This window comes from Portunus trituberculatus, chromosome 46, assembly GCF_017591435.1.
Source record: "Portunus trituberculatus isolate SZX2019 chromosome 46, ASM1759143v1, whole genome shotgun sequence".
NCBI lineage: Eukaryota > Metazoa > Arthropoda > Malacostraca > Decapoda > Portunidae > Portunus > Portunus trituberculatus.
The window spans coordinates 33046269-33117008 of NC_059300.1; the positions used below are offsets into that span (position 1 = coordinate 33046269).

Sequence of the window (70740 nt, forward strand, 5' to 3'; positions counted from 1 at the left end):
AAGGCAGAGAGCATCCCAGGACTCACCTTCCCTCTGAAGCTGTGATGTACAAGGCAGAGTCATCCATGCTTCCCTTGGACTCCTGTGAGGATGCTGTCTCCAGGGAACTGGGCAGCATATCACAGAACGATACATCTTTAGTCAGGTCCTTGCTGTGAGACTTGCTCCCTTCACCAGCAGCCTTGGAGAGATCTTTGGTCTGCACCTCAGCCAGCTTCTCTCCCTTCACCCTGATGGAGGACAGCTGCACAGCCTCCTTATTGATGGTGGCCTTCCCTGCTGCTACCTTGATCAGGGAGACAGTGGAGCGGCTGCGTTTCAGCCTGGGGACCTTCTTGGCGTCTCCTCCCTTCTTGCTGTCAATCAGCTTCTTCTCAATGGCCTGGTGTGAGGGAGGCACGTGAGCATGGCAAGACAAGGTAATGAGTAGTAAGCAAGGTAAAAAGTATTTGTTCTCTATGGTTCAGGATGAAATGGGGTCAAGTTACATTTGTCTCTGACTTTTGGCTAACTCTTGGATCTTAAAGGGAACTAGCAATCCCTTTTCTTTAACTTTTTTTTTAACTCTTGGCCATAAAAAAAAAAGTAAACAATAAAAGGGCTATGTGATGGAATAAAAGGACTACCAATCAGAGAAGTTGGGTGAAGACTTGCATGTGGGCAGACTGGTTCAGGGTCAAATGCACCAACATAAAGTGGTTTGGAAACACAAACAGCAGAACGTGAGGCAACTGACTGTGTGTCAAAACATTAATCCAGTGACTGCAGATGACCTCTAGATGGTAGTTAATCATGGTGAGTGTGTGTGTGTGTGTGTGTGTGTGTGTGTGTGTGTGTGTGTGTGTGTGTGTGTGTGTGTGTGTGTGTGTGTGTGTGTGTGTGTGTGTGTGTGTGTGTGTGTGTGTGTGTGTGTGTGTGTGTGTGTGTGTGTGTGTGTGTCATGCAAGGGAAAGGTTTTTATACATCCTTAATTCTTGATTATTTTTAAATATCATTCTCATACTAGTAAATAATAACAATTATAATTATAATAATAATTATAATAATAATAATAATAATAATAATAATAATAATAAAAGATTTTATTATTACTTATCAGTATGGCAAACAAGTAGTACTCAAGATTTTGCTAAAAGCCTAAGATAATAGAAAAGACCTACCCTTGGCTTAATTAATTGTTCTTAATTACGGTAAAGCAGGCACACACACACACACACACACACACACACAGAGAGAGAGAGAGAGAGAGAGAGAGAGAGAGAGAGAGAGAGAGAGAGAGAGAGAGAGAGAGAGAGAGAGAGAGAGAGAGAGAGAGAGAGAGAGAGAGATTAGCCAAATTTGTATAACTTAAATCAACTGTGATACAAATTACACACACACACACAGTCGCCCATCAACGCACCACCACCCAGTCCTTACATTGGTGATCTCGCCCAGTGCAGACCTCTTCTTGGGAGCCTTGGTGCCCTCGGGGACGCCCTCAGCCTTCCTCTTGAGAGTGAGCACCTTGGCCTTGTCCACAGCCATGCTGGGGCCATGGGCGCGGCCCGGCAGGGGAGGGCGCGTCAAGTTTTCGTTCTGGGGTCGTGCGGTCAGTCCGCGCGTGGCTGGCCGGGTGTTCATGCTGAAGTGTGCTGCAGAGGAAATAACACTGAATTATGGAAACAGCCTTGGCCAGAAAATAAAGATAAATAAAGGTAAAGACTTTTAATTCCTTCAGTAGTGGGACGTATTTTTAAAGTGAATTTTGGGTATAACTGGACGATTTGATTTACATTAGGAGAGAGAGAGAGAGAGAGAGAGAGAGAGAGAGAGAGAGAGAGAGAATCAGTAATGGCCAGTCTTCACTATTTTAATCCTCACACAAGTTTTTGGAGCTGTATACAATCATCAAATAGTAAGCAGAATGAATATGAAAACGTCATGGTACTGAAGGGGTTAAGGTGGAGGTTTCAAGACTTGGACTGGCAAACTCTCGGACCTGCTATGCAAGGGAACTGACAACTAAGTGTCTTTTTTTCGTTTTATCTTGCTCTTGGCCAGTTTTTCCCCTCTTCATTGAAAAATACTGTACAGGAGATAACATTAGGTAGATGATTATAGCTTAGAAGATAAAAAGATGTCACATAAAGGAGGAGGGCGTCGCATCACCACCAGAAGCAGAGGTGACAGCGTGTGCAACTGTGTATTCTGACACCCTTTGCTCTCTCACCATCACTGCTTTCCTAAGACTCCAGTTAAAGATACTCGTGTTTTAACAGTACTTTTAGGGTTCCCCTGAAAGACTGGCAAGACTTCTAGTTTATTAAAAGGAGAAACTGTCTTGAAACGCGGCCAGTTGTCTCTGTGGCCTTGGAAAATTGTCGTAGTGAGAAGGAATATGTTTCTGAATACGGAAGTGTATGAAGGAAATGAAACCAAGAATATGAGTCTATCCGATAAAAAAAAAAAATTAATAAATAAATAAATAAACAAATAAATAAAATAAACTGATTCTAGGTACAGAGTGAAATTTTCATTAAAAAAGGAGGCAAGGAAAATAGTAAAGTGTGACCGAACAGTACAAATAATCTAATAAAAGGAAAAATAACTATGATTACCTATATGACTGCTTGAAAAAAGTGAAAACGATATTACAAAACCTGATGGAGAAATAAAGATATAATTGAATTTTAATATATTACTGCTTGCACGGTATAAAAAACTAATGATAAAAAAAACAAATAAAAAAAAGCATGGTTATGGCGCTGCAAGAAGGTTAATGGCGCCCGGTGAGGTATTTGCATCGAAGAACGCTACCATCACTATGTTCCCTCTGCCACTGATCGACCAACTCCATAGATTCATAGAACCACTGACTGATTAAGCCGCCCAAACCCACACCACAAAATAGATCATGTAACATACTTTCACATTACTACATTTTATTTTCCCTCGACTAATTCATTCACGAAGAAGAAATAAATAAAATAATATGAACAGTTGCAGGCCGCGTAAACTAACCCGCGCACAACACACACACACACAAACTTCAAAAAGGAAGGTATAATGACTGAGCACATAATTATTATTATACCTACTACTACTACTACTACCACCACCAAGGATCAATGAAATATTATTTATAACTATTAATTTAGTCTAGACTACACAGACCGCTTGGGTTACCTGTACAGTTTTCATATGGAAACGAGCAGAGGTGATTCAAATTAACAGCTTAAACACCCTTATGATCCCTATTTCCCATTATCCTGCTTTTCAATCTTCCCTTAGTACTTATCTAATTAATAGTATTATAGGCCAATATTCTGAAACACTTCCGCGCCTCACAGCACTTTCACTATTTTTCAAGGGGCTCTAGTTGAAGTGACACGGGTTTTTAAGGATGTTTCTGTAATTCTAGTGACAAGTTAATAAGTTTTCTGCATTATCAACAGGAAGAAATATTCTTTATAACTCGGCTAATCGTCTCTGTAGTCTTTGAAAATGGTTGCGGTGAGAGAGGGAAGCTTCTTTACTCTAATTCAGAATCTAAGTAGCAATTGGTGGAATCCTCGCCTCAGCCTCATTACCTAATAACGCCAACAGGCGAATCATTATGATCTCAGGAATGGCTAGAAAACATTACAGAAATGCTATATCAATTCTGAGTAAGCCAGATGAATAAGCTAGCTAATGATAGTAATAAGGCAGCTAGTAATGCAGTCTACCCTGCAATAATGGCAGTAATTTTTTAAATACGTTTTTTCATACTTCTATACGTAAACTGAAACTCCGTGCTTGTGTTAGTATTTCCAACTTCCTATGACTTCATTCATTCAAGGATGTGGTTTCAAAGACATTTGTCCCTGTCCTTCTTGGCCGGTCCTACATGAAAGTAATGATAATAATAATAATAATTTCTACTCCCCGGCTCCAAGAGAGTAACTCTTATCGTGTATTGACAGTTGCATAAGACTCCAATGATAATATTAATGATAACTACGATCTGACTTGTAATGAGAAATCTGCACATTAACTCCAATTATAACGACAGTCTGCCTGGCAATATTCAAATAGCAATACGTACTAAGTTGTAATTAAATCATTCATCTTTGCAACATCCGTTAAAATTCGCACCAACATGTGATTTAGTCAATGATATAAAAATACATACAAATTCACTCGAAATTTTAAATCACTCCAGGGTAAATATTCTTGATATAACGATCTGCCGCTTACACACACTACTCCCTCAATTATCTCCCTCCCCCCCTCACACATATATACACACATGGATATTTCAAACGAGCCGGTAATAAATCATGACGGCAAAACAGCGGCTAGCGTAGACAGGTTACAGTTAGACGATCGTTATAGGCAAGGCAAGTCCCGCTGGGGAGGCCCTTTAAAAATACCACGCAAACAAATATAGCCAATGCATGCAAACCTCCGTAAGAAAATGAATATCAGACAGTTGCCATTCTTTCCTATAAACCACGTGGTAATAATAATAATAATAAGAGATTGCCCGCATGAAGTAAAATAGATAATTATTACACCCCCACCGTCATTTCCGACGTGGAGCCAAATTAAAATGTCTGTGGATATAAACACTAATCCTCCTTTTCTACCTATAAATGGGTATTTTTTTATCATTTCCTACACGGGGGTTAAGGAAGAGAGCCAACCTTTCACCCCCTTTGCTACACAGACACACGAATGAAAGGAGGAATAGGGGAGGAGAAAAAATATTAAATACCACTACCACCACCACCACGAAGCTCCTCCATGTCAACAGTCAGGCTGGGTTTACACTACTACCGTCTTTTCACAGCCATTCGTCGCCTCTACAGTCAGTTTGTTACCCCAGCACTGTCTGACGTACCTTATTGAGTGTTCAAGGCGTCGTCAAGGTGAAGTAGTGAGTGTCCTTCCCAGTAAATTTAATGTAAAATGAAGGAAGGTGAGGTGACTGACGCTTCAAATCCAGCCCCGCCAGGCTACTCTGTGCTCATTGGCTGGCCGCGCTGTGCCTCCGCCAATCATCGCGCCCATCACATCCCGCCACTTTCATATTTGTATACATCCATAATTTTCTATCTATATTAGTTCTTTTAGATGTGATGGATTATATTAATAATTTAAAATTTACGTATATACATATTCTTCTTTTATTTTCTTTTTTTTTTGGGGGCATCATTTAACGCCACTTGTTTTTTTTTTTTTTATACATCCATAGTTTTCTATCTATATTCGTTCTTTTAAATGTAATGGATTATATTAATAAGTCTAAATTTATGTGTATACTTATTTTCCTTTTCTTATCCTAGTGCATCACTTCCCGCCACTTTCATAATTGTATGCATCCATAATTTCTTATCTATATTCGTTCTTTTAAATGCGATGGATTATATCAATAAGTCTAAATTTACTTGTATACATATTTTCCTTTACTTATGTTATTCAAACTATGGAGCGGGAGGTTCGCCTTTCGCCTTCACACAGCCACGAACATATTTTGTTATCACTTTTGATCTATATGCATGCTTAGTTGGCGCTTTATCTTCGGTATGCTAGGTGATGTTTATGTTTTATAAATTCAGCTATAAGACATCTGTCATATGTGGAAAGTTATACCTATTTGTGCAGTACAGGGTGAAAAGGACAATTACAGAATACAACGAGACCTGGACAGGCTGATAGCATGGGCAGACAGGTGGCAGATGGAGTTTGCCAGCCGAAAAGTGTCAGGTTATGCATTTAGGTAAAGACAACACAAACTTTAACTATGAGATGGAGGGATGTTGGCTAGAGGCAGTAGAGGTAGGAAAGGATTTAGGAGTAGTGATAGACATTTACTATGAAATTTTCAAAGCAATGTTTAGAAGCAAGAAATAGGGCAAATAGGATCCTGGGTTTTATAAATAGAAATGTTAGTTATAAAAGTAAGGAAGTGGTGCGTAGCTTATATAATTCCTATGTTAGGCCCCATTTAGAGTATTGCATACAGGCCTGGTCACCCCACTATAGGCAGGATATCAACATGTTAGAAGCAGTTCAGAGAAGAGCAACTAGGATGATACCAGCATTAAAGCGCCTGGAGTATAGAGATAGATTAAAGGAATTAAACATGTTTTCATTTGAGAGGAGATGTATAAGAGGGATATGATAGAGTTATTTAAAATGTTCTCAGATACAAACTACATAGATGTGAGATCTTTCTTTACCTTAGAGGAGGGAAATAGGACTAGAAATCATGGCAGGAAGATTAGAAAGCAAGGCTGCAGGTTAGATATAAGAAAATATTTCTTTAGTCATAGAGTGGTAGACTTCTGGAATGCATTGCCAGAGACGGTTGTAAATAGCACTAGTTTGACAATGTTTAAAAACAGATTAGATAAGCACTTAAATTTATTAGATTTATAATTATGTATAGCACTGCATGATAGTTTTTATAAGAAATTTACTATAGTTAAACAAGACATGATCCCCATGTATGGGGACCACAAATTGTAGAGGATTTCGCTGCAGGACTTACCCCTGTTAATGGGCCAAATATTTAGAATTAGTATATAATGTATTGTGTACTTGTAAGTGTATCTTTAAGTACTGATGACGAGGTCGCTGTGCGACAGATACAGGATAACCTAGATGGGCCCTGGTGGCCCTTTGTTATCCTATTATTTATGTTATGTTATGTTATGTTATATGAAAGGACGATCACGGCAGAGAGAGAGAGATATTCCTGTCTCCATAAACGGGCACACAACATATTGATTAATCCTTACTGACACGCAGAATCAAGAACAGCGAACTTTGTGCACTCATTCTATAATTTTTGGTCTAGAGAGACTACCTAAATAATCACAGAGGTGAGCACGGACTCACGGAGCCTGCCAGCCGATAATCCACCACACAAAACTTTCAAGTGCAAGTCAAACTTATTATTGACTTCACCAAGGACAAAAGGACAAATATGGATGTTGTTAATATTTAACAGTATGAAATGCTTGCGTTTATTGTTATTCGTGATGAACCACATTTATAATAAAAAATAGTAAATAGCATTCCATCTCCATCATATATATTTTTCTCTCTTTTCTTTCTTCCATAAGAGGCAATGCCTTAGGTAGGGGAAGTAAATAACAGAAGAAAAGACCTGCCGAGGTGCCAGAAAGGCTATAAAGGATCATTCAAAATTGAAGGGCTATAAGTGTCCTGAAACCCATTTTTGATAGAGTTTAAGTCATAGGAAGGAGGGAACACAAGCAGGCAAGAAGTTCTAGTTTATCAGAAAGTGACTGAGAATCCTGGATAGTTAACTCATTCTCATTGTACTAACTTTTAACCCCATATACTATTATTTCCTCACACAGTACTCACGGTGCATAGTATATTCTTGAGTGACCCATAATTAAAGACCTTGTTCAGCCCATATCTTGTTTTACTTATTCTAAACTTCACCTCTGCAACTGTTCCTCTACCCACTCCAATTGGTCTCTCAAAATACCTAAATTAGATAATTGTTCTATCCTTTCTGCAGCAATCTCAGGCTGTTTCTTCTCCTCAGCACATCATAAAACATACCTTGCTTAACTCTAAATACATTATTTTCAGTCATAATCTTCTAATCCTGTTATATCATGCTTTTTAATTTCCCTGATCATGTAAATTATTTGATAAACACAAAACTTATACCAATCTCAATTCAGATCCTTCTCATGACTGTACTATCTTGTACCAGTGAACCACCAATGGTACATAATATATTTTTCTCAACGGATTTGAAGCTATCCACAAAAGTCATCCTCACCACTACCACCACCATCATCAATACTCTTCACCCTTCCTACAACCTCTCCCATGAGGCAGAGTGGGCTTGATTTAGGGTTAATCTCATCAGCAATAAGAACACCATTACCAATGCTGTAACTGCCAATATATTCCAACCTGAGACACTCACAATATACTTTTAGGTCATAAGTGTAGAGTTCAGCACATCACATATGGTTTCAATCAAAGTGAAATGTATACAACAGCTTACCTCTAGATGCACAGTATCCTTAAGGAATACTTAAAGTGTACAGAATAAAATGTTTCATATTTACATTATTACATTTATTTCAACTTCACTTTCCTTCCACTTATACAAACTGCCTATTGACCTAGAATTACATAAATAAAAAAAAGACTTGTAGGACATATGAAGCAATGGCCCCTCAAAGATAGAGACCCTCAGGGGTTCCCTCCTTCTTTCTGTACAATACATTCTCTTTCGATTTCTTGAAGTCCTCACTGGTGACCTTCATCCTCCGCTCCCTGAGTGCCATCAGCCCGGCCTCAGTGCAAATAGCCTGGAACACAACCAAACATGCACATTACACATTACAGCACATGTACACACATCAACATTTATATTGCCTTACTTACATAATACCTACATACTACTGTTCCTATATCTATACTAACCAAGCAATACTTAACTTTAACAATAAGTTTCAACAACAACATTTGAAGTTTTCATTTCATATTTGTGTATAGAAGAGTTGTCCTATGCATTTGTGGAATTAGTGTCATGTTGCAGGACATTAGCACTTAGTACCTATGAATTTATAGCCTGTTTGATTTTCAGTGCAAGGCAAGGATACAGGATGTGAAATTAATATATTGAAGTGTGTAAGAAAGATGAGAAGCAAGATTTCAGTCATATGAAAAGAAATGGAGAGGTGCATCTTGCAAGAGAAGACATGGAAATGGAAGTAAGAGGGATGCATGGAAAAGAAAGGATCTGGTGGAAGGACTACAAACAAGGACATGATGGACCAAGAATTAGATGAAAGTGATTTCAAAACAGAAACATCTGGAAAAGACTCATTACTAACAGCAACCCTAAACACAGATCAAGCTGGGAAGAAAATGCACAATTCCAGTTAGTTTACAGCCATTCCTTGTATATATACAGTAAAAGTCCTTAAATCCAGAACCTTATAATCCGAAAATTCTTATAATCCGGAAAATTTGAAAGGCTGAGTTAAATATGTAAAAAGTAAGAAATAATAGTAATAAATATATAATAATAATAGCCAAAACCGAACATATCATCACCGACATTGAGTTTAACACAAACTCGTAAGAGAATAATAATTGGAGGTATTATAAGTGGTGTTTTATGTTTCTGTAGGTGATGTGCGTGCGTGTGTGTGTGTTGCGGAGTCCTGTTATCTGCGTGGGTGGTCCAGCTGGTGTATGCCCGACGCCGGTGACGTGACTGGCTGGCGTATGATGTTGGAGGCCTTTCTTTCTTTTGGTTTCCCTTTATCAGACATCAGTAAATGTTTTATGTTATGAAATGTGTTTTGTATTATACTTAAAATTATTTTATAAAGTGTGACATAAGTATTGTGGACTGTATACATATTATGTGGGGTACAGTACAGTACAATCACTCAAACTTCTCAGTATATGTGGATGGTGGAATAGCCTACGTAAAATAGTGAAATCACCTACACAAATACAAATTGACAAGTAGGAAAAGAGCAATCATCACATATGGGCCGCCATAATGGCTGGAAAGGCCCATGATACTCCCCCATAGCCTGGCAAATCTTCAAGAAAAAAAAAAAAGCCTACGTAAATCTTGTGTGGTGTGGTGAGGAAGTACACAGTGGACTGGTGGTAGTAGCAATCCCTGTAAGATGTTATGACAGTACTACAAAGAGATATAGCAAGTTGTGGTTAGTTTAGTGGGGTTTACATAGTACCCTCAAGATTTTAACCTTACTTTCAGCCTTACTATCTAACAATCCGGAAAATCCTAGAATCCGGAATGCCTGAACCCCCATGACTTCTGGATTTCAGGATTTTTACTGTATATAGAAAAAATGTATCAAACAATCTACTGAAAAAATAAAAGAAAAAAGAAAAGGGAGTGAACACTACCTTTCATCACCTCCTCTATTATCTGAATTTGTGGTTGGCAGCAAACTGAAGCTGTGGCTAGCGAGGGAAGACTGTATTGTTAAAAGAGAGAATGCTACAAGACGTGACCAAAAATGAAATGTCAGCACACACAGCGCACCTTAATGTCAGCACCGGAGAGGTCATCCTTGGCCATGATGAGCTCATCCAGGTTGACATCGTCGGACAGGGTCATCCTGGAGGTGTGGATTTGGAAGATGCGACGCTTGGTCTTCTCGTCGGGCAGAGGGAACTCAATCTTCCGGTCAATTCTGCCTGGTCGGATGAGTGCCGGGTCAAGAGTTTCGATCCTGTTAGTGGCCATGATGACCTGACCAAGACAAAGAGTAAGATCAGGGGTAGAATAAAAGGATCAGGGAGAAGAACATAGTTCTAACAAATAAATAGAATGAGGGGGTGCTGCCACAATATTCTCTGTACATCACAACATAATGTGGCAAAACAAAGACTATTCCCTGTATTGTCTTTCTAATAGTGTGGTACATTGCTTCCATTACCTCACATAAATAGACAGACCTATACACCACAGGAAAACCACACCTTGTCTCACTTTGAGAATAAATATACATGTAAGGTGATTCTCAGCCTCCTCACTCTGTCTCCTTTAGTTGCCTTCCACAGTGTGCCAGGAACAGTAGTAGTAGGTTATTCTTCCCACAAGGTCATCAAATGTATAACCAACCAGGCTGTTTGCACATTGACATGGCCCATGCATGAATGATGAAAATATAGACATAATACATCCATAAAAATCACACAGTATTTTGTCAAAGAAGATCTAAAGAGGCCCAGGCTCAAGCCAGGGTCTGCTGGTTATTCTTTGTTGCTCTACCACCGGGCAAATAGCTGAGTCAAGTCTGAAACAGCTGATTTCCAATGGATCAACACACACACACACACACACACACACACTGCAATCACCACATGCAAGGAGAAAGAAAAGCACCAAGATTAAATGTAATAGAAAATCTAACATGCATATAATGGAAGGGAATGAAAAAAAAAAAAAAAAAAAAAAAAAAAAGAAATAACAAATAAATTAAGTAAGTAATAGAAAATAAGTTAAATAAATTAAGTAAGTAATAGAAAATAAGTTAACAAAAACAAGGTAAAGGGAAGAGACAAATGATCATTCAACTAAAGTACCAATGAAATAAAGAGACAAAAAACTGAGAGAGAAAGAGAAACACGAATCACCACCACCACCACCAGCAGTGAAGCCTGACCTTGACATCCCCCCTGGAGTCAAAGCCGTCCAGCTGGTTGAGGAGCTCCAACATGGTGCGCTGGATTTCCCGCTCACCGCCCGAGTTGGAGTCATAACGTTTGGTGCCGATGGCATCGATCTCGTCAATGAACACAATGCTTGGTGCGTGTTCCTCAGCCACACGGAACAGTTCCCTCACCAGCTTGGGCCCGTCACCCTGAAGGGACATAACAAAGGTGGTGTGGAGAACAATACTAGGCTTCATAATCAGGTTAGCACAAAAGGCAATGACAGAAATAAATTTTGAGAAGATATCACTAACTCTTGACTCACTAGATACCATAATACATATTTATCAGAAAAGTTGGCTTCCTGCATTAGAATAAGGAATAAGGTAGGTGCAGTTGATAGCATTGAGAAAGTCTTCCCTTCCCTTACCAGGTATTTCTGTATGAGCTCTGAGCCGACCACCCTGAGGAAGGTGGCACTGGTCTGGTTAGCCACAGCCTTGGCCAGCAGGGTCTTGCCGGTGCCGGGCTGGCCATACAGGATGACACCCTTTGGAGGCTTGATGCCCATCTCCTCATAGTACTCAGGATGGGTCAGGGGAAGCTCCACCGACTCCTTGATCTCCTGAATCTGGGTGTCCAAACCTGATAGAAGAGAGAGAGAGGAAGAGGAGACATAAGATAGTGTGGGTTGATGAGGCAGGAATGAATGACAGGCAGTGGATGAGTGAGCAAGATGTGTGCTAATGTTAGTGAGATGAATGGAGAAGAAATCAGAATACTCATATGAAATCATGAGTCATTGAATGTTACAAGGAAGGAAGGAAGGAAGGAAGGACAGACTGACTGACTGACTGACTTGGTTCCCTCCAAAAAAGTTAAAATATAAAAAGAAATGTTCAACAATTTAGTTTGTACGGAGTTTAGGTAGTGATATTAAAAGCAGGTCTTTTTGCAAACAAGTGAAACAAAGTGAAATGAATAAAGGTCCAACACACCACAAAGCACAACACTGCTGCACTGTCCTCACCTCCAATGTCAGCATAGGTCTCCTGCGGCGCCTTCTCCAGCTTCATCACCGTCACCATGGGGTCTGTGTCGTCACTCAGCACACCCACCACTGCATGGACCTGCACACACACACACACACATATCAGTGATTAAATTTATACATTCCTTCTGCATGCTGTGCGCACATGCGTATACAGACACAGACACAGACACACAGACACACAGAGACACACACACACACACACACCAATCATTAAACTGATACGTTCCTTCTGCATGCTGTGCGCACGCATGCACACACACACACACACACACACACACACATGGGGTGCACACTAAATTGTGCACACATTTTTCATGAGCGCTGACAACCACGTACAGATCCATTTACATTTTCTTTTCTGTCTAATATATACAACAAATAAATAGATTTTTGTTTGCTTTGTTTGAGTGAATGTTTGTGCATGTACCTGTATGTCAGTATGAAAGTAGAAACACACACACACACACACACACACACACACACACACACACACACACACACAACTTATACACATGCTTTGTTTTATGTACCCATCTGTTAATTTTCTTGTACATATTTTCATATGATTGAGTGTATATACATATGGTGTCTTAATTAGTGTATAAAAATATTAGTTAAGCTTTCTTCCTTGGTGGTAGTACATTGTATACATGCTAATCTTCCAGTGCAATAGATTTAAAACTGACAAATTAGGTCGTACAGTCAACTCTCAATGAATGTGAGTATTACGTTCCTGGAGACGTCGTGTTATTGAAAATTGCGTTATTCAAACATGACTTTCCCAAAGAGAACAATGGTAATAAGGGCAGTTATGCTCTTGGCCACTGGGAAAGTCTACTTTGGGAAGTTTGTTACTCAAGTCTAAAAAAATTATCAATACATCACTAAGTCATGGAAACAATAAAACCACACGTCATTTTACCTTCAAGTACATTACATTTATACGTCACTAACACAACAAAGACACATCCTCACATTCACATCTTTCTTGTCCGGGAAATCATAAAGATTATCAATTCAACATGATTTGTCATATTATTTTACATGCCAGGAATACTATCCTTTATTCATACATTTATCATTAATGCATTTAACAAAATAAACCATGAGTATTTGGTGGTGGTTGGTAGCAGTGTTTGTTTACCTTCACCTCAACTGACTGAACCACACAGTCCTGTCCTGACCTGACCTGACCTGACCTGACCTGACCAGACCATGTTGCCTCACCACTTCACCAAAGCCAACATGGAAAATTTTACGAAGCGAACCAGTCCTATTACTGCTGCAGAGCATTACTATTAACAGACTTGAGGAGCCAGGAAAAATTACTTGTACATAAAACCACAGACGGCTGCATTGCCACCTCCTTCAACTGTGCAGGCTATGGGAAGAGGACAGTCCACCAGCTATCTACATAAATGGGTACAGGGATTTCTCAATTTCTCTGAGGGATACGTTCATGAAGGGATTGTGTAATGTGAAAATCTCAAAGTGAACATGATTACTGTACTAAAGTGTAAACTGGTTCTACCAAAACCATTTCCCCATTGATGCACTATCCAAACTCTGTGCTGTGGCAAGGACTGACAGTGATAGCTGCCAGTCAACCTGAGTGTTTGGTGTGGGGTAATGTTTAGGGATGACGTCATCGAGTCAAGTTAACCCAGGTGAAATTGAATAAATTGTGTTACTCAATTGTATCTCCTTAAATATCAAGTTGCACTAAATCAAAATCACATTATTCAAACTCACACCAATCGAGAGTTGACTATATTATTTAGAATAGTATTTTCTGCTCTCCCTGCATGCAATTTTTCATTAAAACCGGCTTTCCTAGGAGTCTCCACTTGACAGATCGTGCCTGATATATGTACTGATTGTAAAGCTGTCTGGATACTTTAAAAATGGCAATAAAACTTGACTTACTTACTTACTTACACATACACTTTCTGTCAACTATATCACACAACAGCACAAATTAACATTATGACCTTCACTCCTAACCGAAATGGAAGTTTACGTACCGTACACTGAAAGAAATTAAGAGCATAAATAGAGACAGACAACATAATCTTACTCCACCACTAACTAGTTATGCACCATTGGCTGACTACACGAGAGTAACAAATAAATACCATTAATAATAACAGCATCAAATCACCAAAGCAATAAAAATCTGCATAACCTCCCAATCTGTCAAGCCTCATTAATCTATTTCACCAGCAACTTCAGTTCTATCAAGTGGACCTTGTTGTTTAATGCTTTCAGTACCAAAAGCATTTCCATACTTATTAAGCTTATTATTTGGTGATTTCATACAGTTTCTGAAACTTATGTGGACAATTAAAATAGTGAAGATTGTGGCCATTCATCTTCTGACCTCCATACACCCTTCCTAATGTCAATGATATGGTCTACTCATACACAAATCTCAAGGTAAAAATGTATCCCAGTATTGAAGGCGTTATTATTTTTGTTGCCCTAAGCTAATTTTTCCCTCTTACATAAAAAAAACTGCAAGTGGCCAAATAATCAACAAATAAAAAGCAAAACCTTGTAATAGCCCCAATCATTCACCACCACAGACCAAAACAAAACCACCACACACACACACACTAACATAACCTAACCCACCCTACCATACACTGCACTACACCAGCCAACCACCATAGACCAAAACAAAACCACCGCACACACACTAACCTAACCTAACCTACCCTACCATACACTGCACTACACCACACCAACCACCACAGACAGAAACAAAACCACCAGCACACACTAACCTAACCTAACCTACCCTACCCTACCTTACTCTACCCTACACTACACTACTGTACACTACACTACTCTAACCTCACCACCACAGGCAAAAACAAGACCACCACCACACGCTAACCTTATGATTGAGAAGGACGGAGCAGCCGGGCTCGAGCTGGTCCTTGTCGACGAAGGAGAGGATGGAGACATAGTGCTCCGAGCCAACGCTGGTAGAGACAATGGCGTGGTTGTCGTCAATGATCTCCTCCAGGGTGCCCACACTCATTGGGGTGCCTCGCAGGTCATCCACCTTGCTGCGCTCCTCCTGCAGTGCCCAGAAAACAGTGATAGTGGTGAGTGAATGGTGCAGATCATTGGAAGGTGTGGGTATGGTTAAGATGATGAATGGTTCTTCCCCCAAGTGCCAGGGAAACAATGTAATCCTTTCTTCCTTTTATCTACAATGTACATTTAAGTCTATAGGCACAGTAGTAAAAGTAAGGTAATGAGAGTGACTGGGGGCAGGTTATTGGCAGGAATGGGTAGAATATAAGCATAGTAGTACCAGTAAGGTGATGAGAGTGACTGTTGCAGGTTATTAACAGTTTTCAGTCGAATACAGGCATAGTAGTAACAGTGGCAGTGGTGAGAGTAACTGGGGGAGGTCATTGACAGGTGAGGTGTAATACAGGCATAGTAGTAACAGTAAGGAGGTCATAGTGTGTCAGGTGTGAGTATAATACAGGCACAGTAGTAAAGTGACTGGTATTAGTGATTGGCGGGTGTGGGGATAATACAGGCACAGTAGTAAAGTGATTGGTAGAAGTGATTGGATAGGTGTGGTTACAATACAAGCACAGTAGTAAGGATAAATCTATGGATGATAAGGTTGGGTAGATATGAGTAGGCAGTAAATTTGATGGACTACCATGTGTATGCCTGACAACTTCTTGCAGGTTTCTTTTTTTATTCCTGTTCTTTAATGACTGTATTTAAGTTTATACAAGTTTTTTTTAAGGTATTTTTATTGTTCTAGATGAAGAGTGACATTATTTCTACATTATGAACTGGAGAAACACTGTTGAAAACCCAACCCAGCTAATCATCCCTGTGGACTTGGAAAATAGAGATGGTGAGAGCAAAGCATTTCTATATATGGAGCTTATTTCCTTCTCCATGACAGAACAAATGAACAAAAAGATTGGTGCGAATGACTGTAAAAGTGAGAGTCTTGGCTGCTGTTGTTTTTTCAAGAAGAGACTTTTTGTTTTCAATGTAACAGAAAATCTGGCCAAGGGAAACAAAAAGATTAAACAAAAAAAAACCCACTTAGAAGCCAGTTCCTGAGCAGGTCTGAGAGAGTTAGCCAAAAGAATGGGATAAATGTCTTGAAACATCCCTCTTAAATGAGTTCTGGTCAAAGGAAGATGGAAATACAAAAGCAAGTAGGATTATGTATGTGTATGTGTGTGTGTTCTTGTCTTACCTCCTGCTTCTCTTCTTGTGGCCTCAGAGTCTCCTGGTTGCGGATGAACTCCTCCTCCATCAGCAGATAGTCCTTGATGCGCTCCAACTTCAGCATCTTGAGTCGGCACCGCGTGTGTGGCGTCACTGTGGGGAGAGAAGACAAAGATAGTAAGTGGTGTGTGTGTGTGTGTGTGTGTGTGTGTGTGTGTGTGTGTGTGTGTGTGTGTGTGTGTGTGTGTGTAGAGTCACTGCACGGGAGAGGTGAGGTGAGATAAAGAAAGAATAAATAAATAAATAAATAAATAAATAAATAAATAAATAAATAAATAAATAAAACAAATTAAATCAATCTTACACAGTACTTTGACTAAATAAACACACACAAAATCAACGACTCAAATTACCCCTTTCAGTAGTATGACGCATTTCCACATTCACTCTGCTTACTGTTTGATGATTTTATATAACTTCAGAAACTTAAGTGGGGAAGGGATTAAAATAGTGAAGAACATGACCATTAATCTTCTGACCTCCATAGATCCTTCCTAATGTCAATAAGATGATCTAATCGTACACAAATCTCAAGGTTAAAAATGTGCCTCAGTATTGAAAGAGGTTAAGGAGAATGAACAAGGCACAAAGAACATTGACATTAGGTATTTCAATGTGTAAGTATTGGAGTTGGTATTGTGTCTTTCACTTGGGAGTTTGTTCTCTGTCACAGGTAGAAGGGGAGGCCAAAACAGAACTTCAGCATTCAAAAGCAAACAGGTCCACTGAAGAAGAAGAAGAAGGAGGAGGCCTACCCAGAGGAAGCTTGTTGGCAGCATCGGGTCCCTTCATCTTCCTCTTCTTCTTGCCAACACGAGTAGGGACCGGCGGCTCGTACTTCTTCTTCTTGTCCTTCTTGTCATCACCGCCTTGGCTGCCGCCCCCCGACCCATTGCTGTGGCTCTGACCCTGCAACACCACACACACCCATTAATACACGCCACACACCACCACTGCCATTTGTACACACTACACACACCTATTAATACACACCACCACTGCCATTAATATCACACACACCACCACTGCCATTAATACCACACACACCATCACTGGCATTAACACACACCACCCCCTACCACTACCACACCCCCACAGCCATTAATACACCACCAAACATCACCACTGCAGGCTTTGAGGGAAGGCTGGGCGGGTTATTGGTGACAAGGGCAGCCAATACAAGGGCATCTCACCACACACCACCAATTAATAAGGCCAAGAAAGAGAAGACTGTAAGATTACTTTATTACATTCATTGGTGTGAGAGAGAGAGAGAGAGAGAGAGAGAGAGAGAGAGAGAGAGAGAGAGAGAGAGAGAGAGAGAGCAAATAAGTAAATGGATGAGAACAAACGTGAAGTGGGCATCTAAACTTCTGAAAACAAAATAAATTAAATAATTTACCACACAGACTGCACTATAAACTCTCGACAATCTCTCACCCACGAAAAAGATCAATCAATAAATAATAAATAAAACAATATACCACACACGAACTAGAGGCAGACCACTCACTCACTCAGTCAGTCATTACCATATTTCCTGCACTCCTCCTCCTCACACACTTCACAGACCCTCTACAGTAACAGCCACAGAGCCACACACGCCTCCTGCCCTGAGTATAGTGTAGTAGTAATGGTTTATTTAGGCAAGAGAAGGAATTGCCCGTCACTCACCATGGCTTGCGGTCCTCTGTTGACACTCAAGACTCGCCAAACCCTCGACTTGATCTGGGTCAGTCAGTCTCATTATATCTTATTTCAGCTTATATTGCGTATTTGTAATCAGTTTTCAAGCAAAAATGTCTGTTTTTATTTATATTTATTTACTGTATGGTTCTTTTGTATGTTTTGATTTTGCTTTATGATATTAAAAGTTCGCAGGAGGAGAAAGAGAATTATCGTTATATCCTTTTTTTCAGTCCATGCCGGGTACTTGTTATTTATTTAATGTTAAGATGCATTTTTTAAAATTTATCGTGTTTTATTATTCAGTAATTTTGGGAAGCTTTGTCTTTGTTTTGTTATATAGTCGACGTGTGATCATTTTCTTCCTCTTAAACTTTCTACATTATTTTACAGGAGGCTATCATTATCAGTGAAACTGTTTACTGTGGGGTAATGCTTGTTGTCTTTGTATGCTATTCATATACAGCACTACACGCCTGTTCTATTGATATTGATGATACGAGATCAAATGACTATATAGCTTTGCCAATGAGAGAGAGAGAGAGAGAGAGAGAGAGAGAGAGAGGATTTTGATTGATTGATACATTTATTGTTGGATTAATAAATGATTACTACAAAGGAGAGAGAGAGAGAGAGAGAGAGAGAGAGAGAGAGAGAGAGAGATGGCTTTATTGTTATAAAAGTTAAAAAGTAGGTAACGTAGGAGGTCGGAGTATGTCGGCCTTCCCTAAACATGGAACAAACTTAAGCAAGGGCGCAGGCAGTACTTACTTGAGGGAAATGACATTTCACTTTGAAAAAACCTAGATATAAAGTAACACACGCCAACATAAGCACAGGGATGATCCCATACGTTGGCTAGATTCAGTTGAATCAAACCCAACGAAGGGAACAACACGCCCATGATGTTGAATTAAAATTCAACCTACACACACACACACACACACACACACACCTATTAATACACACCGCACACCCAATAATACACACCACACACCACCACTGCCATTAACACCACATACACCACCACTGTCATTAACTTAATGACAGTGACGGGAAGCGGCGAGGCAAATGGGCAACCCTCTTAATGTGTGGCCCGGCCCTGTTCAACTAGCAGTAAATAGGTACGGGGGGTTGTGGCCTCGCTTTCCTGGTGTGTGTGTGTGTGTGTGTATTGTGTGTGATGTGGTCTCAGTCCTACCCGAAGATCGGTCTATGAGCTCTGAGATCGCTCCGTAATGGAGAAGACTGGCTGGGTGACCAGCAGACGACCGAGGTGAATCACACACACACACACACACACACACACACACACACACAGTATTCTATTGCATTTGAATAAGAATGTGGGTAGGCTACATCACTTCACAGCGAGTGAGATCAATAGTTAGTGCTGGAAGTTCGCCTACATTCAGCCTGTTCCTAAAAAGGGTGACCTCTAACTACCGTCCTATAGCTTTAATCTCCTGCTTGTCTAAAGTTTTTTAATCTATCCTGAATAGGAAGATTCTCAAACATCTGTCACTTCACAATCTTCTGTCTGATCGCCAGTATGGCTTCCGTCAAGGTCGCTCTACTGGTGATCTTCTGGCTTTCCTTACTGAGTCTTGGTCATCCTCTTTTAGAGATTTCGGTGAAACTTTTGCTGTTGCGTTAGACATATCAAAAGCTTTTGATAGAGTCTGGCATAAAGCTTTGATTTCAAAACTGCCCTCTTACGGCTTCTATCCTTCTCTCTGCAACTTTATCTCATGTTTCCTTTCCGACCGCTCTATTGCTGCTGTGGTAGACGGCTACTGTTCTTCTCCTAAACCTATTAATAGTGGTGTTCCTCAGGGTTCTGTCCTGTCACCCACTCTCTTTCTATTATTCATTAATGACCTTCTTAACCAAACTTCTTGCCCTATCCACTCCTACGCTGATGATACCACCCTACATCTTTCCACGTTCTTTCAGAGACGTCCAACCCTTCAGGAAATTAACAGATCACGCGGGGACGCCACGGAACGCCTGACTTCCGATCTTTCTAAAATTTCCGATTGGGGCAGAGAAAATCTAGTAGTTTTCAATGCCTCAAAACTCAATTCCTCCATCTATCAATTCGACACAACATTCCAGGCAACTATCCCCTCTTCTTCAATGACACTCAACTGTCTCCCTCTTCCACAATGAATATCCTCGGTCTGTCCTTTGCTCATAATCTTAACTGGAAACTTCACATCTCATCTCTTGCTAAAACAGCTTCTATGAAGTTAGGTGTTCTGAGGCGTCTCCGCCAGTTTTTCTCGCCCTTCCAACTGTATGGAGTACTCTTCGCATGTTTGGGGGGGTTCCAGTCACACAGCTTTGCTTGATAGGATGGAATCGAAAGCTCTTCGTCTCATCAACTCCCCTCCTCTGACTAACTGTCTTCAGTCTCTTTCTCACCGGCGAAATGTTGCATCCCTTTCTATATTTTATCTCTATTTTCATGGTAACTGTTCTACTGATCTTGCTAACTGCATGCCTCCCCTCCTCCTGCGGCCACGCTGCACAAGGCTTTCTTCTTCCTCTCATCCCTATTCTGTCCAACTCTCTAATGCAAGAGTTAACCAGTACGCTCAATCATTCATCCCTTTCACTGGTAAACTCTGGAACTCCCTCCCTGCATCTGTATTTCCGAATTCCTACAACTTGTCTTCTTTTAAGAGGGAGGTATCGAGGCATTTGCTCCCCTAATTCTGGCTGACGGTTTTGGCACTTTTTGTACTCTTTGGAGAGCCAGCGCTCAAGTGGGCTTTTTTTCTAATTTTCTATTTTTTGCCCTTGGCTGGCCCTCTTCCCTACGTAAAAAAAAAAAAAAAAAAAAAAAAAAACGTAGATTTATACATATATATATATATATATATATATATATATATATATATATATATATATATATATATATATATATATATATATATATATATATATATATATATATATATATATATATATATATATATATATATATATATATATATATATATATATATATATATATATATATATATATATATATATATATATATATATATATATATATATATATATATATATATATATATATATATATATATATAAGATTGGGATGAGGAAGTGGAGAGTTACGCGCCAATCTCAACTCGAGTTGAAGTCAACACAAGTTGACCGCGAAAACGCGTCGAATCAGAGCAAGGCTGTCCCTAACCAAATGTAGCCATAAGCGAAATTTTTTTCGAAACCGCCTCACAGCCCTACTCAATCTCAAATGTATATCAGGTGCAGAATAATGCAAAATGCGTTTCCTTGCGCAAAAATGGGGCCCCTATGGATTGCGGCCGGGGCCCTGCGCACTGTGCGTGTTAATTTCTGCGTGTAGGCAGGGAGACCCTGAATCGAACGATGTCAAGCTACACCACAATACACCTCCAAGCTCCACCAAAATTGTGTCTAACGTTCGTCAGCAAAGTAAAGGGATGTTTTTCTTTTTTTATGGTTTTATAGTGACAGCTAGGTTAGCACTAATACTCATAATAATAATAATAATGATAATAACAATAATAATGATAATAATAATAATAATAATAATAATAATAATAATAATAATAACACTGCTACTGCTGCTGCTACTGCTGCTACTACTACGTATATACTTCCATTCCTTATATCACTATATTTGGTGTATTTCAGGTGGGCAACGGCAGGAAATACTCAGGAAGTACTGAAAATTGAAGGAAATGCTGACGATCATTCACATGAGGAGAGAAGGCGATTGGCGGGGCGGGTCTTGATCCGGGTCATGATGGGCACTGGGCGGTCTGAAAGATAGCATACATAACCATCGCCTTATTTAACACAGTAATGACTACTTATCTATAATCTAATAGTTAATTCATGCTTTACTTCATTGATGGACTGACCTGGGAGGAAGGCAAGGCTGGTGTCCCTGTCGCCTAATATTTACGTACGTAATTCATTTGAAAAATCGCGATAAAAAAGGAGCCCAGACTAGAATGCATTACATTTTCAGACGCAACAAATGGTTATACTAATAACCAAAATACATTACCGAGTTGATTGTTTACAAAACAATGTCCAACGAACCGTCTATATTTCAAAGTAGCGACCCCACAAACACTTCATAATGTTGAGAAGGAAAGCACAGCTACACTCCATTATATTACATTTTCTGAATATGATTTTTTTTCAAACCAAAGAAAGAAAAAAATGGGTTCATCATATAATTTTTTTTTATTTTGGTACCACTAGGAAAATTTAATATGAAAATAAGAAGTTAGACTACATTTTATGGAATATAATTAGTTGGGTCATGTTTTTTTTTCATATCTTCTAAGTCTTTTATGAAGCATTAAAACAATCCTAGGCATACTAATAAAAAAGTTATAATTTATAGTTACTTTAATAATCATGTATTCATTAAACAGAAACACAGCTAGATTAAATTCTATTGTGGCTTGCAACTTGCATTACCTTGCTAATAACAAAGAAAATATGAAAACAATTCCAACTCCATTAATAAAAGAAAAATTCTTACCTTTACTCCGTTTTTTAATTTTTTATTTAACGTTTGATGAGTGAATCGAACCTCTTCCCTCGCCTTCATTCTCACACTCCACCTCCTCCTACACCCTGAGTCTCACAAAATCCAGAATCACACGCAAAAGTCGAGGAAATATGTTTAAAAATTATATCCCAAGCAGTGATAGGTGGTGGGGGAGAGGAAGGCGGCCATTAGTTCTATGATAAACATCAGAGGCAGCTTAGTTTTAGGTAATGACAGTGGTCATGTAAAAAAAAAAAAATAAATAATAACAAACAAACAAAAGATATAAATAAATAGATAATAATGTTACTTTTGTTAGAATTACAAATACTTTTGGGAAGTCAGTGCTTCTCCTGGTGTGTGCTGTGTGCTGCGTCACTATATCATGGAATGTCCTCTCATTGCTAAATTTAGGCCACAAGGTCAGCATGACATGTACAGCCTCATTGACCGTCTCCTAGACTCTGCCACCCTCAAGGAAATACTCAGGGAATATCCTCAGTTTGCTCCCAGACTGTAGGATGTCTTAGGCAATAATAAGGTGTGTAATATGTGTATTTATTTACTGAAATACTTGTATTCTTGCTGTGTATACTGTCCAGAGTTATTTTTGTGATACTTTAACCTAAGTCCTTGCCCAGGGGGTGGGTGGCAAGGCCCATCCTCCTCCTTTGTTGTAATTATTTATTAATTCAACAATAAATGTATCAATCAATCAATCGTATAGGTAGAAAAACAGTTTTTATCAAGTATGGACAAGACATTTGTCCTTTACTTTTGATTGAGTCTTTTTTCATTAAGGGATCTGGCAAGCAAGCGGACCTTTTTCTTTAAACCTTTTGTTGCCCTTGGTCAGCTTCCTCAAAAAAAAAAAAAAAAAAAAAAAAAAAAAAAAAAGGGGGGGGAGGGGAGCTGACTGTACATTCAATCAAATAGCTGCCAACTCATTACCTGCTGTGGTGACCTGTAGTAGTGTTTGGTCAAAAGTAAACTAACCACATTCAGGAAAAATAAATGTTTATTATCCTACATGATGGATATAATGATCCTGCCACTTTACCTTCACTTAAATTATGTTTTCTTTGATTTCTCACTGAAAAAAAAATACAAATTCACCCTGGTCACTATTTTCTTTTTCTAAAACAGCTCCATTGTATAGAAATCAAGATGTTTTCAGGAATTTTTTTGAGATCATTTTAAAGCTGGAAACAATATGTATGCTAAACCTTTGTGCCAATATTAACACACATTTTCTCTATTGTGTGACTTCAGTCACTGATAATCTGGTACTTGAGAAAACATAAAAGTACTTGAGTGTATAGGCAATTTTTCTTTGGCAATTTTAGATTACAATCCCTCTATATTGCAAACATACCACCAGTTGTCATCACCAGTGAATAGCCTCAGCACTAAATAAAATCTATACACCAAATTTACACTCAGATGTAAAACTATACAAGTACATATTACATTGGCCTCCACCCATGACGAGAGCGTAAAAACAACTTGCTACACTCACTGACACTATTGCATGATGCATAGCAAGTCTTCACACAACTCCCTACCTAGCTTATGCACAGCAAGGATGGGCAGGAGGAAGTGAAGCCAGGTAGCTATGTATTGTTCCTTGTATTAATCCAATCAGTTAATCAATCCACAAACGGATGCCACCTAACCATTACAGGGTTCTAAAGGGCAGCAACTGACTGCCTCACGAGAACATCTAGGAAACATATTGAGATGATTATGCCCAGATAACAGGAATTAATGCCATGGTTATATTAGCAATGACTCTCAATGCTATTTGCTAGGCTTCACATCCATCTCACCACTGTTATGAGTAAGCCTCTAAAAACGTCCCTTCACTGCTTCCCACAAAGTCCTCCACCCACTTCTCACTTCTCAGTGCTCAGCATCTCAACAACTTTTCCAGTGTTTTGTTGAGCCTTTCATACTCCTTCACTGCTTGTACTGAGCCACACACTGCTGGCCTGCCAGCCTCTCAACTGTGACATCCCAAGCCAGCTCAGTAACACAATGCTCAGCATCATCCATCACACCAGAGAGGTAAGGTCAGGGGGAGGCAGGAAGGCATGCATTCATCGCCATCGCCAATTGCCACGTCAACATCATCCTCTCAAGAATGTATGTAAGCAAAGACAAAAGCCACATTTCTCTTCAGTTTCTCTCATGCAATGTTTTCTGTGGTTCAAGCATGTTTGTGTGTACATGTGTGTATCTTTTCTTTCATTGTGGTTATTAGCATGATTTCTTTGCACAAATATATATACTATATATATATATATATATATATATATATATATATATATATATATATATATATATATATATATATATATATATATATATATATATAAAGTGAAATGTACATTTGAATGTGTGTATTTCTTGTCCTCATCAATATACAGCAAATGATTTAAAAGGCTAAAAAAATTACATAATTTTATTCATTATGTAAAATGAAGATTTCACTCTACATTAGGTAAGTGGAGGAGAGAGAGAGAGAGAGAGAGAGAGAGAGAGAGAGAGAGAGAGAGAGAGAGAGAGAGAGAGAGAGAGAGAGAGAGAGAGAGAGAGAGAGAGAGAGAGAGAGAATAATTAAAAGAATTTGCCCTTGTCTGCACTCCAGGGCAAACACAGTGATCAAACAAACGATGATGGTTATGAAAATCTGAATTGTACCTTGAGCTTCCACGGCATTCATTACATTGAGCCGAGACTACATGTATACACACACACACACACACACAGATACACACACACACCACACACACATGCATGCATGCATGCACACGCATACACGCATGAATCTGATATACGGTACATGCGTGCAGTGGCTGAAATGTACAAAATGGTAGGTTGATAAATGAATTGTCTGCTCCGTCATGCCTAAAGGAAGTAGTCTGCTTGTGGCTTCTTGGCAGGAATCCCTCGAGTCTCCTGCGGCGCCGCCTCAAAGATGGTGAAGTCACGCTTGAGGTTCTCGTCCAGCTCCAGGATAGCTGCTACATTGCCACACCTGTTGCATGCCGGGCAGAGAATTGTTGTTACTGACTACTGGGACCATGACACAGTAAGTAGAAGAGGAAGAGGAGGGGGAGGAGACTATTGGTTCTGGTGATAGAAGGCCAAGACAACAATAAAGAGAGGAACTTTAGCTTGTGAGCAGCAAGATCCATGGAGGCAAGAAGATACTGCCAAAATTGGGTTAAACTCCTGATTATTCAAAACATCACTAAACTAAAAGAAAGACACCTACAAAAAATAAAATAAAATAAATGAATAAATAAATCTTACAAGAAACTGATACAAAAGTTATCTTCTCAAATAGAACCTGGACCAGATTACCAACTCAATAATCAAACTGGCTCTTTTGAAAACTTACTTTATTGGAGAAACACATTATAATGCATCTCTTCTACTCACTTCTTAAAGCTTTACACCTGATTGCAAACACAAATAAATGGAAAATAAACACCATTATAAAGATACAGAGGATAATAAAGTGAAGTAGTTTCCAGTCCTAACACAACAAAAGACAGGATCACCACTCCACCCTGACACACAAGAGAAGCCACACACCTATAGCAGTAGTTGGGTGCAGACCACACTGTGAGAACAGTGTTGTTGAAGTGCCACTTGTAGCCCTCCATGACCAGCTGGTGGGCCCGGCAGATCATGTCAATGCCGTTGGTGTCGTTGAACTGAGCCACTACATCGGAGCCAAAGAGGTAGCCAGCACCCCTGGGACTCACCCCCCACCCCTGAGTGTCTGTGTCAGGGAAGAAAGACACGGGAAGAAATGGTCAGTGGACTGTTCATTTTAGATTATTCTTTCTTCCTTAATCCTGGGATCCTGACATTAGAGGAGCAAACACTTTAACATTAACACTACTAACCTATGAAAATATACACCTATCTGTGTGAGAAAAGAGAAAAGGGAACACTCAGAAAACTGTTGATTTGAGACTAATTATTTTTCTACTATATCTTAGGATCATGAAACTAGAGACTTAATCTTGATAGGCTGACTACATTGCCAGTGAAGTAAGAATCAGTAACAATTTAATACATTATTATGCAATAACAAATGAAACATCAGTGTATCTAAATACGTGCAAGGAAGAGACCCACTGATCTTACCTTCTGGGTCAGACCACAGCAGGTCACACATAGGGCCGTCATGTGGCACTTCTTGCTTCCTGTCTATAGTGCGGATCTGGTCTAGTGTCTGGATGCTGGGAGACAGGCCACCGTGCACACAGAATATCTGTTGAGTAAAGCAGGCCACTGTGAAGACTGCAGGATGTGTGGGTTAAGGGGATGAGAACCCAGACACTTCAATCAACCAACAACCACAAAACACATCACTAACAAGAAGACCATGACAACATTCTACACACCACCAACTGATCATTATAAGAGGAAACACCTGGAAACCACAATGCTTTTTTTTTTCTCCCAGCCCAGAAAATAAGGTCCTTATGCCATTGTGAAGCCAACAAAATATACCTAGAGCTAGATGGCTGAAGACCTCCACTCAAAACTCTCCTGAGCTCTGAACAAGAAAATGACTTAAAATTCTTCATCGAACTTGATAAGAATAATAGGATTAGTATTTGATGAATAACAAACAACAAACTGATTACACACAATGGAAAAAACAGCTGTAAGCATACACAAACACATATATACACAAGGCCACAAGGATCTGAAGACTCACCTTTCCATCGATAATGGCTGAAAGAGAGAGGTAGTCGAAAATCTCGGTGCAGTACCTCCACACTGTGATGGAGCCATACTTCCTCAGGCATTCATCATAGAAGCCGTACACTTGAGTGATTTGCCGGGACTCATGATTGCCTCGGATCAGCGTTATCCTGTCTGGATACCTCACCTGAGGGAAGGACAAGCAATCACTAAAACACTATGCCACCCCTGACTTCTGCTCACTGCAAAGACATTGATATGGACAAATTCATGCTTCTAGTCTTGTCTTGTTCCACCTGCCAGAAAAGAAAATGAAAATATGAGGGAGAACTTATTTGAGCATGACATTCAACTAAAAAGAGAGTTCCACATGGACATTAAAATAATTGAAAACAAAGAAAAATGAGAATACCATCCTTTATCATAACAGGAAGAACAGCACCCATAAAACTGACAAACCTCACTCTTGACAGGAACAATAAATGACAAAGGTGAAAGAAGAAATTATTTAGATGTCTCAAACACAACACACACATTAATATTACAAGGCACTGACATGCAAACACTCACCTTCAGTGCCAGCAGGAGTAGGAAGGTCTCCACACTGTAGAAGCCTCGGTCCACAAAGTCTCCCATGAAGAGGTAATTGGTGTCTGGCACATCACCGCCCACCTTGAACAGTTCTTTCAGGTCGTAGAACTGGCCATGAATGTCGCCACACACCTGAAGTTACCACACCACAAAGCAAGTCACAATGGTGTCAAGCAATAAATAAGTACACGAATAAAAAAGATGACCAAAGAGAGTATTCAAACCCACCACCACCACTAACACCACCAGTACCCACCGTGACAGGGGAGTCGACCCGCTGAACGTTGCTCTCCTCCACCAGGATCTCTCTTGCCTTGGCACACAGCGCCTTCACCTCCGCCTCCTTGATCACCTCGCACCGCCGCAGCTGCTCAATTTGCCGGTCTAGGTCACTGCAGTCACCCATTGTGTTTATCAGTCTGTCTGTTTGCCTGTCTGTCCGTCCGTCCGTCCCGATTGCTAGGTCAAGCCGCTGTGACACCTGAGAGTAAATAACAGTGTGGGTGTTGACTCCATGATGCAATGACAACAGAGACTATTAGTTTGTGTTGGTGTTGACTCCATGATGCAAAAACAACAAAGAGACTATTATTTAGGACACATATGGCACGATAAACCATATTAAATATCTAAAGCTGGAAGGCAGAATAGCAGGACAATAAAACAGAAAGTGGAAGTGAGTGATAAATCCAAAAAGTATCTTAAAACACACAGGACATGACAAAGAAGCAACACACACCCATACTGCCTGGCACAATGCCATCAAGTGACAAAGGCAACCATGCAAACAAGGAATTCACAACATAATGATAACAATAAAGATCTCTCCCCATTGTGAGTGAAATATCTGACAACAGTGATGACATGACACTACACTGGCAACACTAAAGAAGTCAATATTTTAATTGAATTCCCTTAGAGAAACTTGCAAGAATCTATAAGTGGAGTATATGTGGTAACTTTGAGTAAGTTTCTTTTACATCCAATAACATTTAATTCAATGTGCAGCAATAATAAAACACAACATGATGAACAATACAACAAATTACTTCAGTTTTGAAAGGATATAATCAACCAGAACTTTGAGGAAACAAACTCAGTAATATTTCAGCCAAAACAAAGTTCCATGGAGACAAAAAAAATAAAAATAAAAATAAATAAATAAATAAATAAATAAAATAAAATAAAAAATAAAATAAAAAATAAAAAATAAAATAAAATTTACTTGATATCAATGACAACCTAAATCCAGAACACAACAATGCACAAAGGGAGAAATTAGTGTAGAGTGTAAAAAATGTTTTCAATTTGCTATTCACAAGCCAAGCCATGTGAACTCCTCCTTTTCTGCCGGGATGACGATAATGATGATGTTCAAGGAAGATAATTTGTATAACTGAGGAGGAAAGGGTGTGGCATGGTGAGTATGATGCAGCAACTGACTGGAGACTGATAAGTGTGTGTGTGTGTGTGTGTGTGTGTGTGTGTGTGTGTGTGTGTGTGTGTGTGTGTACATGATACAGCAAAACAAACTTTTCATCCTCTCAATCTTCTGTTGAGCATAAACTACCAAGATTACCTTGCAACACCAAGCAGCCAATGCCTACTTGTGGCCCCATCACCACCACTGCACCCCCACCCATCATCACCAGTCACCAGTCACCACCTCCTGATACTATGTGTTAACCTGTGCAAAGGTCAAGTGGTGAGTAATACATCTCACCATTAAGCACTTCACTGAGAGTGTTAACTGAAGCCACTGTGAAGGTAACTTAAAGAGTTCCTATGTCTGAATACAAAACTAACTTCACATCTCAAGGAAGCACATAATATACAGCAATACTACTCTGCTGTCTTCATGAAAATTTATCTCCAATTAACTCCCCTTATGATCCATTCCTCTAGTTCACCTAACCTAATTTAATTTAACCTAACCTCACCTCCTCCATTTTTGGAAAAATATTTATAAAGAATATCAAGGATAAAATGACCATGAGATTTACCTTAGAGATAATTAACAATACTTACCTATATGTCTCATACAACTATGCACTCTTTTAATTTTGATGACTTCTACCACCTATACTGACACAACAGTTGTGCTTGGGAATTCTATTAGCTACAATATGAACTTACACTCTCATAAATTATGCAATGAATTACTGGAAGATTTGCAAGTGTTTTAAGAGTGTTACTTTATCATAGGATGTGGAAAATAAGATCACTGATAAATGAAGTTTTAAGATGATTGAGATGTGAGTGTATCAGTGGATAATGTCATATCTCTGTAACTCAAGGTTAAGCGAGCAGTTCCTCTGGACTTAAGACTTCTATCTTAAGTATTTTATTTGCCTACTCTATCAAAAAGAAATAATATTACTTTTGATGATCATGGAGAGAGAGAGAGAGAGAGAGAGAGAGAGAGAGAGAGAGAGAGAGAGAGAGAGAGAGAGAGAGAGAGAGAGAGAGAGAGAGAGAGAGAGAGAGAGAGAGAGAGAGAGAGAGAGAGAGAGAGAGAGAGAGAGAACCAGTTGCAAAATACAATGATACATACAGGAACAAAAAAAAAAAAAAAAAAAAAAGATACAATATAGTATGATCCAAGTGTATTAGAGCAGTGATTTCTTAACCTTGGATATGTGAGAGGGGTTTTGGGGTGTGTGGCAGGTTTTACATAATACTCTGGTTTTGAATAATTGCAAATCTGTTTGTACTTGTGTCCTCCACTAGATCCTGGACACCAAGTGACAACATTAACCCCTTCAGCACCATGACGCATTTCCATATTCAATCTGGTTACTATTTGGTGATTTCATACAGCTTCAGATACTTATGCGGTGATTTAATATTGTGAATACTCTTGCCATCATTCTTCTCACCTCCATAGACCTTTCCTATGTAAATAAAATCGTCCATTCACACCCAAAACTCAAGGTAAAAAAGCGTCCCAGTACTGAAGGGGTTAACAAGCAAACTTTTGGAGTGATCCCCATGTATGGGGATCACAGATTGTAGAGGAATTCGCTGCAGGACTTAGCCCTGTTAATGGGCCAAATATTTAGAATTAGTATATAATGTATTGTGTACTTGTAAGTGTATCTTTAAGTACTGATGACGAGGTCGCTGTGCGACTGATACAGGATAACCTAGATGGGCCCTGGTGGCCCTTTGTTATCTTATTATTTATGTTATGTTATATGTTATGAGTGATGTCATTTAGCATTTCTTTTCACAATTCCTGAAGCTGCATTGTGGGTAAGGGGTGAGTGACCAATACTGAAGCACTCCTAGGGGCTTGTAAGATTACAAGCATTGAGAACCCCTGGATTATAAGCACACAGACAAAGAAAAAAATATACACAACTGTAGGTGGCTTGAATACAACTTTTTTTTCTCCAATCTTTTGTGGATTTGGCAGGAAACTGTGGCTTTCTGTGTGAACTAAGAGAGTCTTACACTCCTAGCCTTGTCTTCACCCCACCTGTACAAAACCACCACAGACCCGGAACAGAAGTATGACTAACACCAACATGAGGCAAGATGTACGAGTTTCCTGCCTCGCCTCACCCTCTTCCCGGCCACGCACACCATACAGCCACACACTCCACCTACACCCAACACACCACTTCCTGGGGGCACTCAGTGGCTGTACTGCAACACTATCCCTCTATACTCACTGCAGACTGATCCCCAGCGCCTCAGTGACAGCGATTACACCACCACACACTTATCTATCAAGGCTTGGACTGCTCTGCTTCCTCTCACTCCAGCCCACCACACCAGCACCCTCCTCTCACACGGCTATCTCTTCACCCTATTTGGTTTTCGGCATGTATTTACAGACAGAAGGGAAACATGAATGCACAAGTACCTAGAACAGCCAGAAGTTTAAGCGGAGAATCACTAAAACACGATAAAAAGTTACTCGTCGAGGCAGTCAGCGTTTCCTCCTCCGCCTTCCTCTTCTTCCTCCTGTGGCCTCTGCTATGCCTGTCAACACTCTATTTGACCGTTTAACAATCAATAATTAAGGCATAATCTTTATTGAATGTATTAAAAAGCTGCCAAAATGCTTTTATGACCTTGATTATGTTTCAATTGTATTGTTTAGAGAAGGCTTAAATATTTGTGTTTGAGGTATTATATAAGTACAGTATAGATTTTCGTTTGACTCGTCACCTGGCTGGCTTATTTATTAGATTTTCCAGAACATCAGTCATTGGGATTACCTCTGCCTCACAAACAAATTTTCTAAATAAAATTACAGTTTGAACGCTGGTAAATATGGATGCATTTTTTTTTTGTTCCGCCAATTTTTTAAAATGCAAAGTTCAAGGGGTCGTGGAGTGAAGCTCTCTTTCTCTGCTTGAACTAAAGAAATACAATCATTGTTATATAGCCACATCATATCTGCCTAAGAAACACAGTCCTTATTTATTACAATGAAACACTTAATGCATAAAGACAGTGAATGAAAGCATGTCATTACCATGAGACCTTGAATTCAAGGTTAGGAGAAACTGCATATTGCTGAAGGAAACTGTTGCAGTTGCTAAGCTGCTGGACAAAAATAATCATACTAACCCACATAACCTAAACCAGGAAGACTGCAGTCTTTGTTATAGAAAGTGTACGAGTACGCTGCGGAAATGTTACAATAAAATTTGCAAATATTATTAAAAAATAATCGAGTTTCACCTCATTCTAATTTCCCTATTTTTGTTTTTGTTAATTGGTGCATAATACCAATACTACTGGCGTAAATGTTCTAAATACAGTACCTCGCCATCGCTTTGTATGTTCTGACACAGCTGCACCATAGACTGTATACTTTGTTCTCCCAGCCATGAAATGCGCGGTTTAATTCCTAGAAAAGTTTCAGTATGATGTAATAGTGTGTGACACCGAGCTAGTCACCAAACCGACTTACTTATTCCCCATGAATTTTAGTAATTGCCAAGACATTTAATTATGAAAAAAAAAAAACCCCGCAATATCATTGTGACTGGTAAAACGAGTCGTGTATTCGTGAATGTCACGCCGTGACCTAAATCCCAGCGAGGATTGTCCCTGTAGTATGATCACTTCAGTAAATATATCTTGAGATTGGCATATCCATTCATTCATATATGTTTGGCGATGTCAAAGTCAAACACGTACCACACCTTACGTACTATCATTATGCTTTGTTCCTTGCCTTAATCGATAAGTCTTCCTGATCTATTAACAGTTGCAAAACATGGCTATAGTAGATTCTCAGCAGTTAGATCAGCTGATGATTCGAGGTCGAAGGAAAATGCTAAGCGCAGCGAGTGTGTCTAGTGATATCGGGATATACCGTACTAGTCTAGTAGTGGGAAATTTTCCCGAAAAAACAGGATTAAATCTAAACTGTGGTTCAGAAATTTCAGTAAGGGATCGGCCTACCATACGACACAACCTACCATACACATCATCCCGTCCTCATTACTGAGTATAAGCATACTTTACTGTATGGTCCTCAACGCAACACACTCTAGCATTGGCAGACTTGAGGGAACCCATAGCACATCACTCGGCCACAATAATTATCTGTGTAGAAGAACAGGTCGACTCGAGTGTTTAATGCATCTTATTTGATCCTATACGTGTACAGTACAGAAAACAAATCATGCTGCAGGAAACGTATTATATGTGCGGTGACAGCATAATGAGCACATTACTAGTAACATGTCATAAAATGGTGCCTGTGCGTATGCGATCACTCGACGCTCGTAAAGTAACATCTTGTGATACATTGTGACAATTATTTTGGCCGATCGCCCTCAGCTACTGAGGAACTGCAGCTGTATCCTTCATTTTGCCTTAAGTGTCATGGGATGAGATGCTCCATCTTATCATAGTGGGGCGCATGTCTTGTATGATGGTAGTGGAGAGCGTGTGTCTGCAATCTTAGGCGGTAATTCTACATATATAGATGTTGCATGTAGACTTCAGACTTTTACACTACAGGCTGACATGTCTCTTAGGTTCGAGGAGATGCTGTTAAATTTTTTTGTCTCTGTCCCGCTAAAATTGCCAACCTTCAGTGCTTATAAGGAGTTGGCAGTTTATTCTCGGCCTTTGCAGCTTTCTATGTAGCAGGATGCATTCTTAATTCCTCTCATCCTCGTAGCTTGATATATTTGGTACCCTCAAGTAATAACAGATTAGAAAGAATTAAACGTGTTTACCTGTCTATTTCCCTGTCTATCCATCTTCTCAACCATGGCGTGTGTGTGATTCACCACCACAGTCGTCTGCTGGTCACCCAGCCAGTCTTTCCCATTACGGAGCGAGCTCAGAGCTCATAGACCGATCTTCGGGTAGGACTGAGACCACAACACACTCCACACACCGGGAAAACGAGGCCACAACCCCTCGAGTTACATCCCGTACCTATTTACTGCTAGGTGAATAGGGGCCACACATTAAGAGGCTTGCCCATTTGCCTCGCAGCGCCGGGACTCGAACCCGGCCCTCTCAATTGTGAGTCGAGCGTGCTAACCACTACACTACGCGTGTGTGTGTGTGTGTGTGTGTGTGTGTGTGTGTGTATTTCACTATTTGATCTGCTGCAGTCTCTGACGAGACAGCCAGACGTTACCCTACGGAACGAGCTCAGAGCTCATTATTTCCGATCTGTTACTGGAAAACATAAGACACAATTCGCACATACACATACATAGCCTCTCCCAGTCTCCCTCATCACTTGACATCACCACATCATCATCTAACCTCTTCCTCACATCATCTGACATCATATCACCTCCTCTCAATCTCTCTCTCTCGTCACCTGGGGCATCACCATCGTTTCTCTCTCTCTCTCTCTCTCTCTCTCTCTCTCTCTCTCTCTTACATTACGTTTAAATAGTACATGGAGCTTTTGAACATGAAATTCACGGGTTCTGAATATCATGTCACAGCATTTGATGTGACTAGGAAACTATTTTCCACTGCAATATATTACCGAGGCAAAGTGTGACAAATGTGTTGGTGCTGCTGCTGATGGTGATGACTGGTCGTGGTCAGCCCTCTCCCTGTCAAGCGATGTTGTGCGTCAGTGAGCAGTGAGTACTGAGCAATGGGTAATGACAATTAGCTGATGGTGAAGAGAATACTGGCTGGAATGGTCAATCAGCGTGTGTGAGATACATAACAATTGTCTCATTTGTCTCATTTCCTCGCACTGCTGACCTTACTGGAGGTGAAAATGTGTTGCCAAGGTCTGTCGCTTGTGTTGTGGGATTTCCTCCATTTTACCTCCAATCTCCCTGGCGTGTAGTGATGGATCGTAGGCGAACAATTCTGTGTTAGGTTGGCGTCATGGTGATCTATTAATTTTAGGGGGAAAAGTTCTCTATGTAGACAGGGACGCTAGTGCATGGTGTAGTAACGACCCCTGAGTGAGTGCATGGTGTGGCTCACTGCTGTAGGGGCGTGCTTCGGGGAGAGTAGTAAGGGCTGAAATAGGGTTTGAGATTGATACTTACTAAGTTAAATATTTATAGAATGTGAAAAAATTTTCAGAGAAAAGTCAACCGTCTCTATCTTTGGATTTTTAGTTCCCCTTGGTCTTTTTGGTCTTTTAATATAAGAACATTTATTCACCCATATGTGAATTCGTAATTGACTTAAGAGCAAATTGATTTGCCCTTGTCATAACTTCTTTGGGGAAACTACTGTATATGGAAATAATATATTGTTTCTTTTGTTCACAGGTGTTGATAAGCTATGAAGTCCAGCAGTGTTGTCAGGTACCCAGTCCCAGGTGAGGCAATGGATTGGCTCTCATCTCATCATTTGTGTGTGTGTGTGTGTTGTGTGTGTGTGTGTGTGTGTGTGTGTGTGAGAGAGAGAGAGAGAGAGAGAGAGAGAGAGAGAGAGAGAGTTTAATTTGTCATAACTGCAGTTGAGTTAATTTTCTGGGGGACAATTTTTTTGCACATTTTTCTGTAACTTGACATAAGTGGTTACTAATAATTTGATAAAAGTTGCTATTATAATTCTTAAAAGATCAGATGAGGACATGCATGTTTCTGTGTTAGACTGATTATTGCTTTTACCATGATGTATTTTTAGATATGCCTTAGCTATATGATCATCTACTGTGCCTAGTCACCACCTCACTTGCTTCTCTCCTCTAGGTGTGACCTTACACCGGGTTGGATCAGGTTTAAGGTCACAAGGGGATGGGGAGGAGCAGGCATCACCAAACACACAAGCCTCCTCTGAGACCACAAAATCCCTCGTGCAAGCATCACCAAAACCCCTGAAAGGCTCGAGGGAGGCAAGGCGTGAGAAGGAAAAGATGAAAGAGGAGAAGGAAAAGGAAGAGGACAAGTGCACCAAGCTGGACCATCTTCCTTCCATGATCCAGGATGAAGGAGGCAGCATGAGAGCCAATAAACCAGTCCAGAACAACTTACCTGAGATCATTGAAATAGCCAGTAAGCTCACCAAAGTCTCCATCATGTCCTCCCCTGACTCCCAGCTGCTCAATGCTGCACCGAAGGATTTGGATGCAAAGAAGAAGATCCTGCTGATACCTAAGGCTACTTCTTCCCTAGGCAGCACCCGAACACCAGCAGCAGGAGCCAGGTCAAGAGGAAAGAGAGACCCCAGATTTGTTCCATTTGAGCCGTATAAGGGATGTGTCAAACCAATCCAGCTGAGGAAGAAGAAGAAGAAGAAGATAGGTTGTAAACGCAAGGGGAGTGAGAGGATGGAGGTGGAAGGAGAGGGAGAAAAGGGGCCAATGAAAGCTGGAGCAGGAAGTCAGGCTGTGATGAAAGATGCTGAGTTGAAGAATGCTGAAAAGGTGATTTGTTTTTTCGTTTTACCTGATATAATCTTATCTTTAATAATCTATCATATTATTTTTTATTAGTTCTCTTTCTTATAACACTGCTATGATTTGCCATCTATAATACATTTTTTGTCACCAAATACTGTATTTGTCATTGCAGCTGAGTATCTTGGTGAGGGATTTTGAGAAGGAGCGTGCATCATGGGAGGAGAGGCTCACCTCCCTCTCTGCTGACAGAAAGACCCTGGAGGAGCAGCTCACCTCTCTGAAGAAGGAGAGAGGGAATCTGGAGAGTCAGCTCAATGTGCAGTCACAGGTGAGAGGTGGAGGGAGACACAAGGCAGTGGTGGATGTTCTGCTGGGCTGTGTGTGTTTAGTGCTTCATTCCATTGGTTTAATTGGTGTCACATGACCCCATAATTGAGGTGATAGAATGGAAGGAGCATCCCCAACAATATATTGTTGTGAGTCTTTGCCCTTTAAAGTTTGACAGTTTCTATTTTACAATAACTGCAAGTAATAGGAATATATTTATATATTTCATATAAAAGAACCCCTGAGTAAGACCAAAATACATGTTGAAAATTAGAGAATCCTAATATTATTCTAAAACCTCAAAAATTTTAACACTAAAACACACACTTTAAAAATGTACACTTAAGTAGGTATAAAGTAATGAAAAACTATTAATTAACATTATGCATAGTACATAGTTTCTTGTGTGTGTGTGTATGAGAGAGAGAGAGAGAGAGAGAGAGAGAGAGAGAGAGAGAGAGAGAGTGATGAGCACTGCCTCCACAGGTCAATACTGAGCTGAAGAGGCTGCTGGTGGCATCAGTGGGGGAGGAGGTGCAGGGACGGGTACAGTGCCTGACAGAGGACAAGGCACGCATGGCCTCTATGATCCGCCACTACTCAGAGAAGGTGGACCGTGACTATGAGGAGAAGGAGCGCATTGGCATACAGTGTGATGTGTGGAGGTCAAAATTTCTGGCAAGCAGGTGTGTGTGTGTGTGTGTGTAGGGAGCAGGGATGTGTTGTTTATCTGTACATACAGTGCATGAATACCTCTTTTTCACCCATTTCCTGATATTTTTTACTTATTTTGTACTAGCTATATATTTTTCTCCTTTTTTCAAATTCAATTAACTTTCTGTGTTCCTTTCATTGTTTGTGGTGGTGTGTAGTGATGAGCAATGAGGGTGTGAGAGGAAGCTTAGTGGTAGATGTAGCCCACCTGATTCTGGTTTTTCCCTGTCTTCCCTCACTGATTAGGTGCAGGTGTGAGTTGCTTGGGAAGGCAGTGAGTGGCAGGCTGTGTTGTATTGTGTGTCTAATTCATATGCCACCCATTCCTTTCTTTCTGTTGTCTTTCTTCATTTATGTTGTTTGGTAATTTCTGCATAAGTATTTGGTTTTTATATTTATTTTTTATGAATGATATTTTTCCTTAGTTTCTTCCAATTTTACATATTTGTTGTTCTCTTGCCTCATTCACTTTTTTTGTGACACTTCTTTGTAATGTGCATTCATGATATGTGTGATTCATGATGTGGCTTGCCTGTATGTACTGTTTCCTCTGTGGACATGGCCAGGATGCATAATGTAGATAGATATACTGATGGATGTTTGGGATTTTATTGGTTACCAGTTTTCCTCCTCTATCATGGTACAATATTTCTACTCCTCCTTTACTTGTAGCTCCTCTCATTTTTTTTGTTATTTCCTCATGTGTCCACTTTGGTTTGCAGCATGATGGTGGACGAGCTGGTGGGGATGCGTGTGACTCTCTCCCGCAAGCTGGAGGAGGCGGAGGAGGCCCTGAAGGTGTTGCTGGCTGAACACGACCTAGCACGCCAGCACACCCTCAACATGTACAGGTCAGATTGCTGCTTAATGTCCTTGCTGGGAGTCACACTGCAGTGTCTAAATCTATGAAGATTCTGTAGTGGTAGTACTGTACACATCTAGTTGTAGAGTGTAGAACTCAAAGTCAGGCTTAAATCTAAAACAATCTTCTCCCTCATTCTTGCTTTCACTTGTGTCATCCATCTCACTAATGCAGTAATTAGTGAATACCACCATTGCTTCTTCCCTTTCATCAGCAAACTTTGGATGTTTTTAAATAGAGGAGGAGCATGACATCTGCATTGTTCAATTGAATTCTATTTTTGAATGGCAAATTAAGAAGCTTTTTCTCCTATTTTTGTCTTGGCTGGTCATTTAAATGTAAAAAAAAAAAAAAAAGTCCTCCATCTCCATAATTTATCTCCCTTCCTTTTTTCCTTGACCTTTAACTTGTACCTTCTGTCTCCATATCCTTTTCTATTCTTCTCACTTTTCCTGTCCTCTTCACTCCTCACCATTCATCCCTCTTCATCAACACTTATACCTACAGGATGAATAAACAGCTACGTGAGGCCTTTGACCCCATGGCAGCCCAGAGTGGTGGCCTGCCTCCTCTGCCCTCTGCTGACCTGGTCACCTTGGCAGTGGAGGGGGATGTGCTGGCTGAGACTGTGAGGGACCGCCTGCTTGGGGAATTAGGACGCTCAGTTGGGTGCAGCCTTCCCCTTGCTGGGCTGGAGACCTTCACCCCAGGCCAGAAGATTGCTACACAGGTGTGCCTCTAGTTAAGGTGCTGTGGATTTCTAAAAGTGTTTTGTTTATTTCTTTTCAATTTTTGTTGTCCCTTATGCATTTTGTACTTTTTGTGGTTTCTTATATTTACTTTTCAGTTATTCTCTCTCTCTCTCTCTCTCTCTCTCTCTCTCATTTTTTTTCTGTGTATGTATGTATCTGTCTGCCTCATGAGAAACTGTCATAATTAATTGTTGTCCCTTTTTTTTCTGTACAGTTGATGCATCAGCTAGAGGGTCTGCATGGCTCTGCTGGTGTTGGGACTGGTGGTGGTGGTGGCAGCAGTGGTGGGAGCGGGGGCGAGTGCAGCACTGTGTGTCCTGGCCGTTCTGCCCTCCTCCACCGCTACCACCCCAACACTCGCTATGAACACCTCACTGTTAATTGTTGTGCACACTGCAATGGGGAGATCAAAGTGGTATGAGTGTGTGTGTGTGTCAGTAGCAAGATATATCGTGAGGCAAAGATTTCATTGTGTTACTTAAAATCTTTCACATAATATTTGGATGAAAATGTTAGTAGTATTTGGATGGTGGTTATGCAATTCTTAGTCGTCTTGGTTTGAATCTTAATTGTTCACTTTACACTGGTACATTCCTGCTTACAATGATGTATAAGTGATCTTTTGGAATGGTTCTACTTAAAAATTGAAATATGTACTACTTATACAGTCAGGTGGTTTGATGTGTATAATTTATATGGATGAGATAAGAAGTACAGATTTTATATGAGGTGGCAATGTAGGGAATGAATAACCTTATTGCTCATCATCAGTCTCTATCTGCTCTTAGAATACTGACAGAGATGCAGAAGGATTAGCAGGGGAGAAAAAAGTCAGTTAAAATTAAAATTAAGTGAAGAAAGTGGTTAGGATGCAAGAATAGCACTATCTATTAGTTCCACAAACCAGATAACAGAGCCTTGGGGCTTTGGAGCGCTATTGAAAACCAGGTTGGTACAATACGCAGGGTTGTGTTGGCCGTTATTGTGAGTCTTTGTGATGATTGATTGGCTCTGGACCAGTGATCCTAGGTAGTGATCCTTTCATCTTTGTTGTATTGAGGTGGGAGATTGGTAGAATTAGTCAGTTTCCTTGATAATTGTGTTGATAAATAGACTGAGGGTTGTGATGATAAAGTTGATAATATTATATAGAAGTTATGATGTTGGCTGATTTTGGTAATGGATATGGGAGGACAAGAGAGAGAGAGAGAGAGAGAGAGAGAGAGAGAGAGAGAGAGAGAGAGAGAGAGAGAGAGAGAGAGAGAGAGAGAGAGAGAGAGAGAGAGAGAGAGAGAGAAAATGAGTGTGTGGATGCAGGTTAGGTACCATGGAACACTAAAAAAAGTTGGCAGTGTATCTCATTATTTTCTTGGGGAATTTTTAAATGTTCCTTGGTGATCCAAGAATGAATCAGTGTGGTCATCAGTGTTCAAGTTGTGAGTGAGTTGTGTTCTGCCTGACACATGTACATAATTGTCATAACATGATGGAAACTTAGGCAACTTCCAGATATCTGTGAAATTATTCAGAAGGGTGCATTTAGATCAAAGTGGCATGAGCTCTCTGCCCCGAGACTAACTCCTTCAGTGGTAAGGTATACAGGATCATTATTGTGTATATATATATATATATATATATATATATATATATATATATATATATATATATATATATATATATATATATATATATATATATATATATATATATATATATATATATATATATATATATATATATATATATATATATATATATATATATATATATATATATATATATATGTAGATATTTCCTTAGTTCAAAATGTTGGGATTAGTATTTATGTATGTATAATTATATTTTGATCCTTCTAATCTGTGGTATCCATTGTAGTATGTCAGTCTTATACCAGATAATATCACTTCCTTGGCCAACTCTACTTCCCCTCATGACAGGTCTCTGAAGAAGTACTGTAGGATGTTTTCAGCTCTCCTAGACCTATGACCTAATGCCAACACTGCCCAATTACCACTTCATTCCTGCACTTTTCAATCCATCATATTTAACAGGCACTCCTCATTAATTCCCTGTCTTTTTTTCACATAGGATACAGAATACAGATTTACTGCTAGTTGTGTGGTGAAGGCTTCCAGCAATGAGACAGAGTAGATGATATTCATAAATTCATGAATAATGCATTTTTAGGTGCATACTGACTTGGTAAAGTTAAAAAATGAAGTTGTATGGGCAGTGTTGTTATTAGAGGATGTGTTTAAGGAAAGTCTCATACTGGCCACCTAATGCTTGAAGACTTATGTGAGAGGTGGATGGAGAGTAAGAAGTTCATATACACTTGTGTAGTTGATACCTGCTCCCTTCTAGTAGTTATTGTTCACTCATGAACCACAATAGGAGATAATGCATAGCTACCTTTCATAACCTGCTTTACTTAACAAAACACAAAATATATCTTTTCTTGTACAACATGCAGACTACACAACTAACTCATGTGATAAACAGTACCTATGTGCTACTTCAGACAAGGAAGTGGTGACAGTGTTCCTGACTGACTGACATTTACTTGACCATGGAAGGGAATAGTGTAAAGTGCTGGCTTGTAATGTTCCAGCAATCATCACCGTTACTCAATAGCAGAACTATTTTTATCTAAGCAATATGAGGTTCATACTATTTGTATATAAAAAGATACTTATGCAAATTTTATATATCACCTATACAGTGTATGTACTACAGGGGTCCACGACTATGTCGAGCTCTGTTCCTGTGGCACCACAGAAAGTGATTTTCACCATAAGTTGGATAATCAGTCTCTCTCCCTCTCTTTTTCACTTTGCATTCATGCTCCTTCCATCCATATCCACTCTCATTCTATTTAGTAAAGCTCAGGATTGTTCTCCTACACACACACACACACACGGCCTGGTAGCTCAGTGGTTAGAGCGCTGGCTTCACAAGCCAGATGACCGGGGTTCGATTCCCCTGCCGGGTGGAGATATTTGGGTGTGTCTCCTTTCACGTGTAGCCCCTGTTCACCTAGCAGTGAGTAGGTATGGGATGTAAATCGAGGAGTTGTGACCTTGTTGTCCCGGTGTGTGGTGTGTGCCTGGTCTCAGACCTATCCCAAGATCGGAAATAATGAGCTCTGAGCTCGTTCCGTAGGGTAACGTCTGGCTGTCTCGTCATAGACTGCAGCAGATCAAACAGTGAATTACACAAACACACACACACACACACACACACACACGTTTTAGATGTGATGGTACTTATAGCCACAGTGCTGCATCACACCAGATGTGAGGACAAGCACACTTCAGTATGGCATACAATCAATGAAGTTGTTGGTTGAGGACGTTGTAACCGCGGACCCCCTGTATTACGTTAAATAAAATATTTTATTAATATTTGTGCTTTCATTATAAATTTAATAAATGAATAGTCAGACACCAAACATAAAGCTTTAGAGGGACACTGAGGACACCTAGAAGAGCACAGCTACAAAACATTCATTTGTATAGCACTGATGTACCCTTCCAAACACAACCATAGTCACACAGTATTTGTTGGCATGTTAGCCTGTGGATGAGAGAAGACTGATCCTTGTTGCATCACTGCATGATAAATCAGTTAAGCAATGCATCAAGTTATTAGCACATCAGTTAAAAGTGACAGTGCCACTCAAGGCAAGGTGTGGTGATGCCACACAAGGTGAGGTGTGGTGGTCTGGCTTAGAAAACAAAAATAAGTCTGGGTTTTCAATGCCACTGGAACTAAAATGAAGAAATAAGTTGGTTCTGGCAATATCTTAGTAAGTTTTTACCAAATAACATGAATTAAAACATAAATATACCTGACAATGATGTGTACTTACTACTAAAGATTTTCCCATCTTGATAAATGCTCCATATTAATCAAAATAGTTTATTGACAGTTGCACTGATACTTAATAACAATTTCACAAGATGAAATATACTATAACATTTACACTGATGATGAAACCAGAAAGAACAAGAAGAAGGAATTAAGAATACTGCAAATAAGAAATATGGAGAATATTAAAAATGGAGACGATGAGTGTCTCTGTCCTAATAGAAGGCACAGACATAACAAGACCTTAGTAACAAAACAGGTGACCTCAGAATGCAGTGGCTGCCAGACCTGAGACCCCATCTGCCCCTGGGAAGTGGTGGGGAGATGGGTGGCTCCCTCCTCACCTTAGCACCTCATGGGCTAGAGTTTTACCTCACTGAGACCACTGCACTGCATACAGGAACTTGCACAAACTTGTTAGCAGTCTCTTGGCAAAGGCTAAGAATGAATTTATGATCTACACATTTTAGGATTAAATAAATAATTTCAGACTGATAACAATATAAAGAAATCTTTTCATCATAAATTATGTACAACTGTATCAAAAAGATTGGTATAAGAAAATCAATGGATAAACAAAAGAATACTGTGGCTGGAAAATGTATCACAAAGTAATTTTCATCTTTTCAAAAGCAGCAAAAGGAGAAGTGAGAGAGAGAAAGTGAATGGGAAATGGAGATACTGACGACAGCCTTTCATTGCTTGAGTCCCAGTCCGCCACTACTCAAGCTGCCCCACACGGTCACGGGGAATGAGACGCAGCTCAGAGCCGTGCTTCAGGAACACATTCCCTACAACAGAGAAGAATGTCAATGGTGTGGCATGAAGTCAGGCAACATATCGTCTGTTTACAAGAGTTTAGTCTTTAGGGATTACTCTTCTCACAGCAAAGTAGCATAATGAAGTGGTTCCCAACTCTCATATCTCATTTTAGCAGTGATGGTGATGGTGGTGACACAATACCAAAGAAGTGGTATTGTAGTGAGTTATAAAATGCAATATTTCTTAGACAACAATTAAATTAAAACTGTGTGTGTGTGTGTGTGAAAGCATACCGGCAGTCTGGCTGGGGTTGATGCCAATGCCGTCATCGGTGATGATGGCAGAAGTTGCGGGAGGTACTTTGAATTCCTCAGCAGCAAACTTTAGCACAGCAGTGAAGGGCGTGTTCTCAGGCACGTTGAGTCTGCAACATGAGGAGAAGGAAAGGCTGTAACACTCATCACACACAACAAAGTAAGTAGTGAAGAGGGGAAAAGACTGCAGTGTTCAATATAACTTAATGAAAGAGATCTAACAGGTCCTGGTGGCCAACAAGTATCAGAAGACCAGCTGCCACTCTTTTTAGCATCACTGCTACTCCTTGAAGCCCAAGCTGGTCTGTGGTGCAACAAACTCTTCAGAAGCCAGTGCTGGCAATGCTAAACATCTCTGGCCCCAGACGCACATTCCCTTTCCTCTTCTGGTCACCCAAATGTAACTCCTCCACCATCCTTCCATTATTATTAGGAGAGGTGTGATGACACACTGGCATATGTCCCTTCAGCATACATATCCTAATGCTTATTTCTTAAAGTTCTCTCAAAAGGGTAGTTACTGAGGGTCTCCACATGCTTGTCTCTCATAATAAATTTCAGTCAAATATTCAAATACTAAGTCATCTTACACTATAATAAAACACACTTATTGTCTGTCTGTGTGTGGGTGTGTCTGTTTTTCATGGTAAAAACATTGAACGGATTGTAGTAAAGTCATCCTTGATCTGAGGAGTGACACTGGCCTTGATTACTTTCAACCCAAACCATTTCATTATTCATGCAAGTTTGTCCTTTTCTCCCCACAACACTCCTTACATATTGTATATACTTTGTGAATCATCAAAAAAATATCTGTTTGTGTTGTGAGATAAAGTTGCCTGATTTTTGCCCCATTACACCCTCTCTTTATTGTATGAAAAAAAATTACACCCTTAAACAATCCAGACATAAATGCCGGTAAAGAAATAAGAGTAAAGCTACCAAGGAAAAATCAAATCAATGTTACCAGTTATAGTAAATAGTACTGTTTAATACTTAGACCAAAGTAAACACTACCAAGTGAAAATAGTGATAAAAATAATTATAAAAAAAAATATATAAAGAAAAATAAATAAGGGAAGTCACATAATAAATAATTTCCTTCGCTTATAAACCCAACACCACACAAACATGAAAACATTTCCAATCCAATGTAAACTGAATAATTCTTTACAGAAAAGTTTTACCTGAATATTTTTCCATCACCTAAAATTACAGACTAAACAAAGTAATTTCATAAAAGTTCCTCTGATTTACCCACAATTACTATGTATCTATCTATCCAACAGATTGTTATCGCTTACAAATGGCAATGGCAGAGACAAGAAGTCATGACATTCTTCAGCAGAGAGAGAGAGAGAGAGAGAGAGAGAGAGAGAGAGAGAGAGAGAGAGAGAGAGAGAGAGAGAGAGAGAGAGAGAGAGAGAGAGAGAGAGAGAGAGATGGGGGAAACTGTCTTCATCCTAAGTTGCCTTATGCAACACACACTTTCTGTGTGGGCACCTGACGGCATGGGTTCCGAGGGTTCACCTTAACACAACACACACCTTCACTGAATGTTGTTCATCATGCTAGCTTCCTCATGGAGAATGGGCCTTTGTTTAAACAGGAATCTTGGGATAGCTTTCAGTTGAGATCAATGCTGATGCATTGGCACACAATGTTCACTAACACATGTGACACCACCAGCACAAAGTCCAGGGCTTACTGCGTTAATGCCTTTGCTCTGTGTCTGAGTCACTAGTGCCTGATGAGGCCGACATGCAGGTGGCCCTGGCTTGCCTCACCACCTCTCCCCACACTGCTCCACCTTTCTCCATACTCCAGCCTTCCACAGCCTCTTGAACCTGGCCAGCCATGCTCTGGTGGCTGGCAACAACACTGTACATCTTGACCAAGTCATCCCAGCTGAGCACTGAGGAGCTGCAGGACTGCCAGTGACATCCTTTATCATCATAATTTGGCTGCAGTTTAAGAGTCTCTCTGTGGAGGGATTCTAGGAGTGCCATGATCAGCTGTGGGTGTCTTGCCAAGGCCTTGGACAGCAACTGAGTAGAGAGGGAACAGAGAAACTTCAAGACATGCCTGTGTAGGCTATGTTGTGGAGAGGCCACCACCTCCTCTATCCATCTGGCCACTGCCGACCCCACCTCCACAATAGCTTCCTCTTCCTCCAGTAAGGCTACCTCCAGGTAGGTTTGCAGTGAGGCAGGGGAATATACAACCTCAGACAGGCAGTCCCCCACCTGCCCTGACTCACTATTGCTTGCTACCTCTAGCATGAGTCTTGCATTCAGTCTTTCAGTGATATCTTTGTACTGTGTTCCTGCCAGTATCTTAAAGAGGATTGAGGCATGCTCCTGCTGCTGCTGAACTGTTGATTCTACACGGGAGACATCTTCTGCACCAAGGATATCCTGACATAGCTGTTTCACATACTCTCTCACACCTTCTTCCAGCAGCTGGTTCTGTAGCAAACGTTGCAGCAACAGGTGGCGAGCCTTTGCCAGGTCCCGGACACTCCCTATCTGCTGGTTGCTTCTGGCCAGTTTGTTGATGGCTGTTTGCAAAGTACCCCCTTGTTTGAAGCGAGCAACAGCCTTTTCACAGTGCAGCCCCCAACCCACAGCACGATCCACTGCCTCTCTGCTCCACTTGGCACTGCTTGATGCTCCAGGCAACACTATGTACAGAAAGTACATTATGTTATTCATTACTTTCTGCCAGGGTTCATAAGTATAACCTGTGGTGCCTCCAGAGATATGCTTCTCTTCCCAAGCACAATTCATGGCGATGCTGATGAAGCAGATATGTACTGTACCTTCAGACTAGAAATACTGGAAGTTTTCAGTATCCTAAAATCAATCTTATCAAAGAACACTAGAGATCAGCTGATTAATCTCTCATTGTGCACTTTATCACTATGGCCAAAGCGGTGTTCCTATCAAGAGGAAAACTCTTCCTTGCCTAAGCTGTACACAGTCCCAAGGCATAAATGAATAATTTCAGCACAGCCTCCCTCAGGTTGAGTGATGGTCATCACCTTGTTGGGATTAATCTGACAACACTCTTCAATTTCCAGGCAAGACACTTGGCTCTTCTTTAAGATCAGTCAGGCCTCATCTGCTGGAAGAGGGAGGGAGGCTTTCTTTAGTGATTGCTCTTAAACTGGGTGCTTCATTAACCTTCAGTCTTGCTACACATGACACCCCATACAGATGGCTCCCTACTTGATGAAGCAGCCTTCCTATCTTTACTTTTACCCTTAGCACCATATCAACTTAAGGGATTTTAACGGGTAAATATCACTGGCCACAAGTCATGATGCACATTAAGCCACACCTTTCTCAACTAAACCTCATCCTTACTTCCTTCACACCCACTCCCTATCACCTCAACTCTCTTTTTCTCATCCATTAAGGACCATAATACAATGTAACACACACACACACACTGTTGTCTCAGGCAAATTCACTTCAAGGGACAGGAGTAGAATTGTCCCTAGAAAATACATAATACATTATGAGAGCAAGATGGCAAGGTGTCATGAGGTTCAAGCCTTACTGCTAGAAAAGGTGACAAAGACAGATAAAGGCAAACTGAGCACTCTTAGTGAATAATCTATTATTCACTAAAGTTATCAATACACAGTGGTGACCTTCAAGTCACTTTTATATAGTACTGTAATGGTACAGTCTATGCACATGTCTACTGTCGGACAACTTGAGGCTGTTTGATTTCTCAAATAAGGATTGAACGTCTTCATATCTTTTACATTTGGGGTACAATATGTTCTTATTAAACTTATTTTTGGTATATAAAATGTCACTAACTTGATGAACATGGGACTTTCAAGCTTCCTCTCAATTTTTGAACTGCAGGTGGTAGCCAATAATCTGTTCCCTATAAGTTAGTTATAGATATATACCATTCTTCAACCTTTTGAAGCAATTTAATGAAAGTCACTACCTCCACAACCATTAGGCTAATGCCATGCTCTAAGGTACCCTGAAAAATTCATATGAAGGCACGACAAACTGAACACGTCACCCAGAGACTTATGGCAAGGCAAACACTCACACTTTGTAGGGCAGCTTGGGGTCTGAGGTGAGGGTGATCTTGAATGTCACTTTGGATCTGCAAGAGGAAAAATAATATCATGGTAATAAAAGCTCTTGCTGCTCTCAAAGATGATGAAAACAGGAATGTGCATGAATAGTGAGAGCAGACATGAAGATTTGAACAAATAAATCTACCTATACACCAGGTTTGCTATCACACACAGACAAAGCACCACATAATCATACACACACCATTAGCCCTGATGGTCACTGGTGGGGAAGGGATAGTCTTGTGCACCATCATACAACATCCCAGAAGGTTCAACATAGCACAGCTCTGGCCACATACAACCAAGGGTGGAAATGAATAAAAGTCTACAAACTATATCAGCAAGGCCATAAACACATCAGATTCAATGACAGCTGGAGTTCACAGAGGTGCCATTACAAAACCAAACTCTCCTATGACTAGCTACTGTATATGTAAGAGTAGCACGAGCATTGTGAATGCAGTTTCATGGTTCCCTTCACAGTTCACAAAATATATGTATACCATAATCATCAGTCTGAAATTTATAATCTTTCTTTTCAAATATATAACATAACATAACATAACATAAATAATAGGATAACAAAGGGCCACCAGGGCCCATCTAGGTTATCCTGTATCAGTCGCACAGCGACCTCGTCATCAGTACTTAAAGATACACTTACAAGTACACAATACATTATATACTAATTCTAAATATTTGGCCCATTAACAGGGCTAAGTCCTGCAGCGAATTCCTCTACAATCTGTAATCCCCATACATGGGGATCATGTCTTGTTTAACTATAGTAAATTTCTTATAAAACTATCATGCAGCGCTATACATAATTATAAATCTAATAAATTTAAGTGCTTATCTAATCTGTTTTTAAACATTGTCAAACTAGTGCTATTTACAACCGTCTCTGGCAATGCATTCCAGAAGTCTACCACCCTATGACTAAAGAAATATTTTCTTATATCTAACCTGCAGCCTTGCTTTCTAATCTTCCTGCCATGATTTCTAGTCCTACTTCCTCCTCTAAGGTAAAGAAAGATCTCACATCTATGTAGTTTGTATCTGAGAACATTTTAAATAACTCTATCATATCCCTCTTATACATCTCCTCTCAAATGAAAACATGTTTAATTCCTTTAATCTATCTCTATACTCCAGGCGCTTTAATGCTGGTATCATCCTAGTTGCTCTTCTCTGAACTGCTTCTAACATGTTGATATCCTGCCTATAGTGGGGTGACCAGGCCTGTATGCAATACTCTAAATGGGGCCTAACATAGGAATTATATAAGCTACGCACCACTTCCTTACTTTTATAACTAACATTTCTATTTATAAAACCCAGGATCCTATTTGCCCTATTTCTTGCTTCTAAACATTGCTTTGAAAATATTTGATTAAAGTATCTCAAACACCATGGACATTGCATCTCTCACACACTATGTAAGGTACAACAAAGGTAGCTAGCTATATAGGATCTGTCTCTTGTTAGGGAAATGAATTGTTATATGTTAGTTTTCCTTTCTTTTCCTCAGGTATACCATGGAGCTAGGTTGAAGTCAGCTCACCTGGTTGGCTATCTTTTATTGCTATAGTTCGGCAAACGTAAAGTAGCTGAGATTCCCTATAAATATCATCGCCAGAAATAGGAAGTGTCTGGAAATTCGTAGGTGTAGATTATTTCCATCTCCTCCGAAAATCCACCTTGACTCGTCTCCCTCAAACCAGTTCTAGTCGTAAAATCGTAAAATCCTGACCGAGCTAAATGGAAACCTGAACCAGCTGTCAAAGGCAGGGCGGAGCTGACCACACCTGTTATCTATCAAACTCATCCATCCCAGCAGTTATGACGCACCAGCCAGAGTAAGGACAGTGTACTGCGTAGTGTGAGTACCTCTGTGAGCGATGGGGAGGCCGAAAAAAGTAAAAGAAAGGTGAAAATATGAAGAGTACTCACGTCATGATGTCAGAAGCAGTGGTGTTTACCTCCTACACGTGGCCGCCAACGCTCGCCACTAGAGGGCGGCGCAGCCAGACACTCACCGCCACCCTCAAAGCTGCAATTTTTGTTATGTATCAGTATCTTAGTATTGAATAACCCTTTCTGCAGCAATATTTGGAGACTAGAGTAATATATATATATATATATATATATATATATATATATATATATATATATATATATATATATATATATATATATTTTTTTCTCTTCTCCCGACACCGTGTCACTGCCACCTGAGGGCCACACTTTTTTTTTTTTTTTTACTTTTGAGGTGTCATGTTATTTTAATGATACCTCACTGTCAAATAGCATTCCCCGCAGTAGAATTGTGTGGAAGGTAGTGCCCTTCCATACTTATAACACTGAAGTAATGATCAAATTATGACGCCAACCTTTGGTATTTCCTGACAGTCACTCCCTGTATTTTGTCTTCCCAAAGAAATATAACGGTGGTTTAACATTCTTTTGTTAATCTTACCTTATATACATTGGCACATATATAATATGTTTTCCCGGGGTTTGTGTACATAGAAAAAAAAAAAAAAAAAACATGTAAAATGACAAAATAAGCTCATTGGGAATCACCCAGACACGCTTCCGGCTCTCTTGACAGGTATTCCTGACCCTATCCCAAACTCACCCCTTCCACGACCGAAATGTGAAGGTAGTCTACTGACCGACTGTCCACACTCTACCACGACTTTTCACGGCAAGTGGAAATGAAAATAACTGAGTGCTACGTTAATGAGCCTAATATGATGATGCAAGCGTCGCTCAACTCTTCCAGGATGCATATGCGTGGTGCGTAAAAACACAACACTCTCTAGAAACACCACTACACGCCAAAATCACACCCAAACCATCTAAAACACTTAAAACTAACATAAAGCACGCTCAAAAAACATGCAACACCTCAAAATGCAGCAAGACACACCTAAAACTCACTAGAAAAACCTAACCTGAACCAAAATCACCCCCACACACCCAAAACCACTTACAACACTCAATACCACACTCAGAAAGCCATGCAACACTTGAAAATGCCCCCAAACACAACTAAAACTCACTAGAAACATTCAATATATACCCAAATCACCAAAACACATCCAAAAGACTACTAAAACACACCCACACAGCTTAAAACACTCAAAATTAACCCAAAAACACACTTAAAACACCAAACAATCCCTCAAAATGCTCCCAAAACACACTTCAAAGATGCAAATACTGAAAAAAAAAACATTTCAATCAACATACTCAAGATACGCAAAATATACCTAAAAGGTCTAAAACACACTGAAAACACACAAACTCCCTGCAACACTACTGAACACACCTGAAACACCCCAAATATATTCCCAAACCAACAGTATGCATTACAAAGGACTTTAAGATTAAAAGGGACACTTACCTAAATGTTACACCTTGGTTCCTTCTCAAATTCCACCTTTATTTCTCATTTCTTCTTCATCCTCCTCCATTGTTTCCCCTTCTTCTTTCTTCTATTGCTTCCATCTAAACGCCTGAGCCTAGAAACACATCAAAACACTAGATGCTAGACAAAATATTGACGAAATAAAGGGTGACTTAAATATTGTGGCTTGGCTGCTCCTCCTTTTCCTCCTCCCTTTCTCATTCCTTCCTCTTTATCCTCCTTTATTTCTCCTTTCTTCCTCTTTCTGCTACCAATATCTACACACCGGAACCTAGAAACACACGAAAAAACGTTGAAATCACTAGATGTTAGACAAAATATTGACGAACTGGGGTGTTGGAAAAGAGGCGCCAGCCCGGGGCTATGATGAGTCACCAGCTGGGTTGTGGTCATCACAGAGAACGGGAACGGGGGTGACTCGGCTAAATTACGTAAATAATTTGATTTAAAAAATGACTTTTAGAAAAAACGAAGCCACGGCCGAATGCATGACATTTTATGACGTGATAAATATTTAAACTAATTTTAAAAATATAAAAATATCTCCAGCTCAACTAGTTTAAAAATATATCTAAATTAACAAACAACATGCAACACCTCAAAATGCAGCAAGACACACCTAAAACTCACTAGAAAAACCTAACCTGAACCAAAATCACCCCCACACACCCAAAACCACTTACAACACTCAATACCACACTCAGAAAGCCATGCAACACTTGAAAATGCCCCCAAACACAACTAAAACTCACTAGAAACATTCAATATATACCCAAATCACCAAAACACATCCAAAAGACTACTAAAACACACCCACACAGCTTAAAACACTCAAAATTAACCCAAAACACACTTAAAACACCAAACAATCCTCAAAATGCTCCCAAAACACACTTCAAAGATGCAAATACTGAAACACATTTCAATCCACATACTCAAGATACGCAAAATATACCTAAAAGGCCTAAAACACACTGAAAACACACAAACTCCCTGCAACACTACTGAACACACTTGAAACACCCCAAATATATCCCAAAACCAACAGTATGCATTATAAAGAACGTTAAGATTAAAAGGACACTTACCTAAATATTACACCTTGGCTCCTTCTCTATTCCACCTTTATTTCTCATTTCTTCTTCATCCTCCTCCATTGTTTCTCCTTCTTCTTCCTTCTATTGCTTCCATCTACACGCCTGAGCCTAGAAACACATCAAAACACTAGATGTTAGACAAAATATTGAGGAAATGGAGGGTGACTTAAGTATTGTGGCTTGGCTGCTCCTCCTTCCTCCTCCCTTTCTCCTTCCTTCCTCCTTATCCTCCTTTATTTCTCCTTTCTTCCTCCTTCTGCTACCAATATCTACACACCTGAACCTAGAAACACACGAAAACACGTAGAAATCACTAGATATTAGGCAAAATATTGACGAACTGGGGTGTTGGAAAAGAGGCGCCAGCCTGGGGCTATGATGAGTCACCACCTGGGCTGTGGTCATCAGAGAACGGGAACGGGGTGACTCGGCTAAATTACGTAAATAATTTGATTTAAAAATGACTTTTAGAAAAACGAAGCCACGGCCGAATGCATGACATTTTATGACGTGATAAATATTTAAACTAATTTTCAAAATATCAAAATATCTCCAGCTCAACTAGTTTTAAAAAAATGTCTAAATTAATTACGCTAAAAGTATAAAACATTTTCAACAATAACTTTCCTAAAACGTCCTGGAAAGTCAAGCCATTTTCACTTGGCGAGTATTTTACCACATTTCACGGAGTCTGAGCTATCTTTTAAGGCATTCTACAGCGAGTTAGACCGAGAAGCAGAAACGTGAGCAAATAAAATAAAGAAAAATAAGACTTTTGTTCAACAGCACCAAACACCATTTCAAAGTCCACATATTTCACTCAATAGATTGATTTCACACTTAAAAGAGCATAGACGATTCTTTGATACCATAAAGGCCCACTTATAGCTTCAAATAAAAAAGCTCAAAATGGGAAATTGAAATTTTTGCCCGTTAAAAAGCCTTTAACATACGCCTTAAAAAACACTAAACGCTACATAGTTACTCAATACAGGCGCGGTAAACACTTCAAACACAACGAAACATTTATAGAAACCATAAAAACATACCATGGAAGCGTAATATTACCCTTAGGATATATTTGAAAAAAAAGTATTTGACACCCGCAGGCTGCCCGGGGGAGGGTGATGGCTGGGGTCCTCGGGGGGGAGGCGGCCCGGAGGCAACACCGGGAACAACGGTAGCGGATCTTCATATGTTATTTTTATTATCTCACCAAGCCAAATTTAAGCTATACAGGGAACTTTTGACCATGAGATATGAAATAGTAGACTGGTGGCTGTATTCAGACACATGTTTGGCTTACTGTAAGTGAAAGAAACAAATATCAGCTGTTAATACTGACGCCTTGCTCTTTTTAATGATCGTTATACGTATCACCTTTTTATATTTGCTTACTGTTTTCACTCTCATATGTAAAGGAAACCTAAAAATAAGTGAATGGCCTTATAAATACCTTTGATTGATAAAAATAGGCAGTGTAGAGGGCTGGGGCGGAGGCTTGCACTGCTTGGTGCTGGTGCTTAATTGGTGCTGCTTGAAAACTGTCGGCAATATAGCAAACACTTCACTTGTGTGTGTGTGTGTGTGTGTGTGTGTGTTTACGAGTGTTTTCGGTATATAAGAGTGTTTTTTGAGAGTCTATGGCTGTGTGTGGGTGTGTATGGGTCAGTACTGCTCACCGCCACCAACACTGTTACCACCACCGCCACCACAAGACTACTGCCGTTTTAACCAGTAGCAGAAGATATATCTGTGAAAGCACTACATTCGTATGATAATATGAATGTCTATGATAACTATCTATTACTAAATCTATCATTAATGAGATACTATACTTGTAAAAATATCACATAATGATTTACTGGTTATTGTGATATCTTTCTCTTCGTTATCGTGTCCAGCTTTGGTTATTTGTCAAAAAAGTATACTTATTTCAAATTGTATCTAGTTGTACAGCAAGTGTTGGCAGCTACCGCGGAACAAAAAACGAGGTGCTTAAAAGGCAGACTATTTAATTTCTCTCATTCTCTATTTCTATCGATAGACTGATGATTTACCTGACTGAGACCAATTTAATCAGAGAGTTGTGATTTATGTGTATATATTCATTTTGCACTGTAAATATTTCAACAATATCATGTATGTAAATAAAACTATGAAAGTGTGTATGATTTCAATCTTACGTGATGTGATGTGAATGTCTTCCTCTTCATGTATATGTGCAATACGTAGTGATGCTACGTAGCCACCCTGAGTGCTTGTGAGTTATCCTTCCCTCCCCTATCCCCTGACAAAGGACAATAGTTTTGAGATAGGAATAGGATCCTTGTGTGACTGAAGTGTGTATGAGAACCTGAGTGTGTATATAATGTTAATATTAAAAAAAAATAAAATAAAATAAATAAATAAATAAAAATAAACATATAAAAAAATAGTTGTTTATAGAAATCCAAGAAAGGTTAAATCTTAAAAGAATAAATAAATCAATGAAAAGTGACCTAATACCCATGCTAGGGTGATGCAAAAAAAAAAAAAAAAAAAAAGTTATAAGAGCTAAGCTTGCTGAACTGAGAATGGGACCCGCGACCGTCATTCTCATGATAAAAAAAAAAAAAAAAAACAATTTGGCTACACACACACACAATTAATTATTTGCTGGTTATACAATAACTATTTCTATCGAATCATACGTAATTTTTTTTTCCAGGCACCAAGGATTTTTCTAGAACATTGTGTTAACGGTGTATATATCGAGATAATACCTAAATTTGCGGTATTAGAAAAATATTTATCACATTCAAATCTACCAAGACAATGGCATCGAAGCGAAATAAGACAGCTCAAGGATGTATAGTATTAAAGGAATCCTGTGTGAGATAAGAGTATATCATTAGCTGAACCGTGCATCCATTTACCTTCACTGTCATTCAGTATCCATCACAGATTATAAGTTTCTTAGGACCGGGAGTCAGTACTTTGTACTCTAGAATCATCCCAGCCAGTAATCTAAATGAATCCTGGGACACTACACCCTTCCCATGGTAACCATCAAGCAATGCGCTGGGGATTCAGACTCTGGTATTCACTAACCGTGCTCTACTAATTCCCCCAAGAAAACGATTCCGGAACTGGTTCCGTGAGCTGATGAATACCAGTCTCTGAACCACCAGCGTGCCTGGTATTCATCAAGCACCGCGCTGGCGGTTCCGAGACTCTCGTATTCGGTATTCACCAGCCGCGGTTCCAGAACCAGTTCCGACGGTTCCGCCCGCCCAAGGAACCGGTTCCTTAAATACTTGAGTTTACGGTTCCTGCCCATCCACTAGTTCGCGTAACTCTCACCTGACGAGTGACGACTGGGTTTGAGGTGTCATAACATGCAATGCCTGTGACCATCTTTTCTGTCAATATCACATCTCTGGTATGCACTACTTTTCTTCACTTACGTTGCTGTTACAGGACGATTCTCAGAGATATTTTGATGTTATAAGGAAACTATTTAGTGTACTGAGTATGTATGTGCGTGTTTATATCGAATCCCTTCATCTATATTTCTATAAGGTCGCAATTCATCCCTGTTGATGTTCCAGGTTCTCGCGTCTCGTGACCTTCAATAATGTACACAGTTTTTTTTTTTTTTTTTTCTTGTCCATGTGCATCTTTTATTTAACATATCTAAACTACATTGCTGTTTAGTAATGATGCCTGTGTAACTATGTAATGTATGCAACGAAGCTGTTGTAAGGAAAATGAGAACATTGGAGACAGAAAGAGATTTCAGAACCAACCAACAAATTGTGTCATGTGTGGAGCAGATAGGGAAGACTTAAATTTACCATTTCCTCCTACACTGCCCAGCTTACACCAAGGAAAGATGCAAACACCCCAAATGGCAGTGTCCCTACCCAGAAAATGAAGAACACCTCACTGGAAAATAACCTTTGGAAAATCTAGTATAGAAGAATAAAGAAATAATGTATGATTTTTGGGAAATAAGAGAATATAAAGTAAGAAAAAAAAAAAAAAGATTAATTACAGCTACAGACCCAGACAAAACCCAAACCAAAACACATCAGGAAGTGCCGATATCCAGACTACACTTCCGCCAATCAACTGAACTGAACTGAGCGTCGGTATGCCCCGAGAAACCCCATTGTGACTCCCTGTAGGTTTTGGCTTGGGAGTGCGCTGCCTGTATTTACTTTGGCGTGTTTAACCATTTTTCCATCCGATGGCAGAATTCACCTGTTATCTGTTTTACGCATGTATCTAATATTTGGGTGTTGATTTTTCTTTCGGGTTTATTTTCTGAGCGTGTTACTTATTAATTAAGGCATTTATGCATCTTTCTAGTTACTTATTCACACTGTTTATTTCTTTTATGGTGTGTCAGAGTGGGTGAGCGTATGGATATTGATGGTCTGTTAGCGTCACCGTAGCCTAGACATCACGGTCCCTAGAGTGCAGTTTTGGCATAAAGACGACGACCTCCGTTCTGTTATCAGCGCACATGTATTGCTCCATATAGACTAGAGATCACCTGGCTTGAGTGTGTCGATGTCGAGTAAATGACGAATGATTGTGGTACTCTTAACACATTACTTCCTCGAGAGTCCTAATAACCTAAAGCTGACAACTGTGAGGACCAAATGTGTCGCCCTGAAAAGTGCCGCTCCACCTTAGCTACGCCACTGCACAGCTAAGAGATGAAGTACGTCCACGTGCTGCCCTGTGTACACTGCCATGATGAACAACTACACACTACTTAACACTGACTCAAGTAACCTCTATCTAAAAGACCACAGTGCACTTAATTAAGCAACCTGCGAGTTTTCATCAACCACAACAACCAAGACCCAATTCACGGCATTAGGAAAGAATAAAGCTCATTCAGAAAAGAAGAATGGTATGTACTCGTACCTTTCTAGGGTCTGAGGAGTTGATGAGAGTGTGAATGACAAGCGTGTGTTGATAGAAGCACTAGGGAGGTGTCGAGACGATTCATTTGTAGAACTAGCTTGTCTTTATCCTCACAACCTTCTCAAGGCTGAGCACGACCAAAAGTTGTAAAACATTTGTTGTTGCTCTGTTATATATATCCATTGAAAATATATATAGACATTTTCTGGCCACTTGCGAGTGAGTTAACTTGAATGCAGGAAAGATTTTACAAATAGAGTGAGAGAAAATGGAGGACATTAAATTTTTTTTGAAGCAATCGTGTCTAAGTCAAGCCCAAAGAACGGACACTATATCATTCATCCATCCTTGGCCAAAGCTAATTCATGATGTCTTCTTTACTCTGATGATTCCCTTGCACGAACCACACACCTGATCATGCGAAGCTTCCCCATTCTGTTCACTACCGAGCTTCACAAACTTCCCCTCCCCCCCCTCTCTCTCTCTCTCTCTCTCTCTCTCTCTCTCTGCGCAGATAACGTATTTCTTCTCATCTTAAACAAATACTGAATGCTTTGTACAGAGGTACTCATTATCGCACTTAATGCCTACAGATGCTTTGTGTAGTGTAATCAAAACATTATCATTTTCCTTCTTCCAGTAACTCCTTCGTCTGTAACCTAACAACTATTTACTTATGGATTTTTACCACTGAATCCTTTTCCTTCCTCCTTCCCACCAACATTCTTGCCACTTGGCCTCGTAATTACTGAGTTTCCATTACGCAAAAGAAAAGCAGCTTACTTTCCCTTCTTCCTTATTCTTGCTAAACAATTCTGACGTCTCGAGAAGTTCATGTTTACTTTCTTTCTCCGTAATAATGGACTTAGTAATGTATTTGCCATTCTTTACCCCATTATTTCCTTCCCGCAATAACTCACAGCGGGCGCAAAACTTGAAGAAAGTAATAAATAACGAAACAAAAAGCCATTATTTGTATACCAACCACTCCGACATTCCCGCCGTCTCTTTTTAGCCCTTATAAAAAACCGGACACCTCTACACTCCCCACCTCCGGACTTTCGCGTTTCGTTGGTGTTTTCTTGCCACTTCTCCCGCTGCTGCACCATGGGGTAAGAAAAAAAAAAAAAGATCCTCATAAAAACCCCCCCACGTTTCTTCCCTGAATATCAAAACAGGAGCAGAAAGGAGAGAATCCACACCTCTCTCGCTGAATAACAATTAAGGTCCTGCCGAGATGTATATTGCCTTGTATTTATTTATTTACTCATTTTTCGCACTTTAATTCCCTGAGTATGAGCGCGTTCATATATCACAAGGGAAGTTTAAATACGATAAATATTTCTGGGTATTCTCTCTCTACACTTATATCACCAATGTTCTTATTTGTCTCTTTCCATTAGCCACCAATGTACGTGTTTATCTACCGTTCTCTCTTTTTCTCTACACGAATACAAGTTCACTATGCACCAATATTCACGTTCCTGCCTAACTCACTCTTTCCTTTATACCAACATAAGTTCATTATACACCCGCTGTTCCCATAAGCACTTCCTTGGTTTTCTCGGTAACGAGGTGCAAGAGAGAGAGAGAGAGAGAGAGAGACATGACTGACACACAAGCGACCCACCGCTGCCAGATAGACTAGACACCCCATCTCCCTCCTCCGCCCTTAACATGATTATATCCACTGCTTCATCCCTCCCTCCCGCCTCCACCTCTCCCCTCCAGTCCTTCTCACCCTCCCCTCGTGTACAGAACTCCTGCAGCTTGACTATATTACACCGCTCTGCTAATTTCTGTGATTACGAATACTGTTATTGTTACATTGGTTTACACTGGATAACACAGCAGAAGTAATTACTCTCCTGGAATTGTTAATAGAGTTCCATGCTTATTTTTCTATTATTTATACTACTACTACTACTACTACTACTACTACTACTACTACTACTACTATTACTGTGCCTCTTCAAACTACATATTACTTTATTAGTATACTGCACCTCGGATCAAATCATACGTAATTTTGTATGTGTGCGCGTGTGTGGGTATCTTTTATGTTTTCATGTTTTAGTTGGTATTTTGTAATGTGTTTAGTGTTAGAGCGATTTGTTTATAACTTGTGGTCGATAAGATAACCACCTGTGTGTGTGTGTGTGTGTGTGTGTGTGTGTGTGTGTGTGTGTGTGTGTGTGTGTGTGTGTGTGTGTAGCATAGAGAAGGAGAAAGAGAGCAGCAGCAGCAGGAGAAGCCAGCACGAGGCAGGTTTAACTTAATACTTTTTATTGTCACAGCATCACTCTACGTTATGTTATATAAATGTATCTCTTTAATATATATATGCACATTTAACCACGTAAGAGTCGTGTTGGGGGGAAGGGGAGGGGAGAGGGAGGGAGTGTGAGGGGGAGAGTGTGGGAGGAGTGAGAGGAGGAGGGTGGGGAGAGGGGGAGTATGTGTGTGTGTATGTAATGGGGAAGAGTGGAGGGGGGTGAGGAGAGGGAGGAAGCTGTACTAACAACCATATCAACATTGCAATTAATATTTACAAGTTATATGTTACAGATATATCCATAGGGGGGAGGAGCTGGCCTGGGGAGGGGGGGAAGGGAAAGGAGGGGAGGGGGAGAGAAGGGAGGGGAAGGTGGCCAGAAACCTTGATATGTGAATTTTAGGGAGGAGGAGGAGGTGGAGGAGGAGGAGGAGGAGGAGGAGGAAGCTAGCAGACCAACAAGACCACAGAAATCAGTCGTACACAGACATGTACATACACACACACACACACACACACACACACAGACACACACACACACAGGGACACGTGTATACACAGACGCCAGAACGGAACCGTGAAGGGAGCAAGTAATACGCACACGTACAGTACACGTACACGGTATACATACACGAATAAGCATACACGTGTTCCCTTACATACATACATACATACATACATACAAATGTACGTACATACACACATATACTTTACACGCATGTACGTACACACCTATTATCACATCATGGAGAACACACACACACACACACACACACACACACACACACACACACACACACACACACACTCTACTCTACACTTTATTATTACTATTATTACACTATGACATTGTTCCACGTTTCAAATAATTCCTCTTTGATTTTTTTTCATTCAATTTTTCTTATCATCACTTCAACAAATTACCACTTATTTTTTCTCCTTCTTTCTTCATCTTTCCCTTTTATAATTCTCTTCCTAAGTGTACGTATGTATACAAAAACAAAACATACACACGCACACTCACGCACACCCGATCCACACACACACACACACACACACACACACACACACACACACACACGGGACGCACATTATATTTTATCTTTATACATTAATACGCAACAGACGATGTGTTCAGGAATTAATTAATCAAAGTCTGGGAGGATTAGTTCCCCCCCTTACATTTTTTTTGGGGGGAGGGAGGAGGAGGAGGAGGAGGAAGAGGGAGGAAGCGGAGGGAGCGGTGAGGGAGAGCTTGGAAGAGGAGAAAGAAGAGGAAAAGGTTGGAGAGAGGAAGAGAAAGAGGAGGAGGAATAGGAAGGGGTGTTATCTCCCCTTCATTCTGCCCCTCTTTCACTTCTGCGGTTAGGTGGATCACAACAGAGGAAGAAGAAGAGGAGGAGTAGGAGGAGGAGGAGGAGGAGGAGGAGGAGGAGGAGGGAAGAGAGAGAAGTAGGGAACAGTTGGAAGGGAAAGATGAGGAGGAAGAACAAGGGTGAGTGTAAGGTAATTAACTAGTAAATGGAAGAGAGGAGGAGGAGGAGGAGGAGGAGGAGGAGGAGGAGGAGGAGGAGGAGGAGGAGGAGGAGGAGGAGGAGCAAAAAGAATAACACAAAAGAATATAAAGGAAAATAAACAGCAATGGACCTTTTGAAGGAGGAGGAGGAGGAGGAGGAGAAGGAGGAGGAGGAGGAGGAAATAAGGAGCGTAGGAGGAGATGTAGGGAGATGAGAAAGAATAAGGGGCGATGTGGGAATGTGATAGACAACCACAGACGAGATGCTGGTGCCCCGAGGAGGAGGAGGAGGAGGAGGAGGAGGAGGAGGAGGGAAGAATGGTGTTTACATTAGGAACTTGGAGCCCCTGGAGGAGGTGGCCTGCTTGAATGACCTGTAGAAGCGAGAGAGAGAGAGAGAGAGAGAGAGAGAGAGAGAGAGAGAGAGAGAGAGAGAGAGAGAGAAAATAAAAAATCTGAAAATAAAATAAAGGAATCAAAACATAATCAATAATCAACAAAGAGAAGGGAACTGAAGGGGCTGAGGAGGGCCGAGGCTGGGGAACTGGGCAACAAGGGAACAAGGGGACTGGAAACACCTATCAATGGGGCGGCTTGAGCGAACAGGGCAGCCCCACAACCTCACCACAGACCCCGGTACCACGAGACCCGGGGCACAACTATCACCACCAACAGGGCAGCGAGGAGGAGACCCAGGAGAGGAGTCGCCGCGCCTGCACCTGTCCCCCTGTCTCCCCGGGGTTGCTCTGGGGAGTATGGCACGGCGTGGGTGTTCCTGGGGCGTGATGGAGGCGGGGGTCGCGTCGCGGAGGGCTTTCCTTGGCGAGGTGAGGCCGCCTGCTTGTCTTCCGTGAGGGGAATGAGCTGGTCGTGGCGCGTGTGGGGGATGAGGTTGTCGTCCTCACCGCCCACTGTGCCCACCATAACCTCCTGGGGCGTGGTGAGCGGCTTGGGCAGGGGAATCTCTGTGCAGGGAAAGGTAAGGTTAGGTTCCAGAAGGTAATGTGTTCTTTTAGCTTGTCTTTGTGTTGTTGATACTACTGGAGGCAAAGATAACGTTAGAAAATAAGGTTACATTCCAGAAGGTAATGTGATCTTTTAGCTTGTGTTTGCCTTATTGATACTACTGGAGGGTAGGATAAGGTTAAATTCTAGAAGGTAATGTAGGTTTTTGACTTGTCTTTGAGTTATTGATAGTACTGTAGGGGAAGATAAAGGTAAATTCCAGAAGATAATGTGTTTCTTTTACTTGTCTTTGCCTTATTGATAGTACTGGAGAGGAAAATAACGTTAGAAGGTAAGGTTAGGTTCTAAAAGGTAATGTGGGTTTTGACTTGTCTTTGCGTTATTGATGGTACTGCTGGTGTGTTTCTATATTCCGTTTTCTAAGTTCTGAATGTTTGGCTTCTTTCGAGTTAAAGTGCGTGTGTGTGTGTGTGTGTGTGTGTGTGTGTGTGTGTGTGTGTGTGTGTGTGTGTGTGTGTGTGTGTGTGTGTGTGTGTGTGTGTGTGTGTTTTTGGAGTATTGACAAGTTTTTTTTTTTTTTTCTTAGACTCTGAAAGGTTAATATGCTTGTTTCTCCGTGGTGTTTTATTACGAGTAAATACGTGTTTTTCCCATCACTCACACTTCACAACTTTCTCTCCTCATCTACTTCCACACACGTACTCACATTTCCATCATAATCTTCCTATTTCTCCACCGTGGCTAAAACTTTTCTCTCCCATCTCTTACACGCTCCCCAAAAACCCACGACCTTTCCTCACTTCCCCAACACGACTAACTAAAACTTTCTCCCTACACACACACACACACACACACACACACACACACACACACACACACACACACACACACACACACAAACACAGGACTCCCATTTTTTTTCTTTTCTCACTTTCAATACCTCCCTTCTCTCTCTTACTTAATGTAGAGATTGTTTATCACTTTCACTCTCTTCATTCCCTCCTTTTTACTCAGACTTCCTGTAATGTTTGTCCTCTCTCTCTCTCTCTCTCTCTCTCTCTCTCTCTCTCTCTTGCTTCCTTTTTAGACTCATCATGCAATTACCAAAGTTTAAAGTTCCAAAGCATTTATCTAAAGTCAGATTGATAAAAAAGCTGAAAAAATAGCATAATATTGGCCTGGTAGCCTCATTTCCACGTAAATATCCCTACACTAAGTCACTCTTGCCTTACTTTCCCCTACGACATCAGACGTTAGAGACACGACGCATCTGTAAGGCAAGGTAAGGCAAGGCATCACTTCTCCTCATTCTCTCCTTCCTTATGTAACTCACCGTACAGTTTGATCTTTCCCTTCACCTCCCCGAGCGAGTTCTTGGCGGTGCAGCTGTAGTGGGTGAAGTCGTCCTCCTCCAGGTCGAGAATGGTGAGGTGCATCTTCAGCGTGTACTGGTTCACCTCGATCTCCTTGTTCACGTACCGCCGGCTGTCCACGATTTGAGGGCCTGCCGGGATTGGAGGAAGGTGAGGGAGATGCAGGGGCTCAAACTCTTACATTTAACCCTTTCAATACTGGGACACATTTTTATCTTGAGATTTGTGTACGATTAGACCATTTTATTGATATTAAGAAGGGTCTATGGAGGTCAGAAGATTAATAGCCACAGTCTTCACTATCTTAATTCCCCACATGAGTTTTTGACGCTGTATAAAATCACCAAACAGTAACCAGAATGAATATGGATACGTGTCATGATACTGAAGAGGTTAAGGAGCATATTCTGAAATGCCTCTGTGCTACATCTCCACAACACTGGAAAGCTCTATATAATTGAAAGTACATGGCTTTTAAGAGCTTTTTATGAAGCAAATCAGTTCAACCCCTTCCTTATACACTGGCCACTCTGAGCTAAGGTGCGTGACAAACTCGTACGTCAGCCTTGAAAACCCAAACAACTTCAACTGCAACCTATTAAAAAGTTGTGGTTTTACGCAGAAACATTCTAGAACTGCAGCTTTTAGAGTCACGGGTTCATATTAAGTGGATAATCTGACTGTGGTTATGGAGAACGTGTAAGAGTTGACAAGAAAGTGAAGAAGTTATGTATATTTGCGCCTTTGACGTGTGTGTGTGTGTGTGTGTGTGTGTGTGTGTGTGTGTGTGTTAGGTCAAGGGGGCTGTAAATCTGAGACGTGATAATACAAAGGAGTGTTTGCTTATGGGTGTGACGAGGGATGAGGTGTGTGTTAGAGAGAATGTGAGGTAGGGATGGGTTAGGAATTGATGTTGAGGAAGGTTAGAAGGAGGAGAAGGAGGAGTTTTGAAAGATATGAGGGTAAGGAAGTTCTCAAGGGGAAAGGAAGAAGGGAGAGATGGTGAGAAAGAAAGGACCGAGGGATGGAAGGGGAGACAGACCGAGGAAGAGAGGGAGGGAGGGAGGGAGGGAGGGAGGGAGGGAGGGAGGGAGGGAAGGAAGGGAGGGAGGAAAAGAAGGAGGGATCAACTGACAAGACCACATGTTGTTGGTCAAAGTTTGTGTGTATGTTTTTATGGTGTGTGTGTGTGTGTGTGTGTGTGTGTGTGTGTGTGTGTGTGTGTGTGTGTGTGTGTGTGTGTGTGTGTGTGTGTGTGTGTGTGTGTGAGGCGTAGGACAACTTTTTACGAGGAAAACGTTCACCAAATCATTGAAGCTCACAGACTTATTCTCTCTCTCTCTCTCTCTCTCTTCCTCTACCGCGTTCAAAAACACTACTATTTCCAAAAATCATAAAAATTACGGCAGCCAAGCAAGTCTCAAGAGTGTTTCAACTGCAAATAATAAAAAAAAAAAAATCTTGTTAACTAGTGACTAAGAGTACAACCACAAATACATCCTTGAAAAAACCGTGGAGCTTCAACGATAGAAAGCCTTTGGAGAGAAGTGGAGGTGCGAACAAAAGCATTGCAGGATTTGTGGGTCTGCATTCAGAAACGCTTTGCTCTCTCACCATGCACGACCATTTTCAAAGACCACATATATGATTAGCGGGGTTTTCAAGAGTGTTTCTCCAGTTAATAACGTAGAAATCTTGTCAATCTGCCTCTAGAACCGTAAAAACACCTTTAAAAACTCGCATAGATTTAAATAAACCATCTTGGAATAATGGAGGTGAAGCATAGAAGTGTTTGAAAATACGAACCTTAGTCCACTGTCTTACCTTGCTCGTCCATTATTTTGGTCCAGAAGTTGATGGACTTGGGACTCGCCTCTACCTCGCACTCCAGGGTCACATTGGTCCCCACCGGCGCCCCCACCAGCTGGTTGGGAATGCGGACCACTGGGTGAACTGGCGGAGGCGCGCGAGGAGGCAGGGCAGCAGTGGCGAGAGACGGCGTGCGGTGGATGAGGAAGACATAAGGAGTGTGAAATTTTGTAGTGGAATAAAGTGAAGTTTGGTTGTTAATGTAAGAATGGAGGGAGGGTAAAAGAGACGGAGATATGAGACAAGGGGAGTGGAAGGGGTGAAAGGGGAATGAGCTACGGAAATAAAAAAGTTAGGAGACAAAAAGAAAGAGAACGAGTGGAAGGAGGAAAACATTTATAGATAAAAAAGAAAAAAGACTGAAAGAAAGAAACAAAAGGTAAAACTGGAGAAAAAGAAAAGAACATACAAAAACAAAAATAACATAAATGAGAGAAATAGAAAAATAAATGAGATATACAAGACAGAAAAACAAGAGAATGAGCGAAGAAGACAAAGAAAAAAACGGAAAAGAATAAACAACATGACAATACAAAAAAAGAAAAAGAAAAAAGAAAATACTAACCTAACCAAACCAAACCTAGTCTAACCTAACAAGTCTTCAAGTCATTATTGTCCTTGAGAGTCTGTCTAATTCTGTATTGGTTTTATTTAAAGGTCTGACTTCACAAGAGCCCATTACCGCTAACCTCTCCCCTCCACTACTCCTCCTCACTCCTCCATCCCACGTCTATATATCCCCCCTTCTCCCCTCTCCTCTCTCCCCTCTCCATCCTTCCTCCCCTTCTATGCACCCCTCCCTCTCCCTTCTACCCGTCTCCACTCTCCCCTCTCCCCTCTCCCTCCACTTACTCTGCTATTGCGCATGGATGGACAGATGAAGGTAATGTCTCACGCAACGGAGGGAAAGGAGGTGACAAATAACTCTTTTCCACGTGTGTGTGTGTGTGTGTGTGTGTGTGTGTGTGTGTGTGTGTGTGTGTGTGTGTGTGTGTGTGTGTGTGTGTGTTTGTGTGTGTGTGTGTGGGACTGTCCTCTTTCGGTCGCCCCTCTTTAATTATTGTGCACGTGTGTGTGTGTGTGTGTGTGTGTGTGTGTGTGTGTGTGTGTGTGTGTGTGTGTGTGTGTGTGTGTGTAATTCACCACGGTCGTCTGCTGGTTACCCAGCCAGTCTTCCCCATTACGGAGCGAGCTCAGAGCTCATAGACCGATCTTCGGGTAGGACTGAGACCACAACACACTCCACACATCGGGAAAGAGAGGCCACAGTCCCTCGAGTTACATCCCGTACCTATTTACTGCTAGGTGAACAGGGGCTACACATTAAGAGGCTTGCCCATTTGCCTCGCCGCTTTCCGGTACTCGAACCCGGACCCTCTCGATTATGAGTCGAGCGTGCTAACCACTACACTACGCGGTGTGTGTGTGTGTGTGTGTGTGTGTGTGTGTGTGTGTGTGTGTGTGTGTGTGTGTGTGTGTGTGTGTGTGTGTGTGTGTGTACCTTTGTTATTTAGTTATTCAGGGTTTGGTGGAGTGATGCGTGTGAGCGTTTATTTAGGCAGTTTGTGTGTCCTGGTGGTGGTGGTGGTGGTGGTGGTGGTAGTACCTAAGTCTCTAATGATCTGCAGGAGAACTGAAGGGTTACCTGCCGCCGCCCACTGTGAAATGAGGTGCTCAGGACGTGGTGTGGTGTGGTGTGGTGTGGCAAACTGTACCGGTAAGTAGGTCCAATTGTGGCCACTGCTAAAACTGCTACTACTACTGCTACTACTACTACTACTACTACTACTACTATTACTACTACTGCTACTACAACTGTTACTGTTACTACTACTACTACTACTACTACTACTACTACTACTACTACTGTTGCCATCACTAATTGTATTACTACCACCACCACCACTACTGTTAGTAATAAATCAACTACCAAAAAAAAAAAAAAAAGAGAAAAGAATAAATAGAATACAACACACACGTTTCTCTCACGCTTCAATCAACAGGTGAAACACGAAAATCAAAACAAGCGAACCACGAAACAGTACATAACACACACACACACACACACACACACACACACACACACACAGCAGGTATACTCACAATGCACCTGGACCACCATACGTTTGCTGACGGCCGGTGGTATCTCATTAGAAGCAATACAAAGGTACGCTCCCATGTCATCTCTCGTCACTCGCTCCAGTATCAACTCCGACCCCTCCCACGTTTGGACTGCGAGAAAGGAAGCGAAGGGGGTGAGTGAGGGTGAGAAGGATGTACAGAGGAGGAGGAGGACGTGTGAGTATGTGTGGTGAGGATTCATAGAGAGAGAATGGTTGGTTGAGAGAGAGAGAGAGAGAGAGAGAGAGAGAGAGAGAGAGAGAGAGAGAGAGAATATTTGTAGATGCACATATAAAGTACTGAATAAATGGACACACACACACACACACACACACACACACACACACACACACACACACACACACACACACACACACACACACACCTTCATTCTTAGACTGTCCAGCTGGGCGGAGTGCAATCTTGCGGCCGTCCTCTCTCCGCCACTCCACGCGGGGCTCTGGGTACCCTCGGGCGCGACACACCAATCTCACCGTGTTGCCCTCTGACACCATCACGTCCCCGGAGCTCTCCTCGGCGATGATGTCCGGGGGAATCACCACGTTGAGATGCCCGACCTGCGTGAGGGGGGGAGAGCTGGTGAGGGCCGGCATGTGAGGCTTGGCGGTGGAGGCAGGGAGTAAAACAGAGAGTAAAGGAAGTGATACGAAGTGATTTGGGTTAAAATGCTCAAGAAGGAAAGTAAAGGTGGAGATGAAGGGAAGTGTTAGTAGAAGAGTGGTAATGAAAACAAGTAGTAATATAGGTAGTAAGCAGGAGTAGTTAGAGGGGACGCGTTCAAACACATATCAGGAGAGTATAGGTAGAAGGTAGAGGTGAAGAGGCGAGCTAGCTGGTGTTGAAAGGAAAGGAAGGTAAGGGAAGGAGAAATGAAAGAGATGTGAGAAAGCAAAGAAATGATGACGAAGGGAAGAGAAGGGAGGGAAATGACAGGAAAAGGATCAAAGGGAAAAGAAAAGAAGATAGTGAACTGAATAGAGGACCGGAAAGAGAGTTGCATGACAAACAAACAAACAAACAAACAAACAAACAAGCTACACTGACAGATAGAAACAGATAAAACGTAAGAACAAGGCATGTACATGTAAAACACACACACACACACACACACACACACACACACACACACACACACACACACACACACACACACACACACACACATACAAACACAAACACATACACACACACACACACACACACACACACACACACACACACACACACACACACACACACACAACACCAATTCAGAGGCCAAGACACACCAAGCAAGACAAACAATACCTGGAATATAAGAACACCAAACTCAAGCCAGACCTTTCTTTCATCTGCCACACAAGAAAAAAAAAACGATAAACAATGAAAAAAAACAATTTGAGCACACACACACACACACACACACACACACACACACACACACACACACACACACACACACACACACACAAGCAAGCAAGGAAAACAAGTGCTAGTGCTAAGTTGAAAAAAAAACATCAATGAAAAATAAAAATTAGAAAAAGAAACTTACGCCAAACAGGATTGAAAAAAAATAACAACAACATCAACAATGACAACATGATCGAAAGCAACATAAACACTCTCTCTCTCTCTCTCTCTCTCTCTCTCTCTTTTTTCTTATCTACTTACCTAGAAACACTCACACACACATCCATACATTCCTTACGCACACACACACACAAGAAAAAAAAAAAAAAAAAAAAAACACCAACATCAGCATTCACAACACTTAAATCACCAACACTTATATAATAGTAAACAATAATGGTATAGTAGGACACCAAGACACACGTACTACCTGGTGTTTCATGGGGTCAGTGTTGATCTGGCACATGTACTCTCCAGAATCATTGCGCCTCACATCCTTGATCTTGAGTTCCCAGGTCTTGTGGTCTGAGTGGATGACGTTCATGCGGTTGTTGTGAGTGATGACCCGGTTGTGGATGGCCAGGATCGCCTTCGTGTCCGCCTTGATCCACGCTACCTGCCGGGGCCGCACGATTAGCGCAGGAGGAGGAGGAGGAAGCGAGGTACGGTAAGATGAGGGGATGGAGAAGGAGGAAGGATGAGGGAGTGATAAAGAGGGGATAAGATAAGACTAGAAATAGGATTGGGTATTCGGAAGTGGAGGAAGAGGAGGATGAAAGGTACGGGAGAATGATGATGGAGGAGGAGGAGGAGGAAGGATGAGTGAGTGACAAAGAGGGGATGAAGTAAAATAGGATAAGAGACAGCAGGAGAAAAATAGGTAAGGGGAGGTCGAGGAAGAGGAGGAAGTGAAAGTAAGGGAGGATGAGGAGATGGAGGAGGAGAAAGGATGAAGGAAAGAGACAAAAAGTGGAATGAAGTAAAATGGGATTAGAAAAAGGTTTAGGTAATTGGAGGTGGTTAGGTTAGGTTAGGTTAGGTTGAGTCTTCCTCCTCTTCTGTGCATCCTTCACACCCTCACTCATGTCCATCTCTTCCTCCCTCGCAGTCCAGACGTGGGGAGGATGAGATGAGACGAGTGATAGGAG

The 70740-nt window shown here is 40.7% G+C and overlaps 7 protein-coding genes across 20 annotated transcripts in view; 1 reads left to right on the forward strand and 6 right to left on the reverse strand.

Moving 5' to 3' along the window:
- Nucleotides 1-5024, reverse strand: part of LOC123520059 (G2/mitotic-specific cyclin-B3-like) — a 9433-nt gene extending 4409 nt beyond the window's left edge. For both annotated transcript variants that reach the window (XM_045281934.1, XM_045281933.1), the window contains exons 1-3: nucleotides 4868-5024; nucleotides 1420-1634; nucleotides 27-382 (exon numbers count right to left, since the gene is read on the reverse strand). In XM_045281934.1, coding sequence (XP_045137869.1) covers nucleotides 27-382; nucleotides 1420-1623 — 560 coding nt within the window. In that variant the 5' untranslated portion in view covers nucleotides 1624-1634; nucleotides 4868-5024. The remainder of the gene's footprint in view (nucleotides 1-26; nucleotides 383-1419; nucleotides 1635-4867) is intronic.
- A 3061-nt stretch (nucleotides 5025-8085) lies between these two features.
- LOC123519972 (26S proteasome regulatory subunit 4) lies at nucleotides 8086-18280 on the reverse strand. 3 transcript variants are annotated; one of them, XM_045281726.1, is made up of 10 exons: nucleotides 18182-18280; nucleotides 17263-17416; nucleotides 16476-16600; nucleotides 15129-15314; nucleotides 14254-14259; nucleotides 12206-12305; nucleotides 11606-11820; nucleotides 11187-11384; nucleotides 10061-10270; nucleotides 8086-8336 (listed from the first exon to the last, which is right to left on the reverse strand). In XM_045281726.1, exons 1-10 carry the CDS (start codon nucleotides 18182-18184, stop codon nucleotides 8202-8204), a joined length of 1332 nt encoding a protein of 443 aa, XP_045137661.1. In that variant the 5' UTR covers nucleotides 18185-18280; the 3' UTR covers nucleotides 8086-8201. The 3 variants fall into 3 exon arrangements, with proteins under 3 accessions (XP_045137661.1, XP_045137662.1, XP_045137663.1); XM_045281727.1 differs by lacking the exon at nucleotides 18182-18280 and adding an exon at nucleotides 18040-18149; XM_045281728.1 differs by lacking the exon at nucleotides 14254-14259.
- A 5477-nt stretch (nucleotides 18281-23757) lies between these two features.
- Nucleotides 23758-32097, reverse strand: LOC123519957 (serine/threonine-protein phosphatase 4 catalytic subunit). Of its 2 annotated transcripts, none has more exons than XM_045281713.1 (7): nucleotides 31951-32097; nucleotides 28336-28560; nucleotides 28059-28211; nucleotides 27502-27675; nucleotides 26922-27048; nucleotides 26361-26550; nucleotides 23758-25797 (listed from the first exon to the last, which is right to left on the reverse strand). In XM_045281713.1, exons 2-7 carry the CDS (start codon nucleotides 28483-28485, stop codon nucleotides 25668-25670), a joined length of 924 nt encoding a protein of 307 aa, XP_045137648.1. In that variant the 5' UTR covers nucleotides 28486-28560; nucleotides 31951-32097; the 3' UTR covers nucleotides 23758-25667. The 2 variants fall into 2 exon arrangements, with proteins under 2 accessions (XP_045137648.1, XP_045137649.1); XM_045281714.1 differs by lacking the exon at nucleotides 31951-32097 and adding an exon at nucleotides 31757-31874.
- A 2941-nt stretch (nucleotides 32098-35038) lies between these two features.
- LOC123519869 (golgin-45-like) lies at nucleotides 35039-40814 on the forward strand. 4 transcript variants are annotated; one of them, XM_045281468.1, is made up of 8 exons: nucleotides 35041-35167; nucleotides 35819-35868; nucleotides 36245-36918; nucleotides 37067-37222; nucleotides 37708-37907; nucleotides 38658-38786; nucleotides 39305-39527; nucleotides 39764-40814. In XM_045281468.1, exons 2-8 carry the CDS (start codon nucleotides 35832-35834, stop codon nucleotides 39968-39970), a joined length of 1626 nt encoding a protein of 541 aa, XP_045137403.1. In that variant the 5' UTR covers nucleotides 35041-35167; nucleotides 35819-35831; the 3' UTR covers nucleotides 39971-40814. The 4 variants fall into 4 exon arrangements, with proteins under 4 accessions (XP_045137406.1, XP_045137403.1, XP_045137405.1 ...); XM_045281470.1 differs by having other exon boundaries at nucleotides 35112-35185; XM_045281469.1 differs by lacking the exon at nucleotides 35041-35167 and adding an exon at nucleotides 35198-35323.
- Nucleotides 40815-43456: 2642 nt separating this feature from the next.
- Nucleotides 43457-54728, reverse strand: LOC123519871 (ubiquitin-fold modifier 1). Of its 2 annotated transcripts, XM_045281474.1 has the most exons (6): nucleotides 54596-54728; nucleotides 52019-52136; nucleotides 50560-50659; nucleotides 48576-48632; nucleotides 44475-44605; nucleotides 43457-44210 (listed from the first exon to the last, which is right to left on the reverse strand). In XM_045281474.1, the coding sequence occupies exons 3-6, from the start codon at nucleotides 50562-50564 to the stop codon at nucleotides 44140-44142; spliced, it is 264 nt and encodes an 87-aa protein (XP_045137409.1). In that variant the 5' UTR covers nucleotides 50565-50659; nucleotides 52019-52136; nucleotides 54596-54728; the 3' UTR covers nucleotides 43457-44139. The 2 variants fall into 2 exon arrangements, with proteins under 2 accessions (XP_045137409.1, XP_045137410.1); XM_045281475.1 differs by lacking the exon at nucleotides 52019-52136.
- Nucleotides 45459-47532, reverse strand: LOC123519870. The gene has a single exon (XM_045281473.1). It carries the CDS (start codon nucleotides 47282-47284, stop codon nucleotides 46208-46210), a length of 1077 nt encoding a protein of 358 aa, XP_045137408.1. The 5' UTR covers nucleotides 47285-47532; the 3' UTR covers nucleotides 45459-46207.
- Nucleotides 54729-60331: 5603 nt separating the features above from the next.
- LOC123520002 (lachesin-like) overlaps nucleotides 60332-70740 on the reverse strand; it is a 188598-nt gene continuing 178189 nt past the window's right edge. For 4 of the 6 annotated variants that reach the window (XM_045281783.1, XM_045281777.1, XM_045281784.1 and 1 more), the window contains 6 exons: nucleotides 70020-70208; nucleotides 68568-68760; nucleotides 68165-68293; nucleotides 66017-66145; nucleotides 64153-64323; nucleotides 60332-62818 (listed from right to left, as the gene is read on the reverse strand). In XM_045281783.1, coding sequence (XP_045137718.1) covers nucleotides 62475-62818; nucleotides 64153-64323; nucleotides 66017-66145; nucleotides 68165-68293; nucleotides 68568-68760; nucleotides 70020-70208 — 1155 coding nt within the window. In that variant the 3' untranslated portion in view covers nucleotides 60332-62474. The remainder of the gene's footprint in view (nucleotides 62819-64152; nucleotides 64324-66016; nucleotides 66146-68164; nucleotides 68294-68567; nucleotides 68761-70019; nucleotides 70209-70740) is intronic. The other 2 variants (XM_045281778.1, XM_045281782.1) reach the window with 1 other exon arrangement.

What these genes read in the sequence shown, in the direction of transcription:
- LOC123519972 (XM_045281726.1), bottom strand. An exon ending in TGCCAACAAGCTTCCTCTGG is followed by an intron (nt 16,601 to 17,262) that starts GTAGGCCTCCTC and finishes CTCTCCCCACAG; the next exon opens with TGACGCCACACACGCGGTGC. An exon ending in TCTCCGGTGCTGACATTAAG is followed by an intron (nt 8,337 to 10,060) that starts GTGCGCTGTGTG and finishes GTTGTGTTCCAG; the next exon opens with GCTATTTGCACTGAGGCCGG.
- LOC123519957 (XM_045281713.1), bottom strand. Translation starts at nt 28,485, where the DNA reads ATGGGTGACTGCAGTGACCTAGACCGGCAAATTGAGCAGCTGCGGCGG. An exon ending in TACTCCTGCTGGCACTGAAG is followed by an intron (nt 27,676 to 28,058) that starts GTGAGTGTTTGC and finishes TCCTTCCCTCAG; the next exon opens with GTGAGGTATCCAGACAGGAT. An exon ending in GCACCCAACTACTGCTATAG is followed by an intron (nt 25,798 to 26,360) that starts GTGTGTGGCTTC and finishes GGCATGCAACAG; the next exon opens with GTGTGGCAATGTAGCAGCTA.
- LOC123519869 (XM_045281468.1), top strand. Translation starts at nt 35,832, where the DNA reads ATGAAGTCCAGCAGTGTTGTCAGGTACCCAGTCCCAG. An exon ending in CACACCCTCAACATGTACAG is followed by an intron (nt 38,787 to 39,304) that starts GTCAGATTGCTG and finishes TTATACCTACAG; the next exon opens with GATGAATAAACAGCTACGTG. An exon ending in GCCAGAAGATTGCTACACAG is followed by an intron (nt 39,528 to 39,763) that starts GTGTGCCTCTAG and finishes TTTTCTGTACAG; the next exon opens with TTGATGCATCAGCTAGAGGG.
- LOC123519870 (XM_045281473.1), bottom strand. Translation starts at nt 47,284, where the DNA reads ATGAATTGTGCTTGGGAAGAGAAGCATATCTCTGGAGGCACCACAGGT.
- LOC123519871 (XM_045281475.1), bottom strand. An exon ending in CCCAAGCTGCCCTACAAAGT is followed by an intron (nt 44,606 to 48,575) that starts GTGAGTGTTTGC and finishes CTCATGTTGCAG; the next exon opens with ACTCAACGTGCCTGAGAACA. An exon ending in CAACCCCAGCCAGACTGCCG is followed by an intron (nt 44,211 to 44,474) that starts GTATGCTTTCAC and finishes TCTCTGTTGTAG; the next exon opens with GGAATGTGTTCCTGAAGCAC.